Here is a 72,089-nt window from a genome sequence, read left to right as displayed (position 1 = left end):
GGTGGCAGCTCACATCAGTGGCTGAAGGAGGTGGGGGCCGTTTTGGTCCAGCATGGATACACTGATGGACTTCCCATGTGGCTCAGTGGTAAAGAATCTGCTGCAGTGCATGAGACACAGGAGATGTGGGCCGGATCCCTGGATCAGGGAGATCCCCTGCAGGAGGAAATGACAACCCACTCCAGTTTTCTCGCCTGGGAAATCCCAGGGACAGAGGAGCCTGGTGGGCTACAGTCATGGGGTCGCAAAGAGTTGGACTTGACTGAGTGACTAGGCACACACGCACAGGGACATAGACGTTTCTCTCCAGAGCTCCTTCCTGTGGGGCCAGGGATTTGTTGGATTTATAGAGCAGTTAGACTTCTTTCTTTGCCCAGTTCTGCTTCCACCCTATTCTTTGATCCCTAGCGAACATCTTACACTCTACCTTTCTTTGTTCAAGGTCTGCTTTTGGAGACCATTACCTGTGGCATCCTCTCTTTCTATTTGATCATCTTATTTATCTTTCGCACATTCGCTGAAGCACTGGAGAGAGACCCTCTGGTTTTGTTCTTCTTGTTTAGTTGTGATCATGTCTCACTCTTTGTGACCCCATGGACTGTAAACCACCAGGCTTCTCTGTCCATGGGATTCTCCAGGTAAGAATACTGAAGTGGATTGCCATGCCCTCCTCCAGGGAATCTTAATGACCTAGGGATGGAACCTGTGTCTCCTGCAGCTCTTGCATTGCAGGCAGATTCTTTACCACTGAGTCACCAGGGAAGCTCAGCCATCAAATTGATATCTAGTTCATAAAATTTTTTTAATGTACATGACTTTCACATGTAATGTTCTTTTTCATATTTCTTCCATCAACAAACACAGAGGAGTGAGGTACATTTCCTGTTGACAGATAGCCAATGTTCTTTGATAGGCCAGTGACACCTGACTCAAGGGCACTAGGGACGTTGTATGGATTCTGAAGGATTTTACCCAAGACATGAAAGGGCACGATCTAAGCTAGAGTCTACCTCCTGTTTCTGAATCATGGTCAAAGAAGAACAAAATTCTGAGACAGTTGTAAGGTAAGATAGGAAGCAAGTTGAGGGGAATGTGACAGATCATTTTTTTCCTCCACTTTCCCAGGAGGAAAGGAGCAAGGAAATTCAAGCAACAGGAGACTTGTTTACGATGACAAAGTAGCCTCTGAAGAAAAGGGCCAGTATGTTTATTTAAGCAAAAAAAATATTTTCTTTCCATGGAGATTTATTCCTATGTTGTTCACCTACTGCAAGACTCCCGTCTGTTTTCAAGACATTGTCACCCTTCAACGTTACCACATGTATGAACCTCGCATGCATGTGGGCTGAATCCGTTTTGAGGCCAGGGCAATCTGACACATATGAGGAAGTAACATGCGTTTAACATGAGGCTTAAATTCCTATGAAGGATTGAATGGCTTTGTCCTTGATCTGCTCACTGAACTCTTTTTAATATTAATGTGCTACTTAAAAATGCATCATTTGCCTCCAAAGCGGCTCTGTGGGCGGCATTAGAGCCCATGGGCAGGCTACAGGCCCTAGAGTGAAGCTGCTGATTGCTATTTATCACACCCGACTGCTGACTCCCAAGGATGAAAACTTTAAACACAACTTGGCAGGGAAGAGAGGTTTCCATCTATTCCCTGGCGTTGAAACTCTTAAGATTAGCGTGACCTAAGCCACCTCATTCTTGGAAAGATTCTAATATAATAACACTTTTTTTAAAGGTTGAAACTTCAGATTCCTTTCATTAGCTGCATTGCATGTATCTCCAAGTAGAATACAACTTTGTGGTTTCTTTTCAAACCATCATAACTGTGTTTTGTAGCAGGCTCAAAAGACTCTTTTTGTTTCTACAGAGGCAACATTCTGAAAGACACGATTCCAGCCAAATTTACAGACTACTTCTATTCCCACCTTCCTTCTTTGCTGCTGGAAAATATAGGATTAGGCGAGAGCCAGACAGATGCTGTAACTACTGTTGGAAAGAAATATAGATTTTAGGTGGGAAGCTATAGACACTAAGATAGATCCACGAAAATGTGAGCTCAGTGGCTGAGCTTTAACTCAGCAGAAATATTTGTTCTATTTAGTGTTTGTTATCCTCACATGGTAAATCTTAGAGAAAACAGTGCTAGCGAAAGTGAAACCAGAGGTTTGTTATGAAAATGAGCGTTTTAAGACTGATGATGTGTTACGAGTCCCATATAATTGCCTGACGGGGGCAGAGCTAATCTGTTGCAGCATCAGGCTGAGGCTAGATGCTGGGTTCAACACAATTTGATCTGTTATTTTCCCCCGAATATTCTCGTAGTTATGTTTGGAGTGTTTCCATCTTATTCTAACATAAAGAGTGGCCAAGAAATCATGTTGTCTTATTAAGAGAAACTTTTCTGAAAGAAACAGGCAAAATCAGTTTAGGAATAGAATATGCTTATCCTTTCTTGTGTTCATAGACTAAAGTAAGCAGCATTTTTCCTGTCAAAATTAGCAAGATGGTCCAACCTACTTCAGAGAAGGGCTGTTGTTCATTCATTCATTTAGTCATTCATTCGTGGATAAAAGTCAAAAGTCAAAGTCAAAGTGAAGTCGCTCAGTCGTGTCCGACTCTTTGCGACCCCATGGATTATAGTCTACCAGTCTTCTCCATCCATGGGATTTTCCAGGCAAGAGTACTGGAGTGGGTTGCCATTTCCTTCTCCAGGAGATCTTCCCGACCCAGGGATCAAACCCAGGTCTTCCACAAACCAAGCAGATGTGTTACCCTCTGAGCCACCAGGGGTGTGGATAAAGCATTTCCTAAACCTGCATTACAGAATCCGAGATTTTAACACTGAGATTTAACACTGAGATCCTTAAAGTGTCTCGTGGCCTGTGTAAAACATCCGGAGGTTGATTAATTACTCCATTATTTACTCCTGCCTAAACCCATGACCTTTCTATATTACCTTAGTCTCTGACACTCACTGAGTCCATCCTTGTGGTTTCTTTTGGCCAAAGGGATAAGCATAAATATAAAACAAACAGAGGTTTGAGAGGGCTAGTGGGATTAGACTTGCTCATTCTTTTTTCCCCCAATTTTATTGAGGAAAATTTGACAAATTATACTTGTATATATTTAAATTATGCTACATGTTGGTTTGTTATGCATATACATTATAGAATGATCAAGATAATCAAGACATCCATCATTTTACATAGTGAACTCATGTGTGAGATAAGAATGCTTAAAACCTACTCTCAGCAACTTCGAAGTATACGAACCATATTACTAACTATAGCCAACATGCTGCACATTAGACAGACAGAACTTATTCTTCTCACACTGAAAGTCTGTGCTCTTTGATTTTCTCTTCCCCCTAGCTTCCAACAACCATCATCCTATCTCTGTTTTTATGAAATCACCTTTAATATATTTTTTTAGATTCCACAATATTTGTCTTTCTCTGTATGGCTCATTTCATTTATCATAATACCCTCCAGGTTCATTTGCATTGCTTCAAATGGCAGGATTTTCTTCTTTCTTGTGTTTTTATAATATTCCATTATATATTCTTAGCTATTGTGAATAATGGAAGTGCATCTATCTCTCTGATATCCTTTTCCCCCACTTTGGACATATATCAGGAAGGGGATTGCTGGACCATGAGGTAGTTCTGTTTTTAATTTTATGAGAAACTTCATACTCTTTTTCATAATAGTTGTACCAATTTACACTACCACCAACAGTAAATAAGGGTTTTCCTTTCACCATATCCTCATCAAAATTTGTTATCTCTTGTCTTTTTGATAATAGCTATCCTAACAGGTTTGAGGTGATTTTGGTTTTAATTTGCATTTCTATAATGGTTAATGATGTTGAGGACCCTTTATGTATTTATTGGCCATTTGTATGTCTTCTTTGAAAACATTTCTATTCAGGTTCTTTGTCCGTTTTTAATGTAATCATTTGCTTTTTTCCTTATTGAGTTGTAGAAGACCATTCTATGCTTTGGATATTAGCTTCTTAGCAGATATATGGTTTGCAGATTTTTGTTCCCATTTTGTAGGTTGCATTTCCAATTTACTAATTGTTTCCTTTGCTTAATGTAGTCACGTGTTTATTTCAGCTGTTGTTGCTGTGCTTCTGCTGTCTTCTCCAAGAAATCAAACCAAGGAGGTGAACAACCTGAAAACTGAAAACTCTAAGATGTTGATAAAGGAAATTGAAAAAATATGCAAATAAATGTAAAAACAACCCACATTCTTTGGTTGGAAGAATTAAGATTATGAAAAATGTACTACCCAAAGTGATATACAGATCAGAGTCAAAGCAATCTCTATTAAAACTCCAAGGGAATGTTTATATAAGCACAACAAAACTATCCTAGTATTTGTATGAAACTACATAAGGTTCCAAATTGCCAAAGCACTTTTGAGGAAAAAGAACAAATCTGGAGGCATCACATTTTCTGATTTCAAATTATATTACAAAGCGATGGTAATTAAAACAGTATGGTACTAGAATTTTTAAAAGCCACATAGAATAGAGAACCTAAAAATAAACCTGTGCATATATGGTCAATTGATTTTTTACAGGACTCCAAGAATACACAAAGGGGAAAGGATAGTCTTTTCAATAAATTATGTTGGGAAAATGGATACCCACATTGCAAACTAATGAAACTGGACTCTTTTCTTACACCACTCACAAAAATTAACTTGAAATGAATTAAAAACTTGAATTTAAGTCCTGAAACCATAAAACTCCTAGAAAAAAATATAGGAAAAAAGTCTTCTTGACATGGGACTTGATTATTCTTGCATTCTGTCATCAGCAAGAAAATATGCCTGCCCTTCTGCTGGATGATGAGAGGCAAATGAAATAGAGGCATATTACTCCAGGCATCCATGCTGAGAAGATCCTAGATGAATCAATAGCCAGCCTTCCCCTGTATGTGCAAGGATGCTCTGCCAAGATCAGAACTACACAACTGATCCACAGATCTTTGCATACACACAAGTGAATACAATAAGATCAGCCTTGTCTTGTCCTTTTAAAAATATGTCATACCATCCAATTTCTCATGTGTGGATTGCTGGCATACCATGGAGATATTGTAAGTTTGATTCCAGACCACTACAATAAAACAAATATCACAATAAAGAGACTCGTATGAATCTTTTGGTTTCCCAGTGCATATAAAAGTTATGTTCATACTATATTGTAGTCTATTAAGTGTGCAATAGTATTGCATCAAGAAAAATAAGCTACATGACTTAATTAAAATATATATATATATATTGCTAAAACAACTCTAACCATCATCATCTGAGCCTTCAGTATGTTGTAGTTCAGTTCAGTCAGTTCAGTCGCTCAGTCGTGTCTGACTCTTTGTGACCCCATGAATCACAGCACACCAGGCCTCCCTGTCCATCACCAACTCCCAGAGTTCACTCAGACTCACGTCCATCGAGTCCGTGATGCCATCCAGCCATCTCATCCTCTGTCGTCCCCTTCTCCTCCTGCCCCCAATCCCCCCCAGCATCAGAGTCTTTTCCAATGAGTCAACTCTTCGCACGAGGTGGCCAAAGTACTGGAGCTTCAGCTTTAGCATCATTTCTTCCAAAGAAATCCCAGTGCTGATCTCCTTCAGAAAGGACCGGTTGGATCTCCTTGCAGTCCGAGGGACTCTCAAGCATCTTCTCCAACACCACAGTTCAAAAGCATCAATTCTTCTGTGCTCAGCTTTCTTCACAGTCCAACTCTCACATCCATACATGACCACTGGAAAAACCATAGCTTTGACTAGATGGACCTTTGCTGGCAAAGTAATGTCTCTGCTTTTTAATATGCTATCTAGGTTGGTCATAACTTTCCTTCCAAGGAGTAAGTGTCTTTTAATTTCATGGCTGCAATCACCATCTGCAGTGATTTTGGAGCCCAGAAAAATAAAGTCAGCCACTGTTTCCACTGTTTCCCCGTCTATTTGCCTTGAAGTGATGGGCTAGTAGTAACATCAAAAATCACTGATCACAGATCACCATAACAAATAGCATAATGAAACAGTTTTAAATATTGTAATATTAGGGCCCACTTGAATCCATTACCATCTGATCTTAATTTGACTAATTACATATATAGAGATCCTATTTCCAAACAAGATCACATTCGGAAATACTGGTAGACATGAGTTTTGGGGACCACTGTTCAACCCAGTGCAGACAAAAAAATCAAGACAGTATACAGCCATCTCTCTGTCTTATCTAGAAATAGCAAGGAAGCCAGTCAATATTTCTTAAGTGCCCTGAATTTTCTGAAGCATAATTTATTAGATGGGAGAGTCAAAGGTGTTGTTGTTGGATATAAAACTTGCCCCTAGTTTGCTTTTCTGTCTTTCTTTTCTTTTTTCCTTCTCCCATTAAAATTTAATTTTGTGGGAAACATCATTCAACTTTTAAGTTGATGGGAAAAATACAAAAACATATTTAGCAAAAGATAGATATTTACTTCTTATTATATCTCAAAATAACAGCCAAAGCAAATTTTAGTGAGAACACATGTAACAGATGCTTTACTCATTTCTTCAGTTCATCATGTTATATTAACTTTATTATCAAATAATTTGCCAGATTATGGATAGAAGAGAGATAGAGGAAATATTGAACTAAAAGAGCTAACTTAAAAGATGAAAAAAATCTTTAAGCCCATATACATATGTATATATATACATATATGTATGTATATATATACATTCATATGTATATACATACATATATACATACATATATGTATGTGTATATATATATGGGCTTCCTCTGGGACTCAGCAGTAAAAGAATCTGCCTACAAGGCAGGAGACATGGGAGACACAGGTTTGATCCCTGAGTTAGGAAGATCGCTTGGGGTAGGAAAGGTGAACCCACTCCAGTATTCTTACTGGGAAAATCCTATGGACAGAGGAAACTGGTGGGCTACAGTTCATGGGGCCGCAAAGAGTTGGACATGACCGAGGAACTGAGCATGCATGCCGATATATGTGTGTGTGTATCTGTGCACACACACATACTCTATTTGGTTATTTGACAGAAAGTAATATGTACCAAATATGTCTGCTTCCATTCCACCTTATCCAGAAACTGAGTCCTGAGTTAGATGCTCAGATTCACCACTCTATGGCCATGATTTATTAACCTTTCTAGATATCTGAAATGGGGATAACTATACTTCTAGCCATCTCTCAGACACAGTGGGAGGATTAAATATGATAATGAAAATCAAAGGACTTTAAATTGTAAAAGAAAAATAGTATCATGAATTCAAAACTTCTTCACTTGAAGACAGAATGAATATTCTTGGCAAAGTCTAAGATTTAGCATCTCTTCCAGCTCTGTTACAGGAGCAGTCACTATTTATTGAGCAGTTGCTACAAAACACTCTGTGAGTTGCTTTCTATAAATTATTCCTGATGCTCAAATGACTCTGAAAATAGACTTCATTATCCCTATGTGATAGAAAAGTAGTTGAAGAGGAAAACAACTGAGTTCTATGTGGTCACTAAAACATGAGCCTCAAAGTCACACAACTTGCAAATAGCAGGGCCAGGGTTCTCTACCAAAGTTAAGTTAGTTTTCCTTTCTCTCCCCACCCCTAAGATTCTCCTGGGACTTTTCATACACTCACACAGACACACATACACATACATACAAACACTCATCTGCATTGCCTTTTCTCTCTCTTACACTATAGGTGTTGAGCAAAGTATTCATTTGGGTTAAAAAAAAATCAATCTTAACCATTATTAGATGGCACTCAGGCTTAATCAAAAAGAATTGCTCGGAGATTCCCTGGTGGTCCAGTGGTTGAGAGTAGTCTGCTTCCCAGTGCAGGGGACACAGGTTCAATCCCTGATCAGGGAAGATTCCACATGCCACAAAGCAACTAAGCCTGTGAGCCACAATTATGGAAGCCTGCTTGCCTAGACTTTGTGCTCCTCAACAAGAGAAGCCACCACAATGAGAAGCCCAAACACTGCTACAAACAGTGACCCCCCACTCAGTGCAACTAAAGTCTTTGCAGCAATGGAAATCCAGTGCAGCCAAAAATAAAGAAATAAATTAAAAAAAAAGAAAAAAATTGTTTGGAAGAATATTTTCATTTTTATTTGGTTATTAGTGAGCTCTTAGTTTCTGTGCCTCTGTGCAGATGGAATTAAAATGAACCAACAATATTCTCTATGCAGTTTTGCAGATCTAAGTGCAACCATTTTCCCACTTAATCCTCAGCTTAGTGCTGGTGTTCTGTGATGGTAAACAAGGGTTTTTCACTTGCTTCTCTGTTCCAGTCCAGCTGAGAGCAAGACCACTCAGGAACAACTGGAGCCCTGCCAAGTTCATCTGTCACACCTCTGTTGAGAATGAAACGTGCCAATCTAAGTCTGCACAGAAGATGGAGTTCAGAAAGATAGCATTGATTCATAACTACTTTTTAGCCTTTTCTTTAAATTTGTCTGTTTTGCTAATGTTTTATAATATATCTAATTTATTAGCACAGTTATAGACATATTGGAAGTGGGTACTCAAAAATATTTTACTGATAAGGGATATGATAAAAAAAAAAAGTTTGGAAACCAGAACAGTTGAGACATTTAGCCCCATCATTGGCTTGTTTCTGAGTTTTTAGAATCCCTGGTCTGGTTTTCTTCATAGCATCTGTGAGGGCAATAGTTCTTTGAGGAAGTATGATGAGAGTGACAATAATACTTCATTTTTTCCCACCTGACCACATCTCAGAATTTACCCATCAAACTGAACTATTGTGCTTCTGTTAAACATCCCATTCTTCATGGCTCACCCCAGTTGCAACTGTGCACGTGGATGTATCTAAATGATAGGGAGAACTGACAACCATCAAAAAGCAGCTCAGCTTTAACTCTCCTGCAGCAAGCAGAATCACAGCGCAGAATCCCAGAAGCCCGGAGCCTGATAATAACCAGATAACACCGAAAAATTCACTCAAGCAATTATTTTTGATTAAGCTTATATGGTACCTAATAAAGATTGAGATGAATTTATTTAAACCAAATGACTAATTTTTAATGCTCACTTTTCCAGTTAGTGACCGTTGTGACTCCTCTTGTGACCCTAAGTCACCTTGGATTCACCTTAATTTCCTAAACAGGCATGCATATTCTGTTCATTATGCAGGAACCTCGTTTTGCAATGGTGAGCATTGTCTCACCTCCTCTTGACTTTTGTTAATCTGACAGCCACACAGTCCTGTCTTGGGGAATATTGCAACGCATCTCCAATTCAATAGCATTTCTGTGGTCGAGGGGCTTTATGTAATTACAGAAGTTCTGTAGTTGATTTGAATGTTATATCCCTGTTGTGGAATTATGTTTGGACTTCATCCTAAAGGACTGGGAAGGGATTGTGTTTGTTTTGTTTGAACATTTCTTATCACAGAACTATGCTGGAGACAAGCCCCAATGACACAAACATTCAAACAGCACCTTCAGATGTAATATTGATTTATAAAACAACAGTGCACAGCTGCCAAGCTTCACTCTCGAATACAGAAGGTCTTCAATTCCCAACAAATTACTGGCATTTCTACCAATTTACAAATTAGTGTTTCCTCGAATATCTCAGAGTTCTTAATATTCCGGTCACCTTCTTCTCTAGCCTTTCTTCTTGAAATCTATGTGTGGGGAGGAGGGGTGAGGGAGAAAGTGGAGCATTTGTAAAATTGGAGTTAAAAAAATCTAGATCAACTTTTATCCTTAGGCAAATTATGCACAGAGTTAAATTAAACCACTATATGTACTTGTAGATGGAAGAATCAGAGGTGGAGGAGGGGTCAGAGACACGGAGATCAAAGTTTCTGTTCTTTGAACAAAATCCCTTTGAAAAGCCCCCATGCCACCTATTCTGCTTGTTAATGTTTTGACTGGGAGTGTCTAGTGGTGTCATCAGCAGCAGAATATTTTTAATACCATATACTTTTTAAAAAATTTTCTGTGTGCAGCTAGTTTTACTTAGCAAAGCACCAGATCCTTTGCCAGCTCTGTTACATGTCTCTTAAGGGAATATTTTTGTTAATTGCAAATATTTGATTGACAAACATAGGATGCAATTAGTAGTCAGGCACAGTAGGAATGTGCAGTGAACTGGATCCCTGAACCAAAGGATCTCAACTCTCTCAGCTTGATCTGAAATCGACTAGAGCATTTCAGCCATATGTTTGCCTCAATCTTCTTCTTTCCTATCAATGCTGCTTATTTCCCCAAACTAGCTTCTTTTCAGGTTGGTTCACCAAGGGAGCTAATTCCTCTATGATCAAGTCAAATAAAAAATTCTTCACAATTTTCAGTCTAGTGGGGCTATTTGACCATGGTGGTAACAATTAATGTAGACAAGATTATAAACACAGGTTGTTTCTTTCCAAAGCACTGGGTGAAAAAAATTTTTTTGAATCTCTTTTGAATTCAGACATTTTCTTTTTAGTAACTATTTAAAACAACCTGGCACCATCTGATTATCTTTATCAATTACATTTTGTTTCTACATACCCACAGCAAGATAAGATTTCCGTTCTATCTTACTGCATTATGTGAAATAGATTTCTGATTTTAAAATATACCAGTCATTTTTAAAGATTTTCTTTATGTAACCAATCAGCTGGAAGTACTAGAGTCTGATATTATCAAATATGCTGTAACTCCCTCCTCCGCAGAGAATGAATTAAAACTCACAGAATTTGGGAGGGAAGAGAGAACCTCAAAGCCTTAAATACTGGCCTTAAAAGTCTTATGAGGATTTGAGCTGTTTTCCTGCTTATACAGTATAAAAAGCAGAAAGTTGAAAAACCGAAAAAATTATTAAGTCAAACTGGCTTTCTGGCACTAAAACAACCAGATGTCAATTTTTTTTCACCAATTGATGCAATTCACGTTATTTGGGAGGAAGAGATATACAATGTGAATTGCTCTCTCTAAATGATAAGCAAATAGATATCAACATTGTGGATAAAGAGATAAGAAATCTCTCAAGGCAGTAGGACAGCGTACTGAATGCTTAGGAACATCTTGCAAGCACGAGGCAAATGATGTGGGGCCTTCAATGAAGATGGGGAACCTGAAACCCAGGGAGATTTTAAATTAGTTCAAGGACATACTGGCAGTGTTCGGTGATATGGAAATATAGGGCAGGAATCCTGACACGCAGCCCATGAAACTAGAATGCTTGTCAAGTCTGTCAATTATCATGTGCCACATTCCAAACAAAGCTTTAAAGACGGGGCATTTTAAGGCTGCAAGGCACTACTGCGGTTCATCTTGACCATCCTTCTTCCTCTAGAAAAGCTGCGATTAATTTTTTAAAAGTAGCTGTCTGCTCCAAACATATAAATAAATGGTATTCCTTGTGCTTAGAATATAAAAAAAGCCATGGAAGTGCAAAGCAAGAATCTGGACAAATAAAAAGCAATCTCATGTTTTCTTGTTCTTCCCTTCCCCCCTCTTGGAATGATTGTCCCAAGCTTAGTGCTCATGAAAAATATTGGGGATGAATCTGGTTTACTGGTTAGAGCATGGACATAGCAGGCCCATTGGGTGCCTATTATATGTCCTGTGGCTTTTGCCATTAGTCAAGTCAGTGACTAAACTGATCACATTAGCCAGACAATTCAGAGTTCCCTGACTCAAGTAAGCTCAGTGTTTGTCTGGGTGCTACAGATCCTGGAATCAGACAAACTTAGATGTAGGAGGGATCGGAAAGGAAATCCACCCATTCAACACATGAGACATCAGAAGGATGCGAGAGTGAAAAATTGGGAGTGATTGCCAAAGTCTAACTCCAAATGGTTTGGTGGTTGTAGCCCCATGGTTCAGGAAGGGCAGGAGAAATGAAGGCAAAGAGGAAACATTGAAGTGGCTACACAGGCAGACTTGGCTGATTGGGTGACAACTTATGAGATGGATATTTTGTGAGTAGGGGAGGGGTGACTGGTAAGGGAAAGGGGATGTATGCTTTTTAGATTAGAACGGGATTACACCTCAAGTGGTGTGCCCATAACCAGAAGCTTTCTGAAAGAAAATCAGATAAGACCCCTGGTAGGATTGCCACTTTGGTAAGGGTCTATTTACCTCTGTCCTAGCTCCAAGGAAGGCCTCTTGCCCTCAGAGAACCAGGTCTCTGCAAAGTTTTCTCATTTCTCCCAGTTAGCAGTTTATTTGCAGATGTCCTGGTCTCTACAGGAGTCTTTTGTGCAGGGACCCTTCTCTTTCTTTACAAACATCTTTTTCTTAGCTGGGGCTCTCTGCCACTCTATGAGAGCTTCTCAGACTTAAGCCTATGTCAGAATCACCTTCAAGGCCTGTTTACATGTAGATCACTGGGCCTTGCCCACTTCCCCGACCCCTGATGAGGTTCCAATTCAGGAGGCTTGGGGTGGGGGCCTAAAATTTTCATTCTCAACAAGTTCACAGATGCTCTGATGCTGCTAGTCCGGGGACCACACTTTGAGAACCACTGCTCTCAACAGAAAAGCAATGTTCCATGTATCTTATTGACAAAAATATTCTTAACTTCAGCTGCATAGAAACAGATAACAAGAGTTAGAGAATTAAATAGCTCCTAGCATATACTGACTGCTCAAGAAATACCTTTGATTCATTGTGTTGAGGCGTCACGTCACCTTGTATTTACCTGTATCAGGCCCAAACCTCAATGTATGGATTTGAACAGGTTCCAAAACATTTTTCTTTTGACCATAACCAGGCTGGATTCAGAATTCTCAGGTGGCACTAGTGGTAAAGTGCTTGCCTTTAATGTGGGAGATGCGGGTTCAATCCCTGAATTGAGAAGATCCCCTTGAGAAGGAAATGGCAACTCACTCCAGTATTCTTGCCTGGAGAATCCCAGGGACAGAGGAGCCTGGTGGGCTACAGTCCATGGGGTCATAAAGAGTCAGATACGACTGAGGGCTAACACACACACAGCATAGATTCAAGTTCCATTTGTGGCATTTTCTCTTTGTGAAATCGGTCAACTTTTTCATTATCTAACATTTATAAAGTTGAGTTTCCTCAGTAGTAAAGTTGGAGGAAGTGGGAGCATTGTGAGGATTAAATATAATAACCACTATTACAGATTTTCTGAGCATTGTGCCAGAGGACAAAAATATTCCTTTGAATTATTAAAATATTGGTGAAAATAATTTTTCTGTAAGTAACAGAAACCAGTAGGAGGCATTCTTTAAAACATGAAGCACATCTTAAATTGTGACTCAATATCCAATTCTCTAAGTGCAGAAAATCTACACACACCCTGTATATCAGTGTGAGTCCAATGTGGAAAAGAGCATAGAAATTCTCGGTACTAAAAATGTTTTTATTAGAACACTTGATGCAATTAATCAGTTTGTTTTAATTTATGAGGAATCACTAAATGGTTTAATGGGCTAGCACATAACAAATAAATAATGGAAAACCTTCAAAACTAGTGCACTAAGTGGCCCAGATGTTCATCAGCTGTTTAGAAGCATTCACACCTGTGGCTTGGTATTAAAAAGCAAAGACTATTTCATGTACCTTGTTAGTTTTCTTTCAGAAATATATTCTTTTAAACCTTAAAAAGCAAAAGTATAAAAAAATCAAAACAGATTTATGGTAGGTTTTACATTTTTTTAATTCTTTGGGTCAGATATTTAAAACTGTGGCTCTTTATATGACTTCCTTGGTGGCTCAGATGGTAAAGCGTCTGTCTACAGTGCAGGAGACCCAGGTTCGAGCCCTGGGTTGGGAAGATCCCCTGGAGAAGGAAATGGCAACCCACTCCAGTAGTATATAAATATAAAAAGGGACTCATTTTCTAAATGAGTTCTTATCATTGAATGCAACTGAAAGCATAAGTAGATCCCTCAATTGTAAATAAAATATATTATTTATTTATTTAATTTAAAAACATATACTTATGGTTCTTACTGTTCCAAGCATTATTTAAAGTGCTTTATAAATATGAACTCATTTAACTGTCAAAATAAATCTCTCTCTATATATATATACATTTCATCTCCATTGAACAGTTGAGGAAAGTACAACATGAACAAATTAAGAAAACTGCCCAAAGTCACATAGCTAGTAAATTGGGTAGCAAAGATTCAAAACCAGGCAATCTGGTTTTGAGTCCCTGCTCAGAGAGCACTACCTTCTAATCACCCATCATGTGATCAACACTGTGCTGGTTGATACAGAGAGTAAGTGATTCTGCCTTCATGGAATTTACAACCTCACTGGGATTAAGAATGCTGCAAGAATTCATTAAGTGACAAGTGCCAAATTTATGGTGTATAGATAGAGGCCACAAACTGGGGAACCATAGATCATACATGGCTTATTGATACACTTTATTTGGCTCATCTAATATTTTGAAATTTTTGAACTAATGCTTTCAAATGGAAAATTTTATATTAATATTTCAGGTTTTCAGCTGTTAAAAAAAATCACACACTTAGTTTAGAAGTACTGTGCCCAAAGTCCTTCACCAACAATCATATGGTGCTAAATTCTCTTCTGTTTGCTTTGGTACCTGGCAGCCATTCACATAAGACATTCACACATGTGCATTTTTATCAGATGTACATCACTCACTTATGTTGCTCGCTTAGCCCCTAAGTTGACCCCCATATATATGGAAAGAGTATATGTCCTGAGAAAGGGGTATGGAGAGCCCTGGAATATTTGTGAAATCCCTATGAAACAAAATGTTATTTGTCCTGAATTTCAAAAGAGGAAGACAGGTGCTTGTAACAAGACTGTGGTGAGCCATCTGATTCTTTCTGAACCTAGAGTGTATCCAAACAAAATAACTTTTCTAAATTCAACCAAATATTGAGTCGACACTACAGTTTCTGACACCCATTTTTGTGATGAATACCATTTAACTAGGATGAAAATATTCTTGCTGGAGCAGTGAATATTGTTTCTTCATAGAAGTAGAGTTAATCTCACTTCTCTTAACTAGAAATAAAGCTCCTTCTAAAATACACACTTCAGCAGAAGATCTAAAAAGACATTTCTCCAAAGAACGTATACAGATAGCCAACAGGCACGTGAAAATATGCTCAGCATTGCTAATTGTTAGAGAAAGGCAAGTCAAAACTGCAGTGAGCTACTACCTTGCACCAGTCAGAATGGCAATCATCGAAAATTCTACAAATAAATTCTGGAGAGGTTTTGGAGAAAAGGGAACCCTCCTACACCGTTGGTGAGAATGTGAGTTGATGGAGAACTGTATGGAGGTTCCTTAGAAAACTAGAAATAGAGCTACCATGTGATCCAGCAATATCACTCCTAGGCGTATATCTAGAAAAAACTTGAAAAGACACATGAACCGTAATGTTCACAGCGGTATTATTAACAATAGCCAAGACATGGAAGCAAACTAAGAGTCCATTTACAGATGAATGGATAAAGATGTGGTACATACATACAACGGAATATTATTCAACCATAAAAAAGAAAGAAAGAATGCCATCTGCAGCAATATTGGTGGACCTCGTGATTCTCATAGTAAGTGAAGTAAGTCAGACAGGAAAAGACAAATATCATACAATACTACTTATATGTGGAATAAAAAAAATGATACAAACGACCTTACTTACAAATCAGAAATAGTCTCACAGATATAGAAAGCAAACTTATGGTTACCAAGGGGGAAGGCAGGGAAGGAATTCATTAGGAGTTTGAGATTAAAACATGCACACGACTATATATAAATAGATAAATAATAAGGACCTACTGTATAGCATAGGAAACTATACACAATATCTAGCAATAACTTATAATGGGAAAGTATATGTATATATGTTCTTTATGAATATAAAACTGAATCACTTTGCTGTATCCCTGAAAATAGCACAGAATTGAAAATCAACTATGTTTCAATAAAAATTAAGAAAATAAAATACACACTATGGGAAGACAGGCATCTATCTGTTCTGATCAGCACAATGTTTCTAGGACCTAATACTGTGCCAGGAATATTGTAAGAATTCACTAAAATAAGAGAGAGGGAAAAACCACAGCATCGGACGGATCATTTCCCTCAAAGCCTTCTCCCTCGCTGCTGAATGTGAGTAAAACTGACTGTTGACTACATCCAAGAATAGTACAAGAATTTATCAGGAATTGCAAGACTGTATAAACTCCTTCCATGCTTAATAAAGGTCAAATTTGTAACTTGTTTTAAAAATCAAGCAGAACCACTATTTCTCAAGTTGTGGCCCCTAGAATGCCCCCATTCAGATGGAGCACGTGCTGGAAATGTCGACTTCCATCACCCACTCCAGATCTAATGGCGCGGAGAAACTGTCGTTCATACATGCCGAGTGAGTTCTTTATACACTAAACTCTGCAGATCAAATGTTTATAGACCTACTGTTCAGTAATGGAGAGGACTTAGCAGCCTGTTTTAAACCTAAAATCACAAGATTCACATAGTCCAGTTCAATTTTTTTGAAGTGGAAATCATACAATGGGTTTTGAATAGACGTTAAATCAGCCTGTCACTTCCTGATTAAGCTGTTTTTACCTGGCTGGTGAGTGCTTTGTTTTATAGGCATAGGTGCTACTATTTATCTACCCAAGTGTCATTAACATCCTTCAGATCCAGGGCTAGTGAATTGGTTGCTTTAGTTACTCATTTGTTATTTAAATTAGTTTTATTTAACTAGGATGCACACACTTTGCTACAGAAGTTGCAAATTTGTGTTCTGTTTGGCTGATTCTAATGGCTTAAGAATAAATTTTCATCCCTTTATGGGCATGCTCTGCAGAGCTTGGCCACAGATTCCATCACTTCCCATTATATTTCAGCAGGCTCTTTCCACATTTAGGCATAACTCTACTCAACACAGCATCCTAAATCCAACCTCCACTACTACTGCTCTACCTCGTCATTATTCTCTCTCACCTAAATGATTGTTATCATCTAATTACTGGTCTTTCTGTTTCCCTCTTGCCACCTTAACTCTCTATTTCTCATAGAACGAACAGAGGATCCTGCAGAAAGAGTTCATCAACCTCTCATAGCTTCACGTCTCCCTGGAATAAAACCCAGTATTCTTATCCCAGGACTCACTAATGCAATGTTGTGAGATATGTATAGCTCTCCATTCACTGGGTACATGGCAAAACCGTGACTCCTTCCCACCTGTTTCTTCTTCCTACCTTCACCATCGCTGAGTGTCAACTAGGTCTGGCCAACGAGTGGTCTGAGGAAGTAATGTGTCACTTCTACCCTGGGACATTAATTGCTAATAGGAGACCCTTCAGAATTTTTTTTTTCCCCTGACACCATGATCACCAATTCTCCTGATAGTGACTGCTCTGTCCCACTGGTTCTCAGGACAAGGCTGACGTGCTGCAGAACCTCTAACATAACTGAAGGAGATGTGGTGTGAGCCAGAGAGAAACCTCAGGTGTCTTCAGCCCTAGAGACTTGGGCATTTCTTGGTATCACAGCATGATCCTGCACAACCTGACTATTAGTCTGCCTCTTACCTAAGAGGTCCTAAATTATCTCTCTAGCACCGATATCTCTGACTTCTTCTCCCACCTCTTTCCTCCATTCTTACCCTTATCTGATATACTTGCTGTCCTAGAGCATACCACCTTTATTCCCAACCCAGGGCCTTTGCATTGTGTAAAATGCTTTATGGCTACATCTTTACTCCTCACTTCAACCAGATCCTTGGTCAAAAGTCTCCTTCTTACAGAAGATGTCCCTGACTATATGTCTAATGGGCTGTCCCTTATTACCCTTTCTCGTCCCATCCTTTTCACTTTTTTCTGTACTTTAAACAGTTTCTCTTTATCGTTTGCCTTTCTGTCTCTAAAGCAAAAATATAAACTCCTTGAGGGCAGAGATATTATTTTGCTCATAAACCTTTCCCCAAACCTTGACCCATGCCTGGAGTAGAGTAGACGATTGCTAAATATTAATATGTTTTGAAAGAATGAGTTTATTTGGGCGCATCTCCTAACCATCAGTTCTCTCCTCCAAAAGTATAAATTAACAGCTACTTCAACCTACTCCATAAGCTTATGTTATACTTTTAAAAGTAAACAGCATAATGTGTTTTGTTTTCTCACCACAATGACAGGTTAATTCACTTAATTATTCCTGTCTAAGGTGTTGGAGGGGAGGAGCCTGGTGGACTACAGTCCATGCGGTTGCAAAGAGTCAAGAGTCCGCACGACTGAGTGACTAAGCACAGCACACAGCAAAGTGTTAAAAAGAAACATCCTGACAAATGAAGCATTTGGGCCGGTGGGTTTGATTTTCTTAGATCCTTAGGTATTTTACAGCCTCAATCTTGTTTCTTATGTTGAAATAATTTCAGAAGGAACTAACATTCATTGGAAAGCTGCAGGGGAAGTTGAAATCCTTCATTCTTCTCAAAAGAGGACCTGTTTATCACTTATCTTGAAGGCACTGGCAGAGTTTTGCTTTGTCATACAAAGTTTATTGATTCCTTTGTAGCAGCCTTGTTTGAAAATTAATTTGGAATTTAAGCAATGACCTCTTTGAGAAATAGTGAACATTAATTTTTTTATGCTGAGTCTTCTGAGCGTTTAGTAATGGGGTATGAGTCACATTGAAATAGAAGCTTCATTTTCCACTCTGAATTTTACACAATATGATTTTACCTATAAAAGACAGCACATCTCAGTAAACTCAGGAAATATAAATTTATAATTTCCCTCTTCTTAGAGTCGGCCATACAATACAATTACCATAAGAAGATTGCTTTAAACATGCAATTATAAATATGGCATGATTCTATAAATTATCTGTAATTTATTTATAAATCTTCTGCAAGGACTAATGTTTAACACATGCACATATTTTTTTTATATTCCCCTTCCCTTCAGTACTGTCATATCATTAGATAAATATACTTAATGAGGGTTTATTATGGAAATAAAATAATCTAAACAGTATTGTATGGTCTACTGTATTATGAAAGAGCTATTTTAAAAGCCTATTAAAGTTTCTGCTTGGGCTTGTTCAAGTTCATGTGAGTGAGGAATGATAACCTAGAAGAAAATTCCTATTTTGATTATTCAATCAAATACATTCTCCTGTATTATTCAATCAAATCACCTCTTTTCTCTTTCTGCTACTCTTTGTCCCTAAGTCACGGTAAGATAAAGCTCTAAGTCAAGAGAATAATTTCTTCTTCACAGCACTGTCAGAGGTATTAAAAAAACTGGGTCGTGAGTCAACCTTTTCGTGTACTAGAAAAGTAGAAAAAAAATTTTCTTATCAAAAGCTGCTCTAGTTTCTAAGCATCAGTTTTTGTTTTGTTTTGTTTTTTAAAGAAAGATGTTAGACTTTGTAGCTAGATTTTGCAAGTTGTATATGTCACAGGCACATTAGACGTGGTATTGTAATCGAGGTGGTATTCTTTAACCTTGCTGACAATGGGATATTTCAATTTTCATTCCTAAAATGGGATTCCCCCAATAAATGAGGCAGAGGACCATTTACGACATTTTTGGATCACAGAAATGACTTACATACCCAATCCCAATCTATTTGACATAGTTTACCTACCCTACCAAGCTTTCCAGATAAAACAAACATCAATGAAACTAACCCCACGATTTGAGTTCTGGGATCTTATCCTAATCATGGCTGTATCCTTAGCACCCACGTGCATCTTTCACCTACCAGCTGCTAATTGAGATAATGCATACAGAGAGACATAAGAGTGACATCATCAGAAAGACACTAAAACAAACATGAAGGAGGACTCAGAACTGTTTTGTAGAAACCCCACCATATGTGTGTACCTACATACACAAATAGAGATGGTCATTGACAGAGAAAGGATCAGGCAATGTTGGAAATGTTGTAGCGTTATAACATAAATGGTGCTTACTGCTGCCGCTGCTGCTGCTGTTGCTGCTGCTGCTGCTAAGTCACTTCAGTTGTGTCTGACTCTTTGTGACCCTACAGACGGCAGCCCACCAGGCTCCCCCGTCCCTGGGATTCTCCAGGCAAGAACACTGGAATGGGTTGCCATTTCCTTCTTCAGTGCCTGAAAGTGAAAAGTGAAAGTGAAATCGCTCAGTTGTGTCCGACTGTTAGCGACCCCATGGACTACAGCCCACCAGGCTCCTCTGTCCATGGCATTTTCCAGGCAAGAGTACTGGAGTGGGGTCCCATTGCCTTCTCCAAAACGAGACATTATACATGCCTAATTCACAAGGCATCTAATACAGTGACGGCATCTGTTCAGGTGACTGTGTTTTTTCCATTTATTTTCCACATAGTCTTTTAGGGACAACCTATGACAATGATCTTCAAGAAAATTCTCTCCTTTTTATAAAAATCTTTTTAAAGCAAATATTGCATTACCACCCCTGAAATAAAATCTTAGTCAAAATTTTAACTACCTCAACATATAAAAACAGATAAAAACACAAGCAGAAGACCCATTCTACTGGTTTCTCCTTACTTACCACATATGGTAGCCTCCATGGTAGTGCCCAGGGCCATTACAGAGAACTCTAGGGCCCTAGTTAGAAAAGCAGGGACTCAGATACACAGGAAATGGGGAGTTTTCAACTGTACCTGACGGATGCATTCATATCAGTGCTGCATGCACCAAACAGATAATGGCATAAATACTACACACGTATATAGTTTGCAACATATAAGCTTACTATTTTAAGTTTAATATGAATATACACATCTCCAGATCTATGCAAAAACATTATTCTTAAACTGGCTGGTAAAGACAAATGAAAAAAATAGAAATCATAATTTGGTTCCATATTGTGATTGTGTGAAACAAGGGGTGATGTATTTTTCTTCTATTGGACATATTTTCAGAATCATGAGTGGAGATTTTTATATATATATACCCTGTGTCATTTATAACAGTGCTACAAATAACTAGGATTATGCTCATTAGCAAACATTGCTTCTTTTCTGAAGGGGATGCCAGGCAGACATGGCTGAAAGGAAAGTCTTTTTTAGACAGAAGAGACAAACCTGGAAATAGGAATCTATATGTTGGTCCTATGACTATTTAATGCAGTGTTTCGTAAGAAAGAGAGAAAGAGAGATCATGCTTTGTGTAACATCTTACAAGCACCACAAAGAAACCTGATGTTCATCTTAACCAGACACAGCTATGATTTTGCCATCTAGTTTCTCAGAAATATTCATTGTATCAGAAGAACTTTCCACGCTAAGGGCCAAATGTGACAGAAGGAAGGAAGGAAAAAATCAACCAGACAGTTCTTTTAAAAAAATCTTTTATCTCACCACTAAGTTTGGACAAGTAACTGACAGGAAGGAAAGAGAGCTTTGCATAAGGAGTTAAAACTTAGTTGTTAAGTTGCCCTTCAATTTTCTTCGATCCCCATCTTACCCCATTTTCTCATCTGTGTTGCTTGTGTTGCTGTGCTTGCAGTTGTTTTTCTTATGGATAATTTTTGCCTCTAAATACTGAGGAAGAATAATCAGGTGCTTGAGGAGTGGTGTCTCTGTTCATCTCCCCACACGTGATCGCTTTCTGTCTGGTGCTTTGTCATGGTGCCTCCAGAGCAGACTTCCTCTGCTTCCTTTGTTATCCTTGCCTGATAAATAAACAGAGCAAAATTACCGAACTTATTATGGTAATCGAGAAAAGGAAACGATCTCTGAGCCTGCCCCCCATCTATTACTCTGCCGCCGCAAAAGTTGGCGAAACCTGTGCGAAACCTCAGTTGCTACTGTAACATCGGCCCCTCTCTGCACCCTCTTTTATTCCTGCAGCCCCCACCCTCTGTGATGATTGTTTTCTGTCCATCTTGAGCTGGGTGTCAGTTCATTTAGATTTACATCAAGTAGTAAATTAAAATAATCACTCAGCAAACACTCTGAGTTCAGTTTTTCCTTTCAGTCAGGAGTTGCACGAGCTGCTTGAAGCATTCAAGCAGAAAATATTGCTGTCTAGATATTTGTCCTCTGGGTGATAAAGGAGGCATTGTCTTGGGACCTACTCAGGCCTCGGAGCCGCTCGTCGCTGTGCATCACAGCTGTGAAGTGCACTTTGTTATGTGTCTGAGGACTCGGGTTCAAGACCTTGTTTTTCTTGAAATACCAGACTGATCAGAGCTGCATATGTTCGGGGGAAAGCAGGGGTCGGTGGTTCTCTGTCCACATTTTTACTAGATTATTCTTGGACAGAACTCTGGGAAAATACCCTGCAGCCTGAACCATCCCAAGAGTTTTGCTTTGTTTTAATTCATTTTCTTTCTTTCTCCTTTTTGTATCTCTGTTTCTTTTCTTTCTTTCTTTTTTTTCCTGCTTCAGATTCTGCTTGGTTGCAGTGCTAGAAAATGCTAGATAGAGTTCATCTGCATAAGTCAGAAACAAAAGCTTACAGCACTGCTCTGAACCTGGTGCCATAATGCACCAAGTTATAAACTCATTTCTTTGTGTTCTCATTACTGTACCTCTACCTGCCTGTTTAGAAAGCAGTCACCTGGGATGAAATATAGAATAGGCTAGAGACATTTTTCGCCATTTGTAAACAATCAGTGGAATTTGAAACAAGAAGTTGATAAAGGCAAATGAATCCATTTTTTGCTTGGAATGAGAACCTTTTTTTAAAGAAAAGATAAAAATTATCTTTTGAAACTCTTTAAGCCATTGTATTTTTATTACAGCCTTTTGGCAGTTACCTTATTGCTCTCAGTGTTTGAAAGCATAAAATATTTGCTGCTTAAGTAGTGAAAGAAAAATATCAAATGATAAGGAATGTGGTGGTAGGCAGCTAAATGAAAATTGGAATCTGGAATCAGTTCTTTGAATTTTTCCAAATAGTTCCTCATGCTTGGCTAATCGACTGCTGTTATCAATTTTCAGCTAGATATTGGACATTGGGGTGCATTTGTATCTAAGCCAAGGTATCTATTTCAAAAGTGATATTTGATACGTTCCTCATGTCTATGTTATGGCTAAATATATACCTTCATTTATAAAATTCTCTATTCGCACATGGAAAAGAAAGTACCAAAATAAGCAAAAAGTCAATATGAAAAAAATGGGATAGACACATATTTACACACACATACATATGGTCACACACTTGACTTCCTTATGAGTGAGTGATTTCATATCCTAGAATTAAAATGCATTGCATTTTGGGGTGTTTTCACTCAGTGGCAACTGAAGCTGTGGCTGCAAAACTCACCGTTTGGACAGTATGAATCTTCCCAGTAAGGCTGTATCTTCAAGACCCAGAGGTGTCCTTGCACTGGCAATACTAGGCCTTCAAATTGTGCCAAGGCGTGTGAAAATAAATGGAAAGAATCACCACCACAGAGTAAAATTATATATCATTTCAGTCATATATTACGGTTTATGATGTTTTGTGTCTGGCAAGTACCAATTTAGTTCAGAAATTCAGGCTAAAGGAACCAAACCAGCATCTTTACTTCTGATTTGCTTGGGCTGCAATCAGAGAAGCTTATATGATGACCTGCTTTAATGGGCTATAGTCCATGGGGTTGCAAAAGTCAGACATGACTGAGCAAATAACACTTTCACTTTTACCCATGATAGTTGGCTAACGTTGAGCAAGTTACCTAACTATTCTGGGAGTCAGTTTCTCTACCTGTACAATGGGAATATTATCAATATGTCCTCATTTGGCCGTTAAAATTATTTCATGCTTGATGCGCATTCAGTACTTAGAACAGTATCTGGCACATAGCAAATATTCAACAAATATTTCATTAGTGATGGCAATGGTGGAAATCATGATGATAATCCTCATGATAAGTATAAGAGTTATCCTAAATCCAAGAAATACAATTTGGGTTGCAGTTTTGTTCCATTTTTCTTGGGTTCATGTACATATAGATCAGAATTAGGTTGTCCTGAACTAGAATCTCCATTCAGTCATTTACTAACTGCATGGGCAAAGGAAATGGCAACCCACTCCAGTATTCTTGCCTGGGAAATCCTGTGGAGAGAGGAGCCTGTTGGGCTACAGTCCACAGGGTCACAAGCGTCAGACACAACTGAACAGCTGAACCCTACACATCCTTACATGCATGGGCAAATTACTTAACTCCTCTAGGTTTTATTTTCTATGTGATAATAACAGCCTCATAGAGCTATTCTAAATATGAAAATAGATGCTGCACATAAGTTGGTTAGAACAGTAGATGACCAAACAGGGCTGCCCCTAAGGCATGCTGTACCTCAGGTTCAAAAAAAGAAATCTATTTCTAGAGAAAGACAAATATCTTATATTAACTCATACATATATGGAATCTAGAAAGATGGTACCGACAACCCTACCTGCAGGGCAGCAAAGGAGACACAGACATAAAGAACGAACACTTTTAGACTCAGTGGAAGGAGGAAAGGGTGGGATGATTTGAGAGAATAGCACTGAAGCATACACATTATCATATGTAAACCAGAGAGCCAGTGGTAGTTTGATGTATGACGCAGGCACCCAAAGTCAGTGCTCTGTGACAACCTGGAGGGATGGGGTAGGGAAGGAGTTTGGAGGGGGTTGCAGGATGGAGAGGACGAATGTATGCATGTGGTCAATTCATACTGATGAATGGCAAAAACCATCACAATATGGTAAAGTTATTAGCCTCCAATTAAAAATAAATTTAAAAATCTCTTTCTATATAACCATTTAAATAGTATTACAAAATTCAAGAACCAATCATCTAAAATTTAGAAAACTGGATAGAGAAGAAAGCTTAAGCATATTTCCCTCGTGTAATTGGTATACATGAAAATCATTCAGTGTCCAAGCACCACTTCTTCCTGTTCAGGTACAGATACTTCTCTTCATATTTTTCTTTCTTTATTTACTATTTCTGACAAAAATCAGAACTCTCATGATGAGAAAAAGGGTATAATGCTTTTATTACTTACAATGTCATGAGTCTTTGGAATCTGTATCTGTGAAATAATATTGACCTTCTTGGGTCTGCAGTTCCCTTGTACCATTTTTTAAGTGCTGATTATAACATTCCTTACATCATCTCATCAGCCACTGTGCTTCGCATAAATACTGGTTTCCAATAATTATCTCACAGGTTTAACTGAAACAACCTCTGTTGACAACCACAGGTATAAGTCTTGCCTAGAGTATGTAAGAAGATGTGAAGAATAACTTGTTTCCTGATTATGTTAGTTTTACAGGTCAGAAGTCCATGGTGCACATGGAGAGCAATACATAGTCCATCCATGTTTTCTCTTGAACTAATTACGCTGTCATCATTGCATTCTTTGAATGTGATCTCTATCAAGGTTGTCTGCCTTCCACACACCTCCACCAGCAGGGAGGGTAAACAAAGGACCAGAGATTAAGCAAGAATGGTTCTATTTGTCTAAAAAATGTCTGTCCTTGGATCAGCCTGGCTTAAACCTACCTAGGTGCTTTAACATAATGTGAAAAAAGCAATTAATCAGAACATTAATGGGAAGGACCTATTGGCATTGTAGAGCAATGATCTTTGAAGTCTTCAGAGGAGATAGTTGTGACCACCTGGAGGACTGTCTGGTACATGGCAGAGAGTGTGTAGAAGGGATGGGCTGACTTCTCAGAATGCTGACAATGGTGTCATCAACCTTAGCTACAGCAGACTCAAGGTGGTACTGTGGTTGATCTGTTAAATCTCATGGACATATGAGATATAATGCATTGTTACACATATGGCTCAAACCAAAGGTTGGCACAGGACTATTGTGTCTTCCTGTGTCTGACTTCAGCATCACATCATTCAGACGTGACACACCAAAAAAGGTACTGAACTGACCAGTAGGAGAAATTCATTTTACCAGTTCACCCTCCTGGCAGTGGCTGGCTGTGTAGTCCCAGGGCAGACAAGAATGAACCTGGAGCTTCTAAGGGGCATCCAGTTGATCCCATGATTGCAGTGAATGTCACAGTGCCACAAAGGAGAGAAACAAGTCAAGTCTTAGAAGAATTCTGATTTGGGCTCAGATAAACCTGATGCTGACTTTATTTTTCTGGGCTCCAAAATTACTGCAGATGGTGATTGCAGCCATGAAGTTAAAAGATGCTTACTCCTTGGAAGGAAAGTTATGACCAATCTAGACAGCATATTAAAAAGCAGGGACATTGCTTTGCCAACAAAGGTCCGTCTAGTCAAGGCTATGATTTTTCCAGTAGTCATGTATGGATGTGAGAGTTGGACTATAAAGAAAGCTGAGTGCCGAAGAATTGATGCGTTTGAACTGTGGTGTTGGAGAAGACTCTTGAGAGTCCCTTGGACTGCAAGGAGATCCAACCAGTCCATCCTAAAGGAGATCAGTCCTGGCTGATCATTGGAAGGACTGATGTTGAAGCTGAAATTCCAATACTTTGGCCACTTGATGTGAAGAGCTGACTCATTGGAAAAGACCCTGAAGCTGGGAAAGATTAAGGGCAGGAAAAGAAGGGGACGACAGAGGATGAGATGGCTGGATGGCATCACCGACTTGATGGACATGGGTTTGGATGAGCTCCGGGAGTTGGTGATGGACAGAGAGGCCTGGCGTGCTGCGATTCATGGGGTCGCAAAAAGTCGGACATGACTGAGTGACTGAACTGAACCAAACTGAACTGAAACTTGCTAAAATGGCCAGAGAGAAACCAGCAAAAATGTGAGGAAATCACCCTGTGGCTGGAATGGAATTTTCTCCTTGGGTAGAGCAGGAAAGGGGGAAGGAGAAATGGATATAGAAAGGAGAGGCAACAACCTCAGCAAAAATACAGAGAAATATGAAGGGCCTAGTTGTTGAAAGAATTCAGGGAGTCAGGTATGGGCTTGTGCAAGGGCTTGTTGGAGGCACTGAAGTAGATGCAGACAGAGACTAGAGGTGAACTTGAAATGTCAGGTTGAGGCCAGGTCTTGAAGAACTTTGAGTACAAATTATATCTCTATAAGTTTTAGGGAGCTATTTAATACTAGGATCTGAGCATTAGAAACTCTATTTCAGGTTCAAAGGAAGAAGAGTGGGTTGTTGAAAGATTTTCAAGCAATGGAGTGATCCCTGTTTCCTAAATATGCTGATAAAACTTTATAGATTAGATAACCATGGGAGAGGCCAGAGAAGAAGGTAAATTAAGGCGATTTGTACTTCCTTCAGGGAAGAGATGAAGAGCACCTCAATTAGGAGAATAGAATGAGAAAGGAGAGGAGGGGACTCATGATTCTTAAGGATTAAGGTCAGCAGACTTTGAGGACTAATAGATGGAGGTTGGAGGAAAAGATTGGCCATTTGGTGTTACAATAACTAAGAGACTTATTCACTCAGTCTATGACAGTTTTTTGAGTGTGTGCCCTCCCTGGGCAAGAAATGCAAGAGGAGCAGCAAGTCTGGACTCTCAGAGGGTGAAAATCATCTATATGTCACATATGCAAAAACTGTCAGGCCTCTCTTAGTAGTGGTGGGTTCTAGAGCCCAGGGATCTGTATTATTAACAATTACCCTAGGTAACACTTCATCAGCCTCTCTGGTGAATCAGACTGTAAAGAGTCTGCCTGTAATGTGGAGACCCAGGTTCAATTTCTGGGTCAGGAAAATACCCTGGAGAAGAAAATGGCAATCCATTCTGGTATTCTTGCCTGGAAAAGCCCATGGACAGAGGAGCTTAGCAGGCTACAGTCCGTGGGGTTGCAAAGAGTCGGACATGACTGAGCAACTAACAAACACACAGCACTTTTCATCAGTACAGTTTGGGAAACACTGTGTGAAATAATACATTTGCTTTTGGATCAGAGGAGATAACCTATATAGAGAGAATTACATGAATGCATATGCAGTGGATTTTACTACACTTCCATGGGCATCAGAGGCAGAAGAGGTTAAGAGGAGATATGCTATACTACACTACGAGGAAAATAAACAGAAGTTAAAACAGTAAGAAACAAATTCTTCAGAGAATATCTCTCTGTGGATCTGAGAAATGGAACTCAAAACCTCTGCCAATAGAAATTTCTCCTTTGCTGACTGAAAGATTGGCTCAGCCTCCCATCCAAATCCAGCTTCAGGCTTTATGATTGATTATGGTGATTGACAGGCTTCACTGGTGGCTCAGCAGGAGATGTGAGTTAGATCCCTGGGTTGGGAAGATTCCCTGGAGAAGAAAGTGGCAACCGACTCCAGTATTCTTGCCTGGGAAATCCGATGGACAGAGGATGCTTGTGGGCTATAGCCCATGGGGTCCTGAAGTTGGACACGATTAAGCTACTGAGAACACACCTGCCTTGAAGCGCACACTGTACTTATCTGTTGCTCCACACCAAAGAAGGTAAAGGACTTTCTGGTTGAGGGGTGGAAAAGAGAGAGAAGGGTTTTTTTGGTTCACTGCATCACTCTTCATCCTCATCAGAACTATGAAGGAGGTGGAATTTGATTTTGGTGCACTCCTTAAGCAGAATGCTTGTTATGCAGGCAGTCCCCAATCACTGGTGAAAATGGCGTGAGCACACCACACTACACAGGCTAGAATTCCATGTACCTCATGGTTCCTTGTTTCTGCATCTGAGCTCTAGCTTTCTTCCAGAGCCCCATTTATCTTGTTTTCTCCAAGAGGCACCACTGTTCTAATCTTCTACTTGATTTTTGTCAAAGTTTCAGTGCATTGTAGTGTCTTAGTGTTTTATCTGACCCAGGTAATGCACACTTTAATAAAAGACTTTTGCAGAGAGTGTCTTAAACTAAAGGGATGACTTAATGATGAGTCATCATTTTAAGTCTCACCTTAAATTTAGGAGATTTTAAGTCTCATCTTAAAATTTCAGGTGAGAGGAAATATTTTGTTTAGATGGGGAGAAACGAATTAGCCAGGAAAGCTGAGGATGAATGAAATTTAGGGAACACTTCTTTTTGTAATTAAAATTTTAACTAGAAATTACAAATATGAATTCTATTAATAACAACTTCTTTATGAACAATTTAGGACATTTAAATGAGATAACATATATGAAACCCAAGCTGCAGGAATTGGAATTCAATAAATATCAATTTTTCCTTACATGCTTGTCTCCATCTGGGTGGATGTGGGTTGCCCTGTGATCACCTGCTGTGTATTCTTCCGAGGGTATACAGCTAACAATTCTATTTAATTCCAAAGAGAAAAGAATGTCAAAAAGGAACTGAGTGTTAAGTCTTAAAGCTGGGGAGATTATACACAGACATAGACACACACACACACACACACACACACATACGGTATCATTTAATATTGGCAAACAGTCCTATAAAGAAGTTATAAAAATTCAGTTGAAGTGGTTGCTGTATGGTATAATTATGATTGTATGATGGGGATTCTGAAACAGTCATCTCTGGAGGGATGCCGAGCTGTTCCAATGATAATTAATCAACTTAGCGGCCTTTAGAAACAAAAAGCCTAGCTTGACTTACATTTTGATATCTAGAGAACCTTAAAACTTTTGAAACTTGTCAACTTGCTGGCACCCTATTTTGCCTTTCTCTATGTGAAATATATGATGAAGAAAGTGCTCGACTTGTAGAGAAAGGATGCTATGATATTGCTGTGACTGCTCAGATGCCTCTTTCCCTCTTTAACTTTCTGTTTCTCTGGAGTTTTCTGAATAGTGGAGGGTTGTCAAAGAACCATGTGCTGGTGGAAGAAAGTTAAGCTACCATGATTTTGTATTCAACACCGGCTCAAAGTGAATGCATATACTCTGCATTGGAAATGCCGTCAACAGCATTCTGGCCTTTTGTAGGTACTCAAATCACTAACCTTGCCAAAGAATAAGTTTGTGAGCCTCCTTTTCAGAGGTTCTGTCTCTGATATTTCAGAAGCATTCAATTATAATTCTGCTGCTTCCTTTTATGTGGCAGTCATGGGTTGTCAGCAAGGATAGAATTAAGAGAGGCACGTGAAGTGTGCTACGGCATCTCATGCCTAAGGATCTGTATTTCTTTTGTTCATTGTGACAAATGACAGCCTTAAAGATATTTGTCCTGATTCCTCACTGTCCCTATGCAGGTAAAAACTTCCACTGAAGTCAAACAAGCTTCATTGAAGTTAATGGGAAGTAATAACCTTGAAGGGAAGGGAGAACTAGGGTGATTAATTTTAATTAGCCAAACATAAACAAGCATGTGTCTACAAGCAATGACAGGAGCTTTAGGGGTCTAGGTAAGGCAATTTTATAAAGAATCAGAACTATTTCAACCCAGAAATGTAAGACTATCCATGAAGAATAAAATCCATTCTCCATAGGTGTATCCCTGAGATATCCCCTCGAAACATTAATTCAGCAAAAAGGTACTAATATATGATCACATGCCAAACACCTTCCAGGCCCTGGAGGTAGAAAGAAGAGGACAAGTAGCTGCCCATATGAAGTAAACATTCAGTCTATGGAAATAGCACAGTGAACAATTCTGTGACAAGTTACTAATTTGTATCTCTACCATTTATTCATTTATTGATTTATTCAAGAAATATTTAACAGATGCCTTCTCAGTTTTTTTGTTTGTTTGGTTTTTTCCACTGTTCTTGTAACAAGAATGTGCAAAGTACTATTGGTATCCAGTGGAATAGGAATTTGATTTGGCATGAAAGGTTGAGTTATAATCATGTAAAGCTTCACAGAGATGGTGCCATTTGATCTCAGTTTCATATGAATAATGTTTAGTTAGGCAAAGAAACTCAACATTAAAAAAACTAAGATCATGTCATTCAGTTCCATCACTTCATGAGAAATAGAAGGGAAAAAAGTGAAAACAGTGACAGATTTTATTTTGTTGGGCTCCAAAATCACTGCGGACGATGACTGCATCCATGAAATTAAAAGACACTTGCTCCTTGGAAGGAAAGCTATGGCAAAACTAGACAGTGTATTCAAAACCAGAGACATCACTTTGCCGACAAAGGTATACAGTCAAAGTTATGGTTTTTTCAGTAGTTATGTGTGGATATGAGAGCTGGACTGTAGAGAAAGCATTGATGCTTTTGAATTGCAGTGCTGGAGAAGGACCTTGAGAGTCACTTGGACTGCAAGAACAAACTAGTCAATCCTAAAGGAAATCAGTCCTGAACATTCATTGGAAAGACTGATGCTGAGGCTGAAACTTCAATGCTTTGGCCACTTGATGTGAAGAGCCACCTCACTGGGAAAGACCCTGAAGCTGGGAAAGATTAAAGGCAAAAGGAGAAGGGGGTAGTAGAGAGTGAGATGGTCAGATAACATCACTGACTTGAAGGACATGAATTTGAGCAAACTCTGGGTGATAGTGGAGGACAGAGGAGCCTGGAATACTGCAATCCATGGGGTCACAAAGAGTTGGACACAACTTAGTGACTGAAAAAGAAAAATAAAAAAGGAAAACATGAGATATAAAAATTCTATAAGGAGAAGTATGAAGCACAGAACCTCAGGGCATGTTCTAGAAAAAATATGAACTATGCCAGGGCTCTGGTGTGGAAAGTGCAAACTACAGTCCTCTAGCCAAATCTAGATCTCCATATATTTTTGTACAGTCCATGAGGTAAGAATGTTCTTAACATTTTTTAAAAGTTGAAAAAAAAATCATTATAACTTCTTTATAGGACTGTTTGTTTCATGATGTGTGAAAATTATGTGACCCTCAAGTTTCAGTTTGTATGAATGAAATTCTATTGGAACACAGCAACTCAACACAACAACATTTATTTCGTGTTGTCTATGACTGCCTTTGCTCCATCCAGCAGAGGGAGATGGTAGCTGCAAGAATGTATGATCCACAAGCCCCCAATATTTACTATCCAGCCCTTTGTTGACGCAGTTCACCAGCACCAACTCTAGTATATAAGGTAGAGAAGGATTGAGACCAAATTGTGATAAAATTTAAATAGTATTTCAATGAATTTAGACTTTTTCTTCTGAAAACTGGTGAATACAAAAGCTTAAGGTTTATTTTTATGTTATAAAAATAACATTGTGATGACTTTGACATGCGTTAAATTGATAGAACTTTCCATTCACACATAAGTGCCCCATGATCACAGAAGCACGATCAGGATACCTAACAAATGTCTGCATTTCCTAAAGATAATTAAGAGATAGCTCAGTTGTGTCAAGGCTTATAGGTCAAAGAGAAAAAAAATGAGTTTTATGTTTATAAAGTCCCCAAAGTGACTATTTGGCAGAGAATTTCCTGTGGAAGGAAGTCAGACATGTACTTAATTTATGGTGTAGTGACTAAAGACTGAAAGAAGACTGTCATTTGATTAAAGCTATTTTTCCAATGTTTTTGAACAAAAAGAATACCTCCTTTCAGTTCAGTTCAGTTCAGTCACTCAGTTGGGTCTGATTCTTTGTGGTCCCATGTGCTGTAGCATGCCAGGCTTCCCTGTCCATCACTAACTCCCAGAACTTACTCAAACTCATGTCCATAGAGTTGGTGTTGCCATCCAACCATCTCATCCTCTGTCATTCCCTTCTCCTATTGCCTTCAGTCTTTCCCAGCATCAGGGTCTTTTCCAAGGAGTCAGCTCTTTGCATCAGGCGGTCAAAGGACTGGAGTTTCAGCTTCAGCATCAGTCCTTCCAGTGAATATTCAGGACTGATTTCCTTTAGGATTGACAGGTTTGATCTTCCTGCAGTCCAAGGGACTCTCAAGAGTCTTCTTCAACATCACAGTTCAAAAGCATTAGTTCTTCAGTACTCAGCTTTCTTTACAGTCCAACTCTCACATCCATACATGACAACTGGAAAAACCATAGCTTTAACTAGACGGACCTTTGTTGGCAAAGTAATGTCTCTGCTTTGTAATATGCTGTCTAGGTGGGTAATAGCTTTTCTTCCAAGGAGCAAACGTCTTTCGATTTCATGGCTGCAGTCACCATCTGTGGTGATTTTGGAGCCCCCCAAAATAAATTCTCTCACTGTTTCCATAGTTTTCCCATCCATATGCCATGAAGTGATGGGACTGGATGCCATGATCTTAGTTTTCTGAATGTTGAGTTTTAAGCCAACTTTTTCACTCTCTTCTTTCACTTTCATCCAGAGGTTCTTTAGTTCTTCTTCACTTTCTGCCATAAGGGGGGTATCATCTACTTATTGATATTATTGATACTTCTCCCAGAAATCGTGATTCCAGTTTCTGCTTCATCCAGCCCAGCATTTTGCATGACATACACTATATTTAGTTTAAACAAGCAGGGTGACAATATACAGCCTTGATATTCTCCTTTCCCAATCTGGAACCAGTCTGCTGTTCCTTGTCTAGTTCTAACTGTTGCTTCTTGACCTGTACACAGATTTCTCAGGAGAGAGGTAAAGTAATCTGGTATTCTCATCTCTGTAAGAATTGTCCACAGTTTGTTGTGATCCACATAGTCAAAGGCCTTGGCATAGTCAATAAAGGAGAAGTAGATGCTTTTCTGGTACTCTCTTGCTTTTTCAATGATCCAATGGATGTTGGCAATTTGATCTCTGGTTTTCTGCCTTTTCTAAATCCAGTTTTAACATCTGGAAGTTCACAGTTCATGTACTATTGAAGCCTGGCTTGGAGAGTTTTGAGCATTACTTTGCTAGTGTGTGAGATGAGTGCAATTATGCGGTAGTTTGAATGTCAACATTCTATGGCATTGCCTTTCTTTTGGATTGGAATGAAAACTGATCTTTTCTAGTCCTGTGGCCACTGCTGCATTTTCCAAATTTGCCAGTGTATTGACTGCAGCACTTCAATGACATTACCTTTTAGGATTTGAAATAGCTCAACTGGAATTCCATTACTTCCACTAGCCTTGTTTGTTCATAGGGATGCTTCCTAAGGCCCCGTTGACCACATCCAGGATGTCTAACCCTAGGTGAGTGATCACACCATTGTGCTTATCTGGGTCATGAAGATCTTTTTTGTATAGTTTTTCAGTGTATTTTTGCCACATCTTCTTAATAGCTTCTGCTTCTGTTAGGTCCATACAATTTCTGTCCTTTATTGTGTCCATCTTTGCATGAAATGTTCCCTTGGTATCTCTAATTTTCTTGAAGAGATCTCTTGTCTTCTCTATCCTATTGTTTTCCTCCAATTCTTTGCACTGATCACTGAGGAAGGCTTTCTTATCTCTCCATGCTTTTCTTCAGAACTTGGCATTCCAATGGGTATATCTTTCCTTTTCTCCTTTTCCTTTAACTTCTCTACTATTCTCAGCTATTTGTAAGGCCCTCTTAGCCAACCATTTTGCCTTTTTTGCATTTCTTTTTCTTGGGGATGGTTTTGATCAGTGACTCCTATACAATGTCACAAACCTCCATCTATAGTTCTTCATGCACTGTCTATCAGATCTAATCCCTTGAATCTATTTGTCACTTCCACTGTATAATCATAAGGGATTTGATTTAGGTCATACTTGAATGGTCTAATGGTTTTCCCTACTTTCTTCAATTTAAGTCTGAATTTGGCAATAAGGGGTTCATGATCTGAGGCACAGTCAGATCCTGGTCTTATTTTTGCTGACTGTTTATAGCTTCTCCATCTTTGGCTGCAAAGAATATGATCAATCTCATTTTGGTATTTTCCATCTGGTGATGTCCATGTGTAGAGTCTTCTCTTAAGTTGTTGGAAGAAGGTATTTGCTATGACTAGTGTGGTTTTTTACCTTCTTTCATGTCAAAAAAATTCACAGGCCATTTTGCATGAAAACATTTATACACGTGTAAGAAAGTGAATAATGAAATCACACATTTAAATTTAAATTTAATTTAAATAAACTAATTTACAAAACATAAACACACTCAGACACAGAAAATAAACTTTGCTTTAGCAAAGGTGAATGGGAGAAAGGGATAAGTTAGGAGGTGGGATTAGCATATATACACTAGTATATATAAAATAGATGACAACCAAGGACCTGGTGGCTCAGTGGTAAAGAACCAGCCTGCCCATGCAGTAGACAAGGTTAGATCCCTGGGCCTGGAAGATCTCCTGGAAGATGAAATGGCAACCTCCTCCAGTATTCTTGCTGGGAAAAACACCATGGGGTCACAAAAAGCCAAACTTTTAAGCTACTAAGCACACACAAACATACACAGATACACACACATGACTTTTCTGTATAATTGAAACTAACATAATATTGTAATCAACTATACTTGAATTGAAAAAAATTAAGATGTATTTGTAGACACAAAAATAGTAGTATAAATATATGTAAACTTTCTTTACTATTTTGAATCCTACTAGTCCATGTAATTTCAGGGATCTCACAAAACCAGGGGGACTTAAATGTTCATGATAAAAAGGCAGGAAATCAACTGGTATATATAATTCCATGGAATAACTTTGACTGAACTGCTCAATAAATTAGATGTTTTACATTGTGCTTGTGTAATCCTATAGCCATCAAATTTTTTAAAAAGCCGAAGGAAATATTTGGTTAAACAAATTATCAAAAGCAAACAATTTGGTTGACCATGTACTTTACAGTAGACCTGATTCCTTCCAACAGCTAATCCCTTCAGTATTTAATTGATATGTCCTCAATAGAACAAAAGTAGTTAAGGCTAAAAAAATTCAACCGTACCACACCCTTTATTTGGGTTCTAATTCTAACCTCTTAACTTAACTCTCTAGATAAATTCTAAAATTGGTTTAGAGGTCACTTGCAGAACAGACCAATAATACTATCTTTTGCAATTAAATCAAAAGTAGATAGCTTGTTCCTAACAGTTTAGGAACTACCTGGAAAATGAATGATGAAATACATCTTGGCAGCAGGCTGATAAACTGATGATATCCTCAAAGTTAACCATGCCACAGGAGTCCTCAATCACACAATTAAAAAGCAACCACTGAAAATACAATACTCTGGCTTTCTCTTTAGAAAACTCAGCTGAATCTAGCTGAAAACTGCATCCAGTGAGTCCCTTAACATTTTGACTGAGGGGTGATCTGGAGGTTAGCTTTGAGGTCAACAATAGGACAATGTGGTGAAACTTCCATTTCATTGTCAATCATGCATTTGAATGAAGTTCTCTTTTATAGACCGAGTAAGAACGAAAGGTCAGTAGAGATATCCTTGATTGTCAAATAATGCGTGTTTTGTGTCTTGAATTACTGGCCCTAGAACCTGAAGAACTCTTTCTATTTGTTTGTTAATAAATGACCCAAGACTCTTACTTTAACCCCAGAATACTTAGTAAACTTCAGGCTTACTATTTTTCTGTTAGTTATGATTACTACTCCCAATGTCATTCTGTTTATGTAATGCTTTTGACATTTTCATTACCATCACCTCTAATCTTTGATTTTTCACAATAGTCTTGTACTGGTATTTCCACTTGACACATGAAAAACATACTTGGTCATTTATTTTAAAGACTGAAGTCAGACATTTTGTCTATTTTAATCAGGACAAGTTTTGAGAGTTCAAGAAAATACAAACTATTCTTAATTACATCTCCCCCACTAGACAGTCTATAACCAAATCAAACATATTTGGTTAGGTCATGCTTCTATCTGAACACCATACTCCCAGCTAGACATGAAGGCAAAGATGGACTCTTAACAGTTCGGTTGGTTAGTAGCCATTTTAGCCCAAAGAAGTTGATATAGTTTCAGTTCAATTCAGTCTCTCAGTCGTGTCCGACTCTGAGACCCCAGGAATCGCAGCACGCCAGGCCTCCCTGTCCATCACCATCTCCAGGAGTTCACTCAGACTCACGTCCATTGAGTCCGTGATGCCATCCATCCATCTCATCCTCGGTCGTCCCCTTCTCCTCCTGCCCCCAATCCCTCCCAGCATCAGAGTCTTTTCCAATGAGTCAACTCTTCGCATGAGGTGGCCAAAGTACTGGAGTTTCAGCTTCAGCATCATTCCTTCCAAAGAAATCCCAGGGCTGATCTCCTTCAGAATGGACTGGTTGGACCTCCTTGCAGTCCAAGGGAATCTCAAGAGTCTTCTCCAACACCACAGTTCAAAAGCATAAATCTTCAGTGCTCAGCCTTCTTCACAGTCCAACTCTCACATCCATACATGACTACAGGAAAAACCACAGCCTTGACTAGATGGATCTTGGTCGGCAAAGTAATGTCTCTGCTTTTCAATATACTCTCTACATTGGTCATAACTTTTCTTCCAAGGAGTAAGTGTCTTTTAATTTCATAGCTGCAATCACCATCTGCAGTGATTTTGGAGCCCAAAAAAATAAAGTCTGACACTGTTTCCACTGTTTCCCCATCTATTTCCCATGAAGTGATGGGACCGGATGCCATGATCTTTGTTTTCTGAATGTTGAGATTTAAGCCAACTTTTTCACCCTCCTCTTTCACTTTCATCAGGAGGCTTTTTAGCTCCTCTTCACTTTCTGCCATAAGGGTGGTGTCATCTGCATATCTGAGGTGATTGATATTTCTCCTGGCAATCTTGATTCCAGCTTGTGTTTCTTCCAGTCCAGTGTTTCTTATGATGTACTCTGCATAGAAGTGAGCAGGGTGACAATATACAGCCTTGACGTACTCCTTTTCCTATTTGGAACCAGTCTGTTGTTCCATGTCCAGTTCTAACTGTTGCTTCCTGACCTGCATACAGATTTCTCAAGAGGCAGGTCAGGTGGTCTGGTATCCCCATCTCTTTCAGAATTTTCCACAGTTTCTTGTGATCCACACAGTCAAAGGCTTTGGCATAGTCAATAAAGCAGAAGTAGGTGGTTTTCTGGAAATCTCTTGCTTTTTCCATGATTCAGTGGATGTTGGCAATTTGATCTCTAGTTCCTCTGCCTTTTCTAAAACCAGCTTGAACATCAGGGAGTTCATGGTTCACGTGTTGCTGAAGCCTGGCTTGGAGAATTTTGAGCATTACTTTACTAGCATGTGAGATGAGTGCAATTGTGTGGTCGTTTGAGCATTTTTTGGCATTGCCTTTCTTTGGGATTGGAATGAAAACTGACCTTTTCCAGTCCTGTGGCCACTGCTGAGTTTTCCAAATTTGCTGGCATATTGAGTGTAACACTTTCACAGCATCATCTTTCAGGATTTGAAACAGCTCAACTGGAATGCCATCACCTCCACTAGCTTTGTTCATAGTGATGCTTTCTAAGGCCCACTTGACTTCACATTCCAGGATGTCTGGCTCTAGATTAGTGATCACATCATCTTGATTATCTGGGTTGTGAAGATCTTTTTTGTACAGTTCTTCTGTGTATTCTTGCCACCTCTTCTTAATATCTTCTGCTTCTGTTAGGTCCATACCATTTCTGTCCTTTATCGAGCCCATCTTTGCATGAAATGTTCCCTTGGTGTCTCTAATTTTCTTGAAGAGATCTCTAGTCTTTCCCATTCTGTTGTTTTCTTCTATTTCTTTGCATTGATCCCTGAGGAAGGCTTTCTTATCTCTTCTTGCTATTCTTTGGAACTCTGCATTCAGATGTTTATATCTTTCCTTTTCTCCTTTGCTTTTAGCCTCTCTTCACAGTTATTTGTAAGGCCTCCCCAGACAGCAATTTTGCTTTTCTGCATTTCTTTTCTGTGGGGATGGTCTTGATCCCTGTCTCCTGTGCAATGCCATGAACCTCAGTCCATAGTTCATCAGGCACTCTATCAGATCTAGTCCCTTAAATCTATTTGTCACTTCCACTGTATAATCATCAGGGATTTGATTTAGGTCATACCTGAATGGTCTAGCAGTTTTTCCTATTTTCTTCAATTTGAGTCTCAGTTTGGTAATAAGGAGTTCATGATCTGAGCCACAGTCAGCTCCTGGTCTTGTTTTTGCTGACTGTATAGAGCTTCTCCATCTTTGGCTGCAAAGACTATAATCAATCTGACTTCGGTGTTGACCATCTACACATGACGTCCATGTGTAGAGTCTTCTCTTATGTTGTTGGAGGAGGGTGTTTGCTATCAGTTCAGTTCAGTCACTCAGTCGTGTCTGACTATTTGCGACCCCATGAATCGCAGCACGCCAGGCCTCCCTGTCCATCACCAACTCCCGGAGTTCACTCAGACTCACGTTCGTCAAGTCGGTGATGCCCATCGAACCATCTCATCCTCTGTCGTCCCCTTCTCCTCCTGCCCCCAATCCCTCCCAGCAACAGAGTCTTTTCCAGTGAGTCAACTCTTCACATGAGGTGGCCAAAGTACTGGAGTTTCAGCTTCAGCATCATTCCTTCCAAAGAAATCCCAGGGTTGATCTCCTTCAGAATGGACTGGTTGCATCTCCTTGCTGTCCAAGGGACTCTCAAGAGTCTTCTCCATCACCACAGTTCAAAAGCATCAATTCTTCGGTGCTCAGCCTTCTTCACAGTCCAACTCTCACATCCATACATGACCACCGGGAAAACCATAGCCTTGACTAGACGGACCTTAGTTGGCAAAGTATGACAAGTGCGTTTTCTTAGCAAAACTCTATTAGTCTTTGCCCTGCTTCATTCCGCATTCCAAGGCCAAATTTGCCTGTTACTCCAGGTGTTTCTTGACTTCCTACTTTTGCATTCCAGTCCCCTATAATGAAGAGGATAATGATATAGTTTAGAACTAGTCAAATGCATTTCAGATACTATAGGATTAGAAATTCAACCATTATCCATTAGTATCGAAGAATTGATGCTTTTGAACTGTGGTGCTGGAGAAGACTCTTGAGAGTCCCTTGGACTGCAAGGAGATCCAACCAATCCATTCTGAAGGAGATCAGCCCTGGGATTTCTTTGGAAGGAATGATGCTGAAGCTGAAACTCCAGTACTTTGGCCACCTCATGCGAAGAGTTGACTCATTGGAAAAGACTCTGATGCTGGAAGGGGTTGCGGGCAGGAGGAGAAGGGGACGACAGAGGATGAGATGGCTGGATGGCATCACTGACTCGATGGACCTGAGTCTGAGTGAACTCCAGGAGTTGGTGATGGACAGGGTGGCCTGGCGTGCTGCGATTCATGGGGTCGCAAAGAGTCGACATGACTGAGTGACTGAAATGAATTGAACTAAAGTGAACTGATGGACAAGGTATTGTGTTAGACCATGAAAGACAGATAATAAATAAGATAGTGCTTTTATCTTCAAGATGTGTTACAAGCTCATTGAAAGAAATGTATTAATTTATTAAAGCTCATGTAGAACTTTTGCACTGAAACATCATTCTAATGTAAGCATTTTCAGGAAAGATAAAAAAGTAATTAGTACATTCAAAGTTGAATGGAGTCTACATGATAAATATGTAGTTCTAATATTCTCTAAGTTAAAGGACCCAGGATTTGATCATAAAAGATTCATGGACCCCCAGAAAGAGATCTAAATAATATGTGTAAAAAATTCAAGACAGTACAGTGTGTGGGGAAATTAACAAATTAACATGATGGCGCCAGTCAGGCTCTCTCCGTGCTCTCACGCCCTCTCACCCCGTGTTCTGTAAACAATGCCTTTGCATGGTTATGTAACAGCTGAGTTTACTTATAGCTCTGTGCATGTGCATCATGAAGTTTGCTTATAGCTCTCTGTGCACGTGCATCATGAGGTACTCGTTTGCTCGCGGGTTACTTTGTACAGTGCGCCTGTGTAAGCTTCACTTGGAAAAGCCAGGAAGGGGTGTGTGCATGTACATTGCTGCTATGGCTGCTGTGCCAGCCAGAAGAGAATAAATGTGTCTGCAGTTCCTATGACTCCTCGCATTTTCTTCCAGGCTCTTAGCTCGGGCACCTTGCCTACCATGGGTTCAGTGAACAGAGCTCACAGTGAGATACAGTGAGACAATTGGTGCTGTGAGCAGGATTAGCAATACATGGTAGAATGAGGACAAATTTTTCAAACAGAACACCTGGATCTAATTCTGTTTTTGCCATGAGCTAGTTTCATCTTTTGATCTTGAGTAAGTTGCTTAACTAATTATCTTTAAAATGGTGATGGAGTTGGGATAGATATTGAACTAAAGCTGCTTTCACCTTAATCCTTCCTTACCTTAAAAATATATTGAATTACTATTAATTACTAAGTATCATCAGATCTATGTATACACTAGTCCCACTCATGATAAATGACAAATCCACCAGTCAATTTCCACTGTAGAAAGCACAGTGTGAAATTTTTCTAGAAGTATGGCTTGGTTTCTTTAGACTTTCTGAGAGTTCTCTTTTATTTTGGTAATAGGTATGAGTGATTGGTTTTCATTATCACATAGATTAGAATGTTTTTGTTCAGTCACTCAGTCATGTCCGACTCTGCGACCCCATGGACTGCAGCACGCCAGGGTGCCCTGTCCTTCACCATCTCCCAGAGCTTGCTCAAACTCATTCCATTGAGTCAGTGATGCCATCCAACCATTTCATCCCCTATTGTCCCCTTCTCCTCCTGCCTTCAATCTTTCCCAGCATCAGGATCTTTTCTAATGAAACTGCTCTTTGCACCAGGTGGTCAAAGTATTGGAGTTCAGCATCAGTCCTTCTAATGAAATTCAGGATTGATTTCCTTTAGGATTGACTAGTTTGATCTCCTTGCAGTCCGAGGAACTCTCAAGAGTTCTCCAACACCACAGCTCAAAAACATCAGTTCTTTGGCATTCAGCCTTCTGAACACCTTCAGAATTTAGAATAGATGATACTAGAAATGTTGAAAACCAAAGCAGGGTGGAAAAGTATAGAGAGATGAAGCTCATAGAAAGACTTTATTTTTCAACTCGTAGTGAGATAATTTTAGCCACTTTATTGGGCCTTTTGCATTAAGCTCTTCAATCAGAATAACAAATGCATATGTTCTCATGGAAAATTTCCTGTTAAGAGAAAATCCACCACATTACTTCACTGAATTGGAAATATAAAAATAGGTAACTGTTCAATAAATTAAAACACCATCCTAACAAATATTTTCTAAAGACCCATAAAGTACTGCATGATTATATAAGATGGCTAATATGGATTTTCAACTTTGCTCAGCTTAGTTCTTTGTTGGAGGCAAAATGGTCATGAAATACAGCAAGAGCTCTAATATTGGAGCTTGAAGGAGTTTTTATCTCAATTGCTTTTTAACCGTGTTAGGCGTGCCTATCCAGAGGAACCGAGGTGGACGATCTTACGAGGACTGACTACTGTTGGGGCCCCAACTAATAATTCCTACTGTGATACACTTCAGTCCCAGTCCACAACAAGAAGCTGAGATTGGATTTAGAGCCAATGTAAGCTCTAAATGGAGTTTAACTGTGAAACAAAACACCTGTCTTTCATCCCAAGCTAAATTGACAAGCAATAATTTAGTTGTCTAAACTGAGAGCTTTCAGGATTCCCAACTGCATAATGTCAAAAGACAATGTATGAAGTTGCATTTGGAAGGTTCAAAGGTAGAATGCCATGTAGGCAAACACATTAAATAACTGGTCTTTTTCCCTCTCTGTCTAATTCTTTCTTCTCTTCTCTCTCCTTTCCTTTGCTACTTTCCCTATGTGTGTAAGGGGTGTGGAGTGGTGGGATGATGAGAGGGGTTGGCTAAGGTGGAAAGGTTGTAACTAACTATAGAACTTGGATGGGTGTGAAACAAAGAAAATCCTAAATCTAAAAAGCAATTTTCCTTTCTTGTGCTTTCCGCTAGGTGAGCATTTTCGATGATCAGCTGAACTAATCAGAGATTAAAATAGCAGAAAAGCAATAAAGAATCTTTGGGCCCTTCAAAAAAAAAGAATATTTGGATGAAATTATTAAATTCCTACACAGCTGCTTATGTAAATGCAAAATAATAAAGCCAGGATTTTGTAGTAACTTTTCCCATACAAATTATTCAGATTCCTCTACCTTCCGCGTTAGCTTTATTTGTTAAAAATCTGAATACCTGGCATTAGAACATCCAAATTTAGACCCCTCCACTTGAGTAAATTTCACACTTCTCCCACAAAGATTTTAGGATAAGTAGCAAAAATAACTATACCCTTTGTTTCCTACAAACTGAGACCACATATGCACACCCTAAGCATTTTTTGTTTGTTTTGCACATTCACCTAATATCTCTTCTTCTGTCCTCTTTTCCAGAAAGCAAATAAAAGAAGCAGGGTTGACCAGCAAAATGTAACAGATACTACGAAAGCTGTCAGTTTTCTGCAGAGATAGCTGATTGGACTCTGCCAGCTGTCCATTAGCATTTCCATGTTTTGTTGATGAAGTGGTATTTATTTTTCTGAACTTCCATTGGCTAAGATGTTTAGTGTAATGATTGCTGAACTGAGCCTAGATAATTTTTTAAATAATAGCTTGGGGCTTAACAGCCCTTTAAATGAATTGTATAAACAAGATAGCTGTTAATTCTTAATCAATGTATCATTAATCATCAAATAGTATTAAAAAATAGAAACTGTCTTTAAAAAGCTCAATAAATTCTATTCAACTTACTGAATTATCCATTCAGGGGCTGTTTTCAGAAAGTGTTAGGATTTTAACAGATTTATAATTGAAAATGCATATTTCTGTGGGCGAGTAACTGGGATATATATATATATATATATTCATATATATATGTCTCATATGTGTCTCATGTGGTGGTTTAGTTGCTCAGTCGTGTCTGACTCTTTGTGTCCCATGGACTGTAGCCCACCAGGCTCCTCTGTCCATGGGATCCTCCAAGCAAGAATACTGGAGTAGGTTGCCATCTCATTCTCCAGGGGGATCTTCCCCACCCAAAGATTGAACTTGGGTCTCCTGCATTGCAGGCGGATTCTTTACCCATATTTGTCTTCATAAATTAACATGGCCTCAAGAAATTAGTTAACTACTATAGCTTTAAATCTGTATTCGTTAATAGAATTGGAAAATATATCCCATGGTTGAATCCCATGCGTCTTTAGATTGCCGGCACCCACAACAAACATTGCACTAAACTCATGGGAGGAAATTCAGTGTGGCAAAATATAGAAATTACGTGTAAGCTTTTCTGTCCTGTAACATACATGCAGCAATTTAAAATCTCATCTAAAACTGCATATACACAACCTTTGGGAAGTAGTCTAATGATTCTAGCTTACCCCATCTTTTTCACTGGACTATAATTCTGCCTCACATGTTCATGTGATCCTAGCATAGCATCTGGCATTTGTGCATGTTTAGTCTCTCTGTTGTCTCCGATTCCTTGCAATTCCATGGACTGTAGCCTGCAAGGCTCCTCTGTCTATTGGATTTTTTTCCAGGCAAGAATATTCAAGTGAGTTGCCATTTCCTCTTCCAGGGGATACTCCTGACCCAGGGATCAAACCAGTCTCCTGTGTCTCTTGCACTGCAGGCAGACCCTTTATTGCTGAGTCACTTGTTTCATAAATGAACAAGTGAAGGATGAGGTTGCAAAGTGAGTCAGTTCAGTTCAGTTCAGTTGCTCAGTCGTGTCTGACTCTTTGTGACCCCATGAATTACAGCACACCAGGCCTCCCTGTCCATCACCAACTCCTGAAGTTCACTCAAACTCACGCCCATCGAGTTGGTGATGCCATCCAGCCATCTCATCCTCTGTCGTCCCCTTCTCCTCCTGCCCCCAATCCCTCCCAGCATCAGTCTTTTCCAATGAGTCAACTTTTTCGCATGAGGTGGCCAAAGTACTGGAGTTTCAGCTTCAGCATCATTCCTTCCAAAGAACACCCAGGACTGATCTCCTTTAGAATGGATTGGTTGGATCTCCTTGCAGTCCAAGGGACCCTCAAGAGTCTTTTCCAACACGACAGTTCAAAAGCATCTATTCTTTGGTGCTCAGCCTTCTTCACAGTCCAACTCTCACATCCATACATGACTACTGGAAAAACCATAGCCTTGACTAGACAGACCTTAGTCGGCAAAGTAATGTCTCTGCTTTTCAATATGCTATCTAGGTTGGTCATAACTTTCCTTCCAAGGAGTAAGCGTCTTTTAATTTCATGGCTGCAATCACCATCTGCAGTGATTTTGGAGCCCAAAAAAATAGTCTGACACTGTTTCCACTGTTTCCCCATATATTTCCCATGAAATGATGGGACTGGATGCCATGATCTTCGTTTTCTGAGAGTTGAGCTTTAAGTCAACTTTTTCACTCTCCTCTTTCACTTTCATCAAGAAGCTTTTTAGTTCCTCTTCACTTTCTGTCATAAGGGTGGTGTCATCTGCATGTCTGAGGCAATTGATATTTCTCCCGGCAATCTTGATTCCAGCTCGTGCTTCTTCCAGTCCAGCATTTCTCATGATGTACTCTGCATAGAAGTTAAATAAGCAGGGTACATTATGCAGCCTTGACGTACTCATTTTCCTATTTGAAACCAGTCTGTTGTTCCATGTCCAGTTCTAACTGTTGCTTCCTGACCTGCATATAGGTTTCTCAAGAGGCAGGTCAGGTGGTCTGGTATTCCCATCTCTTTCAGAATTTTCCCCAGTTTCTTGTGATCCACACAGTCAAAGGCTTTGGCATAGTCAATAAAGCAGAAATACATGTTTTTCTGGAACTCTCTTGCTTTTTCCATGACCCAGCATATGTTGTCAATTTGATCTCTGGTTCCCCTGCCTTTTCTAAAACCAGCTTGAACATCAGGGAGTTCACGGTTCACGTGTTGCTGAAGCCTGGCTTGGAGAATTTTGGGCATTACTTTACTAGCATGTGAGATGAGTGCAATTGTATGGTAGTTTGAGCATTCTTCGGCATTGCCTTTCTTTGGGATTGGAATGAAAACTGACCTTTTCCAGTCCTGTGGCCACTGCTGAGTTTTCCAAATTTGCTGGCATATTGAGTGTAGCACTTTCACAGCATCATATTTCAGGATTTGAAATAGCTCCACTGGAATTTCATCACCTCCACTAGCTTTGTTCGTAGTGATGCTTTCTAAGGCCCACTTGACTTCACAGTTCAAGATGTCTGGCTCTAGATTAGTGATCACACCATCGTGATTATCTAGGTCATGAACATCTTTTTTATATAGTTCTTCTGTGTATTCTTGCCACGTCTTCTTAATATCTTCTGCTTCTGTTAGGTCCGTACCATTTCTGTCCTTTATCGAGCCCATCTTTGCATGAAATATTCCCTTGGTATCTCTAATTTTCTTGAAGAGATCTCTAGTCTTTCTCATTCTGTTGTTTCCCTCTATTTCTTTGCATTGATCACTGAGGAAGGCTTTCTTATCTCTTCTTGCTATTCTTGGAACTCTGCATCCAGATGCTTATATCTTTCCTTTTCTCCTTTGCAAATAGCTGTAAAGTGATATTAAGGTATAAATACTTTTTTTCAACATTACGCTGTGTTTTTTGTACCTATTAACTTTTGTAGCCCTTATAAAAATGTTACTAGGTGGGTGGTATCATTCTCATATGTATTATTTTTTGATATGAATTTACCTCCAAATAGATATTTAATATTATTTATACATTAAATTAAAATCAAATAATATATAATGATATTTAATATATCATGACCATATTTTTAGAATTCAAATAATGACAAAAAGCTTACAATGATAGAAGTTTTTCTCTCTGAGGTCATTTTCTCCCAGGGAGTATTCTTCATTCTCTTTTCTGGACATATTGTGATGCCTGGATGCCTAGGGTAAGTGACAAATTCAACCTGTGGCTTCAGAGTGGAGGTAACAGTAAGAAGTATGTTGAAAGATGGGGCTTCCCAGGTGGTTCAGTGGTAGAGAATCCACCTGCCAATGCAGGAGATGCAGGCAATGCAGGTGCAACCCCTGGGTCAGGAAGATTCCCCTGGAGGAAGAAATGGCAACCCACTCCAGTATTCTTGCCTGGACAAATCCCATGGACAGAAGGGTCTGGAAGGTTACAGTCCATGGGGTCTCAAAGAGTCAGAAACAACTGAGCACACATGCCTGCTGAAGGATAAATGAGATTTAACCAGCTGAATGCAGATAGAGAGGACAATACTGTAAGTAAACGAGAAGCAAGTAGAAGGCTTGGAACTGTGGAAGCTGCTGTTGTATTTGTGTAGCTGAGAGTGTAAGGTGCCTGTGTGTGTTTGAGTAAATGGAGCAACATAGGCATCAGGAAACTGGAAATAAAATCTTGTACTGTGCATAAGGGACTTACATTGCTATGCTGATGTATCTTCATTTTGTCGTGTATTTAGAAAGATGAGTGAAAGTTTAAGGAGGCATCAAGTGTGTATTTTAGAAAGACATGGCAACCTTATTGAAAATGGATTGGGGAGGAAAGGAAGCAGGGTTAAGCCAGCTAGTTCAGAGTCTATTGTGGTCATCCATACAAGAAGCAATGAAGACCTGAACTACAACTATGTACTTATTGTGGTCACTGTTAATGCCCTGCCCAACAGCCCAATTCTAGCTTTCATCCGTAATGAAATTCCAGTTGTGTTTGCGCATCCACTTCTCAGTGAGGCACCCCCACCCCACATTTGGGAATAAATCCTGATTAGTTAAGGCATTTGTGGAAAATCCACTTAATTTGCTAGTGACTGACTAAGGGTATATCACGGACATAATCTGAACAATGGGATGCAAAGAGAATTTTGCTAGGAGTTTTTGGAAAAGATGTTTCTTTCCTTTTATAAAGAGGTACTGGGCTGGACAGCTCCTTCCACTGATTATTTTCATCCTCAGATAAGATGCTGTGAAACATCTGACCAAGTGGAAGAGCTGAAAGAAAGAACCTGGACTTTTTATGACATTGTTGAGCTGCTGAGTTAATTCCTATTTTCCTATTGTAAGAAATAATAAATTTTCATTTATCCAATAGGTACAGCATTTACCCACCCCCTCCCTCTGCTACTGCTGCAAAAAAAAAAAAACACCATGTGTTTAAGAAATTTACCACATACCAAGCACTATCTAAGACAACTACTGAACAAAGTGAATTCCACTGTCAGCCCTATTCCACAGATGTGGACATAAGTTCAGTGAGGTTAAGTCCTTTTCTGAAGGTCACACAGCCATTGAAGCATAGGGTCAGGCAGACTTTGAATCCACACTTATATCCAGACTATGAACTTTTAACCTCAATGTCACATTGCCTCTCAAGATAATAGTCAAGGATGGCAGGTGGACTTTTGAAAAATATATGAGGTTATATTTATATGTGTAAGCTTAGGGACTTGACATATTAGATAACAGACAAGCTATAAAAGATAAATACAAGAATTTCTTTTAATTGAGATGAACACTGTTAAGATGAACTGAGGCTTGGACTTAGGGCAGAGCTTTGGGATTAGGAATTAGAAATAAAACGTAGCTGAGTTTGGGAACTGTTAAAAGAATAGTATCTGGTATATGTTGAATAGACTGTTGGCAATGTGAGAACAGGATTTTTAGTTACTATTGCATTGCTTGTCTGGGAGAAGGGGGTTGCTTAGCACATGTTTATGTAATAAAAGCAATTAATACACAAATCACCTTTTAATATGTATATAAGCTGCTCTTTCCCCTACTTTCAACTTCCACCACCTCACTCAGACGGATATATAATCAAAGGTTAATGTAAGAAGCAAAGGGAGAATGTAAACTATCTCCACTGCAGCATGGACAATGAAACCCTTTATTTCCAAAAGACTCATTGGTTATATTTCTTACCTGTTCAGTTTCAAATACAAATTCTAAGTCAAATCCACATCATAAATATTTTCATTCATTCCCTGGTATTTTCAGTTATCTAACTAACAATTAGATCATCCCACAAGGTAGTTTTTCAAGAGCTTTGTGTATTTGTTTCCCTGAAACCATTAACAGCAAGGGTCAGCAGCCCTATGATGGTTTTGGAATGATAACCAAGTGACAGCATATTGCACTGAGGCCTCTCTTGCCATCCATGTGGTTGAGGTGTATGTGGCAGAGATATCAGTGACACAAACAGGCACTGTGCTCTTGGACAGGAAAGTGTTTTCTTTTGATGAGTTATTTTTTCTTGCAGTTATTACTGCAAAATCAAATTGAGGGAGAAATAGCTCGTTGTAGCCATAAGACACTTACCGAAGCCTTAAGGGTGATGCAGTGAGAATCCACTACTGAAAATAAAACAAAATCTAGTCAGTCGGGTGCTTTGCCCATTTATTAATTTATTCCAGTTATTTATTCCTGCACTATTTATGGCACCTCCAAGGTGCCAGGCATGCTACTTATGCATGTATTTGTCTCTACAGCTAGACTGAAAACAACTCAAAGACAAGGAGCATCTGTAGGTCAATTTTACATCCTCAAGGGAAAGGTGAGATGGTTTTATCAACTGAAGTGAACTGCACAAGACCCAGGTAACAGGATATCAAAAGGAAACACGGTCCATGGGATTCCAGTCTTGCAGTGTACAACAGTCTTCATGGACATGGCCCCTTAGTTGAACAGCTTTGATGCACTTGGTTTTCAATGGTGTTCATAGTTTATTCAGGTAATCAGTCAATAAAAGACATCCAACCACTGGTGTGACAATCATTTTGTTGATTTATTTTAAAGACATCATGTACCTTTGTGATAAGAAAGACCTTTATTTAAATCCTGACTGTACTGCTTTCAACTGGACATCTGTGGTTGCACCAGTTATTACTTTTAAGCTTTACTTCTTGTCTTTTAAAATAGTGATTGATATAACAATCACCTAAAAGAGATATTCAAATCAAATAGTAAATATAAAATGCTAAGCATGACATGGAGTACAGGGTAGGTACTCAACTAAAGCTAATCATGTAATTAGTTCTTTTTGTCATAATGTTGCTGTAATCTAATCTAAACATTGCCTATGTAGTATTTGACCAGGGATTCCTGGCGGCAGCTTACTTTTGTTTTCCTTTTACCTTAGAATGTACTCGTAGTTAGCAATTACCAGTGCTGTGGCATACCATCATTGTTTCTCAGCCATTCCTCTAAACCAGAAAGTACTCTGCAACAAAAAGCTGAAAATTATTGATTAGTACAAGTAAATCCTGGGTGATGAGCTACGTTTGGTGGATACAATCTTTGCTCTATTCCACAACCACAGGCATGACCAGCAGCTCTATGCCTTAGTTAGGGAAGTATTCAATGGCTAAAAAGCAAGCAAAGAAAACCTAGCAGCAGACTTACATAGTCCAAGTTTAGTGCAGTGACTCAGAAATGTCAAAATGGGCACAGGCATTGGTTGTATCTCTTTGTTCTCTGTTAATCGTCTGTCTATTGGCTTTCGGACTTACCTCCTATGGTTGTTATTTTAGGACCAGAAGATGGCTGCTACAGCTCCAAGTCTTGCCTCTGCTTTCCAGTGGGAAGCCTGGCAAAGGTCTTGTCCTTTTGAAGGTTTGTGTTTTTTATTCCAGGAGTATTGTCCTCCTCAGCAGACCTCCACTTTACCTTGTAGGCCAGAAGTAAATCAGTCATATGCTCATCTTTAGATCATTTGCTGGCAAAGGTAATGAGATTTCAATGATTAATTTTGACGAGACAAAGAATTGAGGAACATACACTGATGGACATTAAAGCCCCCTCGGCGTGTCAATTTGATCAAGAGGATAGAGAGGGACATATCTAGTTTTCACCTTCTCTCTGAACTTACAGGGAAGAAATGCAAGAAATATCTATTGGAAAGGAAACAGGGCCTTCCACACACTCTTTGTATTTTGGGAGAAATTGTATTTGGTTTAAATGAAGGACAACTGGGGCATTTGCATTACAAACAGGATGACCTTGGGCAAGGTACAGAGCTCCTTGAACTTTATTGTGAGATGGGGAAAATAATACCCATCTGAATGTTTGAAAGCTTCTGGCCCAGTCCCTGGTTGCTAGCAGCTTCCCAATAACTGTTGATCTCACTGAGCTGTTGACTGAATTTATTGCAAAACTCAGTTTCTTTACAGCAATATGGGTATGATAATAATGAGTTCCTTGTTGCAAATCAGGCAACCTAGCTTCAAAATGGGCTCAGCGGTTGTTGATCATGACAATGGAAGACAATAAAGATGATGTAGACCGCTCAGTCTATTTGGGTAATGTTCTTTGAGAATATGTATATATATGTATGTATATGAGTGGTCGTGCTCAGTTACTTCAGTCTTCACCATCTGAGTGAGCCTCCAGGGAAGCCCATACAAGTATATGGTGACTAGGTGTGTAAAGAATTTGCTTGCAGTCCAGGAGATGCAGGAGAAATGGGTTTGATCCCAGAGTCAAACATCCCCCTGGAGAAGGGCATGACAACCCACTCCAGTATTCTTGCCTGGAGTATCCTAGGGACAGAGGAGCCTGGCAGGCTACAGTCCATGGGGTCACAAAGAGTCAGACAAGATTGAGTGACTAACACACACACACACACAGTCACACACACATACACACACATCAGTTCAGTTCAGCTCAGTCGCTCAGTCGTGTCCGACTCTTTGCGACCCCATGAATCACAGCGCGCCAGGCCTCCCTGTCCATCACCAATTCCCAGAGTTCACTCAGACTCATGTCCATCGAGTTGGTGATGCCATCCAGCCATCTCATCCTCTGTCGTCCCCTTCTCCTCCTGCCCTAATCCCTCCCAGCATCAGGGTCTTTTCCAATGAGTCAACTCTTCGCATGAGATGGCCAAAGTATTGGAGTTTCAGCTTCAGCATAAGTCCTTCCAATGAACACTCAGGACTGATTTCCTTTAGGATGGACTGGTACATAAACACAAATAGGCTGAAAATATTCACATTCTTGAAGCTCAGCTCTAAAGGGGAGATTCATCTGGGCTTTGAGGGATCCTCTATCATTGAGAATTTATTCATTTAAATTCAAAAAGAGCACTGATAGTAGGTAGTCCTTAATTGTATTAGCTCCTATCAGCTAACACTTTAAAAACAATGAGTGAGAAGTATCTGAGTCTTTCTGTATTTATTGACTGGTTTAGTAGAGACAGATATGAAATACCCTTTTTTCCCCTCCCCCTTTCTCTGCCTCTAGATTTAAAAAAAAATATTTATAGTTCTTGTCAAACAGACTCCTCCAAATCCAATTTCTCTCTTAGGATTTTAAAAATTTGTTTCAGTATGGCCAACAGTACTGTCCTCTGCCTCAGGCTAGACAAGCCCACCCAGGAATTGTCAGGGGTTAAGCTCTGGACTGCAAACCCTTCCCAGGGGGATTTCAGCAAGGAGGGGTAAAAATCTTGGCCTCCTCTGGAGTCTCTGAGAATTCTCCTCTCACTTTGCAGGAAGCTCTGGAGAGTGTTTTGTTTCCCTCCTTGACCCTTGCTCTCCCTTTCCTCACCTCCTAACAATTATGCCATGTTTTAAATATTCCAAATGAAAAGGCCTTTCTTATTCCTCCTAGGGAGATAGATTATCTCACCTTCTTCATGCTTAGTGAAGGATTTCTCTAAGTAAAATCCAGGAATCAGGAGAGATCCCTCAAACTCCAAGACTTCTAAAATAAGAAGAACCAGATGGGGTAAAAAAAAAAAAAAAAAAAAAGTAGCAAGAAAATTGAACTAGTTGGGCTTGCTAATGTCTTAAATCTCATTGTCTTGTGGCCCCTATTTTATTTTCTTTACTACTCATCCCTCTCCAAGCCTACAACCCAAACTCAATTGGGTATGTCAATTTCATCCTAGAAAAGTCTCTCTCAATCCCTGTAGTTTTTGCTTCTTGACTGAAACTACTTTAGTTCAGATATGAAGAGAACTATTGTAGCAGCCTCACCCCCAGTCACCACCAGCATCACTCTGCTGTCCAGAGACCACATCCTGTTAGAAGACATTGTCCTGCAGGGGCAATCAGGTTATTTCCCTCCTGCAATCCTTCAGCAGCTCCTCACTGCCTGTACAGTTAAGTCCAAGTTCCTCAGCTCTGCATGTAGGGTACAATATAATATAGATATGGCACTATTCTGCTTCTCTTATTATGCTCATATCCTTCTCTTTCTCCATCTGTGATATTGCAATTTATAAAAAGATGAATATATTTGGTCTTTATCCCCATTTCTGGCACAGAGCTCCTAAGATCCTTGGAATTTCCTAAATGATAAGAAGGATAAAGGTGTTTTTTGATATTCATGACAAACCCCTTTCAACCATACTTGAGTTGATGTTAATGTGAGGACTCCTGGAAGGACATAAATGGGGGTCATTTTCCAAGGAGTCACAGGATTAGAGGGTTGGAACTTTTAGCCCCACCCCCTGGATCTCTGAGGTGGAGATTGAGTTCAGTCATTAATGACCAGTGATTTAATCAATCATGCCTATGTAATGAAGCCTCCATAAAACTCAAAAGGTAGGGTTTTTGAACACTTTCAGGTTGGGGAACATGGTGATGTTGGGAGATTGGGTTGCTTGGAGAGCATGTGGAAGCTCCATGCCCCTTTCTTCGTACCTATCCTGTGCTTCTCTTCTATCTTGCTCTTCCTGAGTTATGGTGTTTTCTAATAACTAGTAATCTAGTAAGTGAACTGTTTTCCTGGGTTCTGTGAGCCACCCTGACAAATTAATTGAGCTCCAGGAGAGGGGTATGAGAACCTTCAGTCTATATAGCCAGTTGGTTAGAAGATAGGTGACAACCTGGATTTGCAGTTTGCTTCTGAAATACATATATGTGTTGGGGGATGGAGGTGGCAGTGAGTAGGGTGCAGTTTTGTGGGAATAACTGAGTTAAATTGTAGGACATCCAGCAATGACACAGAATCGCTTGATGCAAAAACCTCACACATTTGGTGTCAGAATGAGGTAGGGTAGTAGAGGAGAATGATGATAAAGGAGAGACAGACAGGAATGTGGTTTTCCCCTTACACCATCTTATTCCTGGCTGCTGCCATGGTCCTCATCTGTCTTAATGCTTCCTTCCATTTAGAATTGAGAGCTGGATGAGAAGAGGGTAACAGAAAATGAGGTGGTTGGATAGCATTGCTGACTCAATGGGCATGAGTTTGAGCACACTCTGGGAGAAAGTGAAGAACATGCTGCAGTCCATGGGGTTGCAAAGAGTTGGACAAAACTTAGGGACTGAATAACAACAGGACAGCCCTCAGCCCTGGGCCTAGGCACCTGCTTGTTCATCTGTCAGAACCCACATGGCTCTGTTGGCCTCTTGCTTCTGTGAGTGTGCTCAGTCTCTCAGTTATGTCCAACTCTTTTGGACCCATGGGTTGTGGCCTGTCAGGCTTCTCTGCCCATGGGATTTCCCAGGCAAAAATATTGGAATGGCTTTCCATTTCTTCCTCCAAGGGATCTTCCTGACCCAGGGACTGAACCTGCATCTCCTGCTTTGGCAGGTGGTTTCTTTACCACTAGTGCAACCTGGGATGCTCTTGCTTCTAGTGCTCATTAACTCAATTTGGGAGTTATTCTGGGCTCCTGTCTTTATTTAACATGCCACCCCCTGTCCGTCAGGAAATGAGAACATTTCCTTCAAAACATGTCCAGAATCTGAACTCCTCTCAGCACCTGGTCTTAGGCAACATCACTACTGACCTGGGTTATTGCAAAATGTGCCTAACAAGTCTCCTCACTTCCAGATTTGTCTTCTAAAGCCCATTTTCAGTACAATAGCCAGAGCAATGCTTTAACAGTGTCAGATCATGCACTGCTCTGTTTGTCTCCTAAAGGGCTCTAATGGCTCCTTATCCACACTCTGGAGTGAAATCTAGAGATTTCATTAGTGGCCTCCCACTCTCCCCTTGCTCACCCCATCACCCCAGCCACACTAACTTCCTCACTGTTACTTCAACAGCCTAGATTCTCTCCAACCACCTTAGAACTAGCCTATCATTTGCTTCCTACCCCACCCCATCCTTCTCCTACACACACACCCCAAATCTGCTTTCTTCCCTCTAGCATCTCCTTCCACTGTTTGATCTAATGTCTCCTTCTCAGTGAGCCTGGCCTGATGATCTCTGTTCCTGCCCCACATTCCTGATCCCCTTACCCTACTGTACGTGTTCTTATTTCCATAGCACTTGTGTAACTACTTGTTTACTATGCTTGCTGTTTGTCGCCGTCTCCTTACCTCCCATCTTTCATGCCCCCAACCTTGGGAGACTATAAACATTTTGAGGTTGAGGATCTCTATGTGGATCTGCTGAAGGATGGTCAGAAAAGATTACCTATTCATTTATTTATCTATACATACTTCTATGATGATCACCACAGGCCAAAAAACTTGTTTAACCTAGTAGCACACCCATAAAAATGTTCTTTTGTTATCTTCAGTACACAGGTGAGGAAACCAAAGTGTGCACGTGTGCTTAGTCACTTCAGTCGGGCCTGACTCTTTGTGACCTGTGGCATGTAGGCCACCAGGCTCCTCTGTCCGTGGGGATTCTCCAGGCAAGAATGCTGAATTGGGTTGCCATGCCCTCCTCCAGGGGATTTCCTTACCCAGAGATTGAACCCACATCTCTTATGTTTCCTGCATTGACAGGCGGGTCCTTTACCACTAGTGCCACGTAGAGGTAAATATTCTGTCAGGACACATAGCCAGCCAGTGGCATAGCCAGGATCCAAAAACAGGCAGTCAGGCTCCCGAGTTCTTGCTCTTCACTACCACATCATTTGGCCACTTATTATGCTATGCTGAATAAATTAGTCAATGGCTGTTTTCAGACTCAGCTCCAATTCTAAACAGCTAAAGCTCTGTTCACAATTCTTTTCTTTCTCAGAAAGAATTAGTTGCTCTGCCTTCAGTTCAGTTCAGTTCAGTCGCTCAGTCTGACTATTTGCGACCCCATGAATCGCAGCAGCCAGGCCTCCCTGTCCATCACCAACTCTCGGAGTTCACCCAGACTCACATCCATTGAGTCAGTGATGCCATCCAGCCATCTCATTCTCTGTCGTCCCCTTCTCCTCCTGCCCCCAATCCCTCCCAATAACAGAGTCTTTTCCAATGAGTCAACTCTTTGCATGAGGTGGCCAAAGTACTGGAGTTTCAGCTTTAGCATCATTCCTTCCAAAGAAATCCCAGGGCTGATCTCCTTCAGAATGGACTGGTTGGATCTCGTTGCAGTCCAAGGGACTCTCAAGAGTCTTCTCCAACACCACAGTTCAAAAGCATCAATTCTTTGGTGCTCAGCCTTCTTCACAGTCCAACTCTCACATCCATACATGACCACAGGAAAACCCATGGCCTTGACTAGACGGTCCTTAGTCGACAAAGTAATGTCTCTGCTTTTGAATATACTATCTAGGTTGGTCATAACTTTTCTTCCAAGGAGTAAGCATCTTTTAATTTCATGGCTGCAGTCACCATCTGCAGTGATTTTGGAGCCCCCAAAAATAAAGTCTGACACTGTTTCCACTGTTTCCCCATCTATTTCCCATGAAGTGATGGGACCGGATGCCATGATCTTTGTTTTCTGAATGTTGAGCTTTACGCCAACTTTTTCACTCTCCTCTTTCACTTTCATCAAGAGGCTTTTTAGCTCCTCTTCACTTTCTGCCATAAGGGTGGTGTCATCTGCATATCTGAAGTTATTGATATTTCTCTGGCAATCTTGATTCCAGCTTGTGTTTCTTCCAGTTCAGTGTTTCTTATGATTTACTCTGCATATAATTTAAATGAGAAGGGTGACAATATACAGCCTTGACGTACTCCTTTTCCTATTTGGAAGCAGTCTGTTGTTCCATGTCCAGTTCTAACTGTTGCTTCCTGACCTGCATACAGATTTCTCAAGAGGCAGGTCAGGTGGTCGGGTATTCCCATCTCTTGAAGAATTTTCCACAGTTTCTTGTGATCCACACAGTCAAAGGCATTGGCATAGTCAATAAAGCAGAAATACATGTTTTTCTGGAACTCTCTTGCTTATTCCATGATCCAGTGGATGTTGGCAATTTGATCTCTGGTTCCTCTGCCTTTTCTAAAACCAGCTTGAACATCAGGGAGTTCACGGTTCATGTATTGCTGAAGCCTGGCTTGGAGAATTTTGAGCATTACTTTACTAGCATGTGAGATGAGTGCAATTGTGCGGTAGTTTGAGCATTCTTCGGCATTGCCTTTCTTTGGGATTGGAATGAAAACTGACCTTTTCCAGTCCTGTGGCCACTGCTGAGTTTTCCAAATTTGCTGGCATATTGAGTGTAACACTTTCACAGCATCATCTTTCAGGATTTGAAACAGCTCAATTGGAATTCCATCACCTCCACTAGCTTTGATCATAGTGATGGTTTCTAAGGCCCACTTGACTTCACATTCCAAGATGTCTGGCTCTAGATTAGTGATCACATCATCATGATTATCTGGGTCATGAAGATCTTTTTTGTACAGTTCTTCTGTGTATTCTTGCCACCTTTTCTTCATATCTTCTGCTTCTGTTAGGTCCATACCATTTCTGTCCTTTATTGAGCCCATCTTTGCTCTGCCTTAGTACTTACCATATGATATTGTAATGCCCCTCCACTGTAAATCCCTGGAGAGAGAGACTCTAGCTTAGAATTGATCCACTGAAGAACACCAATCAACATTTGCTGGTCCAATTGGAGTTAAAAGAGGACAGTCATGAATTGTTGGTAGAGTTGAATGTTAAAGACTATGGTATCCAAAATACTCTGAATGTTACTGTTAGCCATTTGGAAAGAGAGAATGTTACAGATACTAAAAGAATGATCTTTCTTTGGCTGACAGACCGTTTTTTAAACAGACATCCTAAACACATTTTTATCACTTTTTTGGTCTTGAAGTCAAGTTCACTGAAACTTGGATACACTTAAATAATGGCATTATCACTGATTAGAGAGATAAAATGGGGAAAAAAAAGTAAATCTCTCGAATAGTACACACTTTAAAACTTCTTTTTATTTTTGTATGTCTTTAGCCATATTAGGTATATATTTGATATTATAAAGAAGCATCTCAGCAGAGCCTAAACATGAAATGTACCATGCTCACTTTTTTTTTTTTTTTTTTTTTTTACATTTTCAGCTACCCAAGGCACTTTGCTGGGCACTGTAAGGAGTACAGAGAATGTTATGAGACTATATTTAAATAGATAGTCCTCTTTATAGTCCTTTAATGGTGAAGGTGGAATAATAGGAATTGAATAGAGGAAATTCTAGTAATAATATCAATAATAAACTAATACTCGTGGTCATGGCAATAATAACAGTTCAAAACTCTTCTGATTTAACAGGCATTTTGCTAAAAGTTTCATACAATTTTTTCCATTTAATTTTCACAGTGATCCAACAAAGAGCCTATTAGTGCTCCCATTTTATAGAGGAAAAGACTGAGGTTCTACAGAACTCAAGCAATATAAATAGTCACACAGTTTGTGCCAGAACTGGAAATTGACACCAAATCTATTGAACACTAGAGTCTACATTCTAGGATTAAATCTAATAATGGAAAATTCAGGAGCTGGAAGCAGAGAAGAATAGTTTCCAGGTCATCCAATATATCTAAGATCTAGGCATTGATAACAGCTATGAAGGGAATTCATAGAAATACCTCTGTGATTTTTATTATTAATTACATATTCATGGTGGTGATAATGTTGAAATAGTAAACCAGGATTTCTTACATATTTACCTTCATGAAGGAAAGGTGTTTAGTGTCATAGTTATAGATTATCCTTTTAGATCCTTTTTTATCTTTCTCTCCAGCTTTTCTTCTTTCCTTCCTTTTGCTGTCTGATATTGATGTATCACAGTTCCATATCAGATCAAAAGCATATGGGATTTTGAACTTATTGACACTGTTCTGTTAAAAATTACATTTAGAAGCATGTTAAAAGGTCACCTCTCTGGTTACTTATTTCTTGACACTTTGCAAGCACAGACTGTAGCCTTGGTTCATTAGTCAAGGATATTAACAGCCAGGGTTCGGCTGTCTGAGGTCACATGATACAGCCCAGGCCCACACATATTTCTAAAGCTTGTTAGAGTCTTTATTCTTTAAGAATTTCCCATTAGTCTCTGCCCAAGAAGTGCAATAATAGGTTAGTTAGTCATCAGATACAAATCAGAAGCATTTCTAGAAGTATCTTTAATAGGATTCATTAGTTTTTCACTTATGTTTTAAGGAAATAAAGGTGGGGGAGGCAAATGCCCCCTCTTCAACACAGAACCTTTTCCAGCTTCAAGAGCATCTCATTTGGGAACCACTGAAATTAAGACACTGAGAATGTGCCAAATGATATGCAGACGATGTGCTTTCCTGTGAAAATGATGGCTCCTACAATCTTGATTTTTTTTTTCCCCACATAGAGGCATCATCTTTGATCATTATCAGATTTTACAACTCATTGTTCCCTTCCAGTCCTCAGGGTGAGAGGATCACGTAAATGGACAGGCAAACATTTGGATTATAGGAGGCATCTGATGTTAATAATGGCAATAAACAATGTTTACCTACTTTGGATAGACTGTGTGTATAGATAGGATTTGTGTGTATGTGGCATGTGTGTGTGTATTCACCATCCACCCCCCGACCCCCGCCACTCAGAAAGGAAATATCAGAAAATCAGGAAATGCATTATAGAGTTTTGTATGCAATATTAGTCCATTTCTTGGCGGAAACCCAAATCTATTGTGGCGAGAAAGTAATAGATGAACTAACTAGGGACTCAGACGTACTGGCTAGTGTCCAAGAAACATTAAAAAATTGAGTACTGAACATAACAAGTAGGATGGTGCATGCAAATTTAGATGTCTTATTGAAAACAGCACATTTATTAATATATTAGACTTGTAGACGTGAGGGTATTTTAATACCTACTCAGAAATTACTCATGGGTCAGCTTCACAGAAATATCACTTGCCTAAGTGTGAGTTTACAGAAATGGTGCCAGGGATGAGTGATCATGGCTGGAATATTCTAAAGAAAATTAGAAAATAGGCAAAATATGTTATTATCATGATCAAGGCATCATGTTTCTTCTTAATTAACTCAATACTAATCTGTTGAATGCCTACTATGTGCCAGGCCCTATTCTAAGATACTGGAAATTCCCATATTAAAATATATATATATGTAAAACTATCATCCAGGAACTTTTTTTTTTTAACTTTGTGAAAATACTTTTTTTTTTTAATTTTTACTTTATTTTTTACTTTATTTTACTTTACAATACTGTATTGGTTTTGCCATACATTTACATGAATCCACCATGGGTGTATACAAGCTCCCAATCCTGAATCCCCCTCCCACCTCCCACCCAGAGTTTATTAAAATAGAGTTTATATACAGTTAGATTTATCTTTTTTAAAGGTCCAGTTTGATGAATTCTGATACAAGTGTACAGGCATATAAACACCATCACAACTAATGTAAAGAACATTTCTGTCTTCCCACAAAGTTTCTTATTGATCCTTTGTAGTCAAAGTCCTATTCTGATCCCCATCCCCAGGTAATCATTAATCTAATTTCTGACTCTCTAGTTTTACCTTTTCCAAATGATACGTAAATAGAATCATACAAATTATAACCCTTTGAGTTTGGCTTCTTTCACTTAGCGTGATGTTTTTCAGATTTATTCTGTTTTATGTATGACAAGTACATATCTTTTAAATTGCAGAGTAGTATTCCATATTTTGTATATATTTACTAGTTGATAGATTTTTGTATTGTTTCCAGTTTTGATGGTTTTGAGCAAAGCCACTACAACTATTTGTGTATAGGTATTGTCAAGGTCCGTCTAGCCAAGGCTGTGGTTTTTCCTGTGGTCATGTATGGATGTGAGAGTTGGACTATGAAGAAGGCTGAGCCCCGAAGAATTGATGCTTTGAACTGTGGTGTTGGAGAAGACTCTTGAGAGTCCCTTGGACTGCAAGGAGATCCAACCAGTCCATTCTGAAGGAGATCAGCCCTGGGATTTCTTTGGAAGGAATGATGCTGAAGCTGAAACTCCAGTACTTTGGCCACCTCACACGAAGAACTGACTCATTGGAAAAGACTCTGATGCTGGGAGGGACTGGGGGCAGGAGGAGAAGGGGACGACAGAAGATGAGATGGCTGGATGGCATCACTGACTCGATGGATGTGAGTCTGGGTCAACTCCGAGAGTTGGTGATGGACAGGGAGGCCTTGGGTGCTGCGATTCATGGGGTCGCAAAGAGTTGGACATGACTGAGTGACTGAACTGAACTGAACTGAACTGATTGTCCATTTTGCGGGTGTATATTTTCACTTCTCTTACATAAATATCTAAGACTGTAATCACTCAGTCATATAGTAAGTGAACAGCTTCAAAAATATTGCCAAAGAATTTCAAAGTGATTGTGCCTTATTGTTTTCCCACCACAATGTATGACACTTTTAGTCGATCAACATTCCTTTTTTTTTTTTTTTTAATTTTGTTGTTTGCTGTCAAACCTCAACACAAATCAGGCAGTAAGCACTGAGTGTCATCAGTCATTTTTAACTTAAGTCATTCTAATAGTTGGGTAAAGGTATTTCATTATGGTTTATATCTGCATTTCAATGATGGGTAATAATGTTGAGCTTCTTTGCACCAAAATCCCTTCAGTAAATTGCCTATTTAAATCTTTTCTCCTTTTTTTGTGAAATTGGTTTTTAAGGCTGTTTTGTGCATGTAAATATTGTTTCTTCATCCGCTAAAGGGAGAGCATCCCTACCTCACTGTACTTTCATGAAAGTAAATGAAATATTGTACATAAAAATATTTAACATAGTTCCTAATATATTGTAGACAAATAACTATTACCCTATTACTATTATTGTCAGACATAATTCCTATCCTAAGTTGCTTGAAGAGTGATAGCAAAAGCAAAAGTTGCTTAGTCGTGTCCAACTCGTTGAGAGCCCACGGACTATACAGTCCATGGAATTCTCCAGGCCAGAATACTGGAGTGGGCAGCCTTTCCTTTCTCCAAAGCAACTTTCCAACCCAGGGATTGAACCCAGGTCCCCTGCATTGCAGGTGGATTCTTTACCAGCTGAGCTAAGGTGTTTACCATCTTGTTAAAACCAATGCCTTTCACTTTCTTCTAAGTAACATTCCACCTCATCCTATTCATAGTCTCATCCAATCTCATCAATATCTGATGTCAGATAAAATAATACATAAAACTAACATATAGCATGGTAACAGATAATTATATGAACTTCTAGGTTGTCTTCATTGCTTAAAGATAGAAATGTCATCTAAAACTTGGAAGAGTGGGGCCATGTTGGTGGAATGACAGATTGATTGGTTAACAGGTTGGTGGACTTGTCTTCTGGTGCAATGACAGCTGACTAAATAGTTTGACTCTCAGTTCAGTTCAGTCACTCAGTCGTGTTCGACTCATTGTGACCCCATGGATTGCAGCATGCCTGGCCTCCCTGTCCATTGCCAACTCCTGAAGTTATAACTCATGTCTATTGAGCAGTGATGCCATCCAACCGTCTCATCCTCTGTTGTCCCCTATTCCTCCTGCCTTCAATCTTTCCAAGAATCAAGGTCTTTTCCAAGGAGTCAGTTCTTCACATCAGGTGGCCACAGTATTAGAGCTTCAGCTTGAGCATCAGTCCTTCCAATGAATATTCAAGACTGATCTCCTTTATGATGGACTGGTTGGATCTCCTTGCAGTCCAAGAGACTCTCAAGCACCACAGTTCAAAAGCATCAGTTCTTTGGTGCTCAGCTTTCTTTACAGTCCAACTCTCACATCCATACATGACCACAGGAAAAATCATAGCTTTGACTGAATGGACCTTTGTTGGCAAAGTAGTCATTGTTTTGTAATATGCTGTGTAGGGTGATCATAACTTTCCTTCCAAGGAGCAAGCTTCTTTTAATTTCATGGCTCCTGTCACCATCTGCAGTGATTTTGGAGCCTAAGAAAATAAAGTCTGACACTGTCTCCACTGTTTCACCATCTATTTCCCATGAAGTGATGGGACCGGATGCCATGATCTTCAGTTTCTGAATGTTGAGCTTTAAGCCAACTTTTTCACTCTGTTTCACTTTCATCAGAGGCTCTTTAGTTCTTCTTCACTTTCTGCCATGAGGATGGTGTCATCTGCATACTGAGGTTATTGATATTTCTCCTTGCAATCTTGATTCCAGTTTGTGATTCATCCAGCCCAGCATTTCTCATGATGTACTATGCATAGAAGTTAAGTAAGCAGGGTGACAATATACAGCCCTGACGTACTCCTTTTCTTATTTGGAACCCGTCTGTTGTTCCATGTCCAGTTCTAACTGTTGCTTGCTGATCTGCATATAGATTTCTCAAGAGGCAGGTCAGGTGGTCTGGTATTCCCATCTCTTGAAGAATTTCCCCCAGTTTCTTGTGATCCACACAGTCAAAGCTTTGGCATAGTTGACAAAGCAGAAATAGATGTTTTTCTGGAACTCTCTTGCTTTTTTGATGATCCACCAGATGTTGGTAATTTGATCTCTGGTTCCTCTGCCTTTTCTAAATCCAGCTTGAACATCTGGAAGTTCATGGTTCACATAGTGTTGAATCCTGGTGGAGAATTTTGAGCATTACTTTATTAGCGTGTGAGATGAGTGGAACTGTGTGGAAGTTTGAGTATTCTTTTGCATTGCCTTCCTTTGGGATTGGAATGAAAACTGACTTTTTCCAGTCTTGTAGCTACTGCTGAGTTTTCCAAATTTGCTGTCATAATGAGTGCAGCACTTTCACAGCATCATCTTTTAGGAAATGAAATAGCTCAACTGAATTTCCATCACCTCCACTAGCTTTGTTCATAGTGATGCTTCCTAAGGCCCACATGACTTCGCATTCCAGAATGTCTGGCTCTAGCTTGGTGATCACACCATAGTGATTATCCGGGTCATGAAGATCTTTTTTGTACAGTTCTTCTGTGTATTCTTGCCACCTCTTCTTAATATCTTCTGCTTCTGTTAGGTCCATACCACTTCTGTCCTTTATGGTGCCCACCTTTGCATGAAATGTTCGCTTGGTGTCTCTAATTTTCTTGAAGAGATCTCTAGTCTTTCACATTCTATTGTTTTCCTCTATTTATTTATAGTTCTTTGGAACTCTGCATTCAAATGGGTGTATCTTTCCTTTTCTCCTTTGCCTTTTGCTTCTCTTCTACTCATAGCTGTTTGTAAGGCCTCCTCAGACAACCATTTTTGACTCTAAACCCTACGGAAGTAATTGCCTTTAAAGGCCACATGCTGAAAAGGCAGAGCCCAAGGCTTTTCCAGGTGTCTTGAGGAGGGCAGTGGAGACTAAGGCAAGGTAATTTCATTCCTCTGAAATTTATAAGACTAGAATGAAAGTGGAAGCCCTATTCATCACTGAATAGGGGGAAAATGTTTCATTCCATTAGTGATTAGCAGATGTAAATTATAAAAATAAGGTAATGCCATTTAAATCTATTAGGCAAAAGCTGAAAGTCTGATAACATCAAGGATCTTGGCCATGTTAAGAAGATGATTAAAACCATTTTGAGAGAAATTTGGCAAGAATGAGAGACATTGAAGACGTCCATTTTCCATCACCCACCAATGTCACTTCTATGCGTCTGTGTGTGTGTTAGTCACTCAGTCTTGTTGAACTCTTTATGACCCCATGGCCTGTAGCCCTCCAGGCTATTCTGTCCATGGAATTTCACAGGCAAGAATACTGGAGTGGGTGGCTCTTCCATCCCCAGGGGTTTTTCCCAAGCCAGGAATTCAACCTGGGTCTCCTGCATTGCAGGCAGATTCTTCACTATCTGAGCCACCAGTGGTGGTCACCTCTGTGTGTTTACTTTAGGGAAATATTCTCATACCGTAAGGAGAAATGTTCAAGGGAGTTCTTTGCAGTGTTATTAACATGCAAAATTATTCATCTATTTTTTACTCTTAATCAATATTTATATAAGTAACCTCTAATCTTTAATTAGACCTTTAGCTCTTCCTTTTGCTAGGAATTACTAGCAAAAAACCTTTCTCCAGAAAATGTGACACAGTGCTGTGATGAACTGGTATTCTTGTCTGTTATATGTTGGGAGCGTTGGAATCACACAGAGGTATTTCTACTATCTGAGTAAATTCAGGAATGTGCCCAAGACAATCTGCACTCTACAGGTAAATATGAAAAGAGCCTGCAAGAAGACTTTAAGGAGCAAATTGGGAAATTTAGATAATTTCTTGCTGAAGTGCTTAATATCTGGTAATATGAGTACTTGAAATGTCTTTGAGATGCCAGTTGGGAAAGGAAAAAAAATCATTTTCTAGAGTAAAACCTTGATTTACTAGAGCCCTCAAATGGGAAGCTTGAACCCGCTGGTTTCTTCTCAGAAAGGGGGAAATAATCATACCATAAGTTCATATTAAGTACAATTTAAAATATAAATCAAAATACCTCCATAAATATCTTCTGTAACTTCTACAGTTCCAGTAGGAGTATTAGATGATTATTGGTATTTAGTGATTTAAGAGTAAGCTTGAGGTCTTAGAAGTATCTTAAAGTTGAAAAATATTTGGTTTTGCTCAAAGTAATGTCTAATTATGAAGAAGAATTAAGCTTTTGATAAAATGATTTTAAACAATTCTAGATTTGGGAGTATAAGCTAAGTTACTAAGAAAATATATTGTTTAACTCATATCCATTTAGCACAATTTCAAAAATTTAATTTTTTAAAAAATGTGTATCAAAGGCAAGGTTATCAACCTAATGCTACACATGGTTGGGACAAAAATACACTGTGAAATATTGTTACCAAAAAGAAGGAAATGAACATATTGCTTCACTCAATAATTCTATTACTATGGCAAAAAATGCACAAGATGTATTCTTCAAAGACGTTTATTGCAATATTACATTAAATATCAAAACATTATAAAGAGTGTGTGTGTGTGTGCATGTGTGTGTATATACATGTGCATGTGTGCACACGCTCAGTCATGTCTAAGTCTTTGTGACTCCATTGACTGTAGATTGTCAGGCTCCTCTGCCCATGGGCTTTCCTAGGCAAGAAAACTGGGGTGGGTTGCCATTTCCTCCTCCAAGGGATCTTCCCAACCCAGGGCCCAAAACCTCATCTTCTGTGTCTCTTGCATTGGCAGGCAGATTCTTTACCACTAAACCATCTGGGAAGCCCTATAAAGAATATGCTGCTGCTAAGTCGCTTCAGTCATGTCTGACTCTGTGCGACCCCATAGACGGCAGTCCACCAGGCTCCTCTGTCCCTGGGATTCTCCAGGCAAGAATACTGGACTGGGTTGCCATTTATAGTACCCCCCAAATGGAGCTGATTGAGTTACTGAGCAATCCAATTATTTGAATACTCAGCACCTATTCAATATGACAGATTGGAAGCAATATATCAACAAAAATGAAAAGCGTACTATATATAAAAATACTATTTCTATACTATGATTATACTTATGCCAAATTTATGAATTTCTATGGATAGGAATTTGAAAGAAGATGGCAAATAGTCATTTGTTTTGTTGGCATTTGTGGGTTATAGATGGAATTTTTAACAGTTTATTACTTTTACTTTTATCCTGTTGTTTTAAAAGAGAAAAACTTTAAAATAACACTTCGTTCCTTAAGTATACTGATTTATTTAGAGCTATGCCTCACCCCTATAGACAGTAGTTAATATTTACATGAATTTTCTGAAGACATTTAAATGAAATGAACTTCACATTCTTTGCAAAGTGGCAACAGTTTTCCTACATAAATCACATCTTTTTTTCCCCAAAAAGAAGGAATATTTTCCTTCTTTTCCTCTGGGCTCCAGCAGAAGGGATCACCTACATAGGAAGTGTCTGCAGTAACTTATTCCCCTACTGCTTCAGCTAAGCTTTCCCTGAGTTTGTATAATCAGAACACCCTTAAAAAACCAAATAAATAAAAATCAGCAAAAGTGGACTTCTGAGCTGGAAGAGTTTTCTTAAGCTCTCATGGCTCTAATTGTTACATGCAAATTGTTCAATAAATAACGTTGGCCATAAAAAGAAAAGATATTAATTAAGAAAAGGATTTAGGCTGACTCAGTCTCATACATGAGACAAAAGGTTAAGTAAATGCCAAGGCCGCTGTGCCTCTTCAAACAATGAATATTAGTTTTAGAATCATTAATGTCTACTTAGAAAACAGAGTCATATTGGAGACTTGTATGCCAAAATAGCCAAGGCTGGAGCTGTTTCTTTCAATATGAAGCAAAATTATTCTACAATTGAGGGCTAAATGTATGCAATTAAGAGTGCCAGGTAAGACAACAGGGACCAGCATTTTTAATATGTAGCCAAATTGAGATCATGTTTTTCCCTGAGTATTGTAACTTCAGCCATTAATATGTATCAGTAAGGTTGTCTGGATCGAGTTTGGTGAGGAAAAGCAGGGTTGACTGGTTGTGGGAAGCCATTCCAATCTCTGAAGGGGTTGCACTGAAGCACAGTCCCAGAGCAGGTCATTAAGGGACAGTAGTAAGGACTTGGTTGGGATAGCTGTCTGCCGTGGCTATGTGGGCTTCCTCTAAGAGCATAAATATGTAGGCATCTTCAAAGCAAGATATTTTGCAGACTCACCTCAATATCCCCAAATGGTTGAGCCTTTGATAGTTCCTGTGACAATCTGGAAATTCTCCAAGTTAACTTTATTTTGCAGTGAATTTTTTTTTTTAATTAGGACTATTCTTTATCCACTTTCTACCTTCTTGCCAGGTACGTACCCTGTTGAAATTAAAGTGAGTGGGAAGGAGAGCTTTTAGCACCCATTGTTTTGGTGTAGAGTTTATAAATAAAACATATTTCTTCTATTTTTATTGTTTTCCATATACCTTGTGGATTCCAATGCCTCTATTAAGCCAAAAGTCTCTTAACATTAATACTTCCAAACACAGGCATAAATTATCAGTATTTACACATCTTGGGAAGTGAAGTATGACAATTTAAATTCTAAAATTTACAGGGATTTTTCTGTGGTAACTTATTTTATAATTATGGACAAGATTGATTTGTATGGAAAATATATTTAGTATGTAATGTAAAGATTCCCCTTAAATTCCTGCCATGTGAAATATCTGTGGTATTGAAAATTATTGGGCTTCAACAAATGCCTTTTGCCTCAACTCCTATTTTGCTGAATGTCTAAACATAGGTATTTGAAACACAACTCCATCCATTCTATCTCATGCATTTATCTTTGTGATTTTCAGATTCTTGGTTAGCTAAACTTGGAAAAGAAAATCCTGTAATTCCAGTCTGATCCCAAAATGGATCCTGAAGTACACTTTGAGTTTGGATGATTTCTAAACTGGGGCAACAAATCTGGATGAAATGTGATGTGAAAGGTGAAGGAGGGGCATTGGTTAGATGTCAGCTCCCCACCTGTTTTATAGAGCAAATTCAGTAAGTAATTTTACCAGGTCCTGTCCTTGTTTCTCCACTTTGAAAATTAGATAATACAACCTGCCTTCATTCTACCCTGCTAGTACTTTTCTCAGCTCACAGGAATATATTATGAGATTGAATAAAATGTATAAGGAAACAGAGCAACAGTAAAAGAGTCAGTTGGTAGAGATAAAATAATTTAATGTGAAGTGGTGTAAACATCTTTCAAGTATGATAAAATTTCAGAGCATTGTTAGTTTTTATTCTCTAAATAGACAATCATGAATTTGATAGAGACTATTTCTTTTTCTCATTATGAAGCTCTCGCTGAATGCTTAACTCAATTATTATAATTTCAAATACAAGAAACATATATATAAAACATTATGTATACGATGCATATGTATGTTACATATGTGTGCATTATATATGTAATAAGTGTGCATATAAATATTCAATGTGTATATATATATATATACTTTAGATATGTGTTTATTTATATATGTGTGCATATGTATATGTATGTATATGCACTTACACAAATAACTACACACATGGATAGAGAGTGAAGTCCCATGCTATATGCATGTATGAATGCATGTAGGTATGTTTGTGTGTGTGTGCACATTACAGACACTATAGGACTAATGAGAAGACTCTTTCCTTTGAAGATGTCTCCAGAGGTAGCTGGTAAACCAAGAATCTCTGTCATAGACAGGACAGCCCAACACCGAGATTTTTTTCTTAAACTCCTCTGGGTTGAAATTCAAAACAAATTGTGCCTGCACTGAATTATCTTTGCAAAAACTGCAGCAGGGAGGTAGACCTGGCTTTGGAGATGATAGGTGGTGGGAATCTTGCATCTGAGATTGACCTCGCTCATCAGGTCCTGAGCCCTGGATAGAGACAAGGGTGTAAAAAGTGAAGTCTCCTGTCGGTCTTCCTCTATGCTGAAAGGGGTGAGAGGCTTTATGTGAAATATGGCCGAATAAACAGAAAGGTAACATAACAGGATGGGTGAAGGGAGTGGCACAGAACGGGAACAAGCAAGTGAAGTGCAAGGAGGAAAAAATAAAAATGGAGATCGCATGTATGTAGAGTGAGATAAACAACAGAAGCACAGAAGGTGACAGATGCAGAGGCAGAAACAAACAAACAAAACTAGGGGCCCCAGTTCAGGAGACAAATGGGATAAAGCATAAAAATATAGAAAAAGTGGGAACTGAGCCAAAGTTAGAGACTGTGAACTAGGGTGGCGAAAGGAAATACAGAAAGCAAGGAGTGACTGCTTAAGGTGAAAAGAAACCACAGCAAGTGAGAAAGAAATAAAGACAAAGGGAGCTCTGAGAGGGGACTGGAGAGTCTGGAGTATCTGCAAAGTCATACACAAAGGCACAGAGGCATAGTGAAAGGAGGGAAAAGAGAAGTGACCTGAATAAGACATTCTATTTTTAAAACACAGGCAAAATAATTGTATTAGAAGCCCCCTTTTCCAAGAAAGAACAGGTGTCCAGAATGGGGTGGAGGTGAGGGGGACAAAACTATGGATGTCACATTTCCCTCCCTTTTGGGGAAGTGAAAAACACTTAAACATGAAATACCTGTGTAATACACAGGAATCAACTATTGAGCAAAAGTACTAAACACGTGGTAAGGACAGTTAGTGTGACAGGAGTCTGGAGGCAAAGAAGGCCAAGAAACACTGGTAAAATTTTGATTTAAAAAGTCTTAAACTAGGGCTCAAAGGAGAAGCAATTTTCCACAGTAGTTGAGAACTGTAGAGATGGCTGTCTATTCTTGTTCGCTGTAAATCTATAGGTAGATTTGACCTTAGTTAGGGAAGTTTGGGGGCTCTGACTACCATCACATATAATGCCTTACATTGCTCTTCTTGGACCTGGGCCAACATGAGAAGATGCCACTTCAACCCTAAATGTGTCCCTTTTAGCATTAAGGGCAATAATGTTACTTCCTTCATCTGGTTAATCCATCCTGTTATACCCTAAAACATCTTCATGCATAAATCATCTATATATTCTTCTAGGCCTAAGCCAAATAGCATCTGCTGCTCCTCTCACTAAATGAAATTAAAGTGTTGCAGTTAAACTTTCTGGGGCCACCGCCTGAATATGGAAGACCACAAATAGTTGCTAGTTTCCAATTCTCTGGAAGATGCAGAGGACTGGACCACTAAGTCTTTGTTTCATCTTTCTCCAGTTTGAAAAATATTGGAAAACTAAAACTATATTCCCTGTTTACCTTGCAGTTAGAATTCAACATAAATTCAGTTCAGTTCAGTCCAGTTGCTCCGTCGTGTCTGACTCTTTGTGACCCCATGAATCGCAGCACACCAGGCCTCCCTGTCCATCACTAACTCCCGGAGTTCACTCAGACTTACATCCATCGAGTCAGTGATGCCATCCAGCCATCTCATCCTCGGTCATCCCCTTCTCCTCCTGCCCCCAATCCCTCCCAGCATCAGAGTCTTTTCCAATGAGTTAACTCTTCGTGTGAGGTGGCCAAAGTACTGGAGTTTCAGCTTCAGCATCATTCCTTCCAAAGAAATCCCAGGGTTGATCTCCTTCAGAATGGATTGGTTGGATCTCCTTGCAGTCCAAGGGACTCTCAAGAGTCTTCTCCAACACCACAGTTCAAAAGCATCAATTCTTCGGCACTCAGCCTTCTTCACAGTCCAACTCTCACATCCATACCTGACCAGTGGAAAAACCATAGCCTTGACTAGACGGACCTTAGTCAGCAAAGTAATGTCTCTGCTTTTCAATATGCTATCTAGGTTGGTCATAACTTTTCTTCCAAGGAGTAAGCATCTTTTAATTTCATGGCTGCAGTCACCATCTGCAGTGATTTTGGAGCCCCAAAAAAATTAAAATCTGACACTGTTTCCACTGTTTCCCCATCTATTTCCCATGAAGTGATGGGACTGGATGCCATGATCTTCGTTTTCTGAATGTTGAGCTGTAAGCCAACTTTTTCACTCCTCTTTCACTTTCATCAAGAGGCTTTTTAGTTCCTCTTCACTTTCTGCCATAAGGGTGGTGTCATCTGCATATCTGAGGTGATTGATATTTCTCCCGGCAATCTTGATTCCAGCTTGTGCTTCTTCCAGCCCAGCGTTTCTCATGATGTACTCTGCATAGAAGTTAAATAAGCAGGGTGACAATATACAGCCCTGACGTACTCCTTTTCCTATTTGGAACCAGTCTGTTGTTCCATGTCCAGCTCTAACTGTTGCTTCCTGAACTGCATATATGTTTCTCAAGAGGCAGGTCAGGTGGTCTGGTATTCCCATCTCTTTCAGAATTTTCCCCAGTTTCTTGTGATCCACACAGTCAAAGGCATTGGCATAGTCAATAAAGCAGAAATACATGTTTTTCTGGAACTCTTGCTTTTTCCATGACCCAGCGGATGTTGGCAATTTGATCTCTGGTTCCTCTGCCTTTTCTAAAACCAGCTTGAACGTCTGGAAGTTCATGGTTCATGTATTGCTGAAGTCTGGCTTGGAGAATTTTGAGCATTACTTTACTAGCATGTGAGATGAGTATAATTGTGTGGAAGTTTGAGCATTCTTCGGCATTGCCTTTCTTTGGGATTGGAATGAAAACTGACATTTTCCAGTCCTGTGGCCACTGCTGAGTTTTCCAAATTTGCTGGCATATTGAGTGTAGCACTTTCACAGCATCATCTTTCAGGATTTGAAATAGCTCCACTGGAATTCCATCACCTCCACTAGCTTTGTGCGTAGTGATGGTTTCTAAGGCCCACTTGACTTCACATTCCAAGATGTCTGGCTTTTGGTGAGTGATCACATCGTCTTGATTATCTGGGTCGTGAAGATCTTTTTTGTACAGTTCTTCTGTGTATTCTTGCCACCTCTTCTTAATATCTTCTGCTTCTGTTAGGTCCATACCATTTCTGTCCTTTATCGAGCCCATCTTTGCATGAAATGTCCCCTTGGTATCTCTAAT

Source organism: Capricornis sumatraensis, chromosome 1, assembly GCF_032405125.1.
Source record: "Capricornis sumatraensis isolate serow.1 chromosome 1, serow.2, whole genome shotgun sequence".
Taxonomy (NCBI): Eukaryota; Metazoa; Chordata; class Mammalia; order Artiodactyla; family Bovidae; genus Capricornis; species Capricornis sumatraensis.
Note: the sequence above shows the minus strand (reverse complement) of the source record.